This window comes from Melanostigma gelatinosum (genome assembly GCF_949748355.1).
Source record: "Melanostigma gelatinosum genome assembly, chromosome: 23".
NCBI lineage: Eukaryota > Metazoa > Chordata > Actinopteri > Perciformes > Zoarcidae > Melanostigma > Melanostigma gelatinosum.
This window is the reverse complement of record NC_136656.1, coordinates 10,368,010-10,440,098: the sequence shown is the minus strand read 5'-3', so window position 1 is coordinate 10,440,098 and position 72,089 is coordinate 10,368,010. Positions and strand designations below refer to the sequence as shown.

The 72,089-nt window shown below is 42.2% G+C and overlaps 1 protein-coding gene across 1 annotated transcript; it reads left to right on the top strand.

Moving 5' to 3' along the window:
• Nucleotides 1-20,625: 20,625 nt before the first annotated feature.
• slc8a4b (solute carrier family 8 member 4b) lies at nucleotides 20,626-56,144 on the top strand (the record flags this gene model as incomplete). The annotated part of the gene is made up of 16 exons (XM_079295115.1): nucleotides 20,626-20,791; nucleotides 21,804-21,943; nucleotides 22,377-22,529; nucleotides 22,627-22,854; nucleotides 22,928-23,332; nucleotides 26,142-26,252; nucleotides 26,352-26,504; nucleotides 27,726-27,822; nucleotides 28,046-28,237; nucleotides 28,715-28,907; nucleotides 49,976-50,082; nucleotides 50,908-51,032; nucleotides 51,349-51,384; nucleotides 51,832-51,931; nucleotides 52,665-52,937; nucleotides 55,660-56,144. The coding sequence occupies 16 exons, from the start codon at nucleotides 20,626-20,628 to the stop codon at nucleotides 56,034-56,036; spliced, it is 2,856 nt and encodes a 951-aa protein (XP_079151241.1). The 3' UTR covers nucleotides 56,037-56,144.
• Between the last annotated feature and the right edge of the window lie 15,945 nt (nucleotides 56,145-72,089).

The following is a 72,089-nucleotide window of genomic DNA, read 5'->3' as shown; positions in this document are numbered from 1 at the left end:
TAAATATAATAGATCTACTGAAGACTGGGGTCAGGTGGCAACACCAACGCTCAGCCGGATTATGAAGGATCTATATTAAAGATATAGGTTGCAAAAGAGCAGACATTTCATTCAAATATTACAACACCACCTAACCAGCATTTTGCCTTTGAACTGCCATTGATGTGACAGTCTAGCCTAAAGCTTGGAGACATGCATACCGTGTCAAAACCGAAGTAATTATTCCCCTGTAATGTGTGAAATTATAAATCTTCAAACAGCTGCTAGCTTTTTGGGATGCCAAACAACTGCAGTTTGACACAACTTAATACAAAACTTAATAACCATATTAGCTTGTCAAATAATTCAGCAACAATTCAAAAGTTGAAACAAGCTTTAAACCAAACGCTGCTTTAGAGTGCGATATCGCTTATTAATTGTTTATTCGAAGATTGTTAATGTTGAATGTGTCCGCATGTCCAAATTGCACCAACTGCGACCCCGCATATCCTTGGGACCCCAGCAATACGTCCGCCATGTGTGAAGTAGACCGGATGAATGGTTCTCAAGATATGCAAAGAACATAGCCACAAAAACACAGACAGACAGAGATTCCTTGCTTTATAGTTAGAAACTGCTCTGGGATGATCATTGATAGTCCTTTTCCACTGGCTGGGTCCATTCACTTATTTCCCCCCTCTCTCTCTGATCATGTCTTCATAAAGCCAGAACAGTTATTAACCCCCAGCCCCAGGGCCGTGTTCATTTAGCTCATTATCTAATATATGCCTAATCCAGAGGCAGAATAAAACATTCATACACATTTCACCATTCATCTGTCTCCTAATGCTCCAACAAACCTCTCTGGCCTTTCACAGCCTAAAGGGCCCACTAACACTTTTCTCATTTCCTCCTCTGTATTGTTTTCCTATTACTCTTTCCTCTTATCGTCTGCTCCTTTCCTTTGCTTCATCTCTCCTAACATCCTCCCTCTGCTCCCCTCCTCTGCCAGTACCAGCATGTCAATCTGTTGCTTGCTTGGACCTCAATCGCGGCTTCAAACATGCTTTCAGACGGATCAAAGTAGATATCAAGCTCTAATACACACACGTATGCGGGCATCACGTGCATGCATCTTCACACGCTCACAATGAGCATGTGGCCAATGATAGACTTCAAAGACTGCTCGTAAATGCTGTGTGTTAATTTCACATGCACACCCACATACTCAATTGGCACACACATGATACGAGTACACCGACCGCTGGATCTGCGGATCAATTGACCAGCCTTAATTTGACTCATTTGCGGAGGCAAGAAATCCCTAATTGAATGCGCACACACACACACACACACACACACACACACACACACACACACACACACACACACACACACACACACACACACACACACACACACACACACACACACGTATGTTTTAGGGATGGCAGAAATTGCGATGGACAGGCACTTTACCAATGTGACATCTCATTACTTTTTAATCTTAAGTCTTTATTCTGTTTAAACAATTTAAGTCTTTATTTTTTTTAATGTTTACACTATTTTTCTTTTAGCTCATTAAAGCTACATTAATCTACCGTTTTAGCCACTGGTGGCAAAAAACAAGCTTTAAACAAAACATCTGACATCACTTTCTTAAGTTGTGGCGAACAGTTATTCTACACATCCAGCAGACGCAGAGCAGCATTGTAGTCGTGTTTCTGGGTACCCGGTTAACGTAAAGACACTCTTCTTTGAGCTCTGTTTTGGTCTCAACTACCTAATATCTTGCTCTTTAGCGGCTAACGCTCCACTATGTTCACCAGCTAAATGCTAACTTTGTCCATCTGCCGTTTGGTAGCGTACAGTTGATTTCTTTTTTGCTGCAGCTTTAAACTCCGCCGATGATTGTGAAAACCAAAACAATGAGCTGAAAGAGGCTAAAGTGCTCCATGGAGCAGTGGGTGACAATTCTTTGTGAGTTTGTCACTGTGAGCAACACCTTTGAAATTATACATTTAGTGGTTTGACCCATTGCTTATATTTATATATTAAGAAGTGCAGCTTTAAGGTTTTAGATTGATAGACTATAGAGCCATTATTTACAGTTCAGTTTAGTGCGGTATGGGAATCAAATTGCGGGTAATACTTGCCTGCCATAATCTCTTAAGATATACATTTTGGCAGCTTTATGTTTTTCTTTTCATTAATGGAAATACAGTTGCAAACAGTGAGTGATTTGAAGCTTGTGTGGTGTGTTTAAGTACACTTTTTAGCTGTCTACTATGAAAAAGTGACTCTCTCAACTCGGAAAAGTAGATTAGCCCTTGAATCGAACACAAAGGGATATTTCAACGATCACGTGTATCGACTTCTAACAAATGAAGAAAAAGGCTATCGAGCATTCCCTAATGGATTCCCGATCTCAATCAAGTTCCTTTGAACAGACTTTTATTGCTTGTACCGGTACTATAACTGATGGAAAACAGTGGATGCCTGTGAAATAGAAAGTAAATCTATAATTTTTCATTATGACACAGAAATTCACCAGGGTCATCCTTATGACCGTGTTTCTCTCAGTTGCACACGAGAGCTGGCGAGTAACACTGCCGTCCTCTGGAGCATTAGATTGCTCCCTCGAGGGCACCATAATTCTAGTCACAATCTACCAAGCCCGTCATTAGATTTAAACTGGCAACCTTTCAGTGGCAAGCCCACACATTTCCCTCCGACCTCGCTGCTACCTCTGTCCCCTGGTGAACTCCTCTCTGCTCTCAGAGGTGTGCTGCCTGGAGCCGTTGTTCAGAAGCAGCAGTTTAAACCGCAGGCAGGCAGAAAGTTGCTTTCACTCAGCTTTATTCGGAAATCTTCTGAGTACATGGTGTGTGTGTGTGTGTGCATTGACCTCCTTCACCCTCACTGTCAAACGCCGTCCCAGTTGGATGCGAGAAAACAACGATCCAAGGATAGAAACGCAGCCGGGGGGGACTTAGACTAAACTCACAGAGGATTTCTCTTGTCTCTTTCTCGCCCTGTTTTTCTCTCTTTCACTCTCTATCTCACACACACACAATCACCCACTCCTCTCTTACCCGTAATGATAACGTTAAAGACTTTTTGTATCTCATTAATTACTATGGCAACAGCATTGGACCTACTTTCTACTCTCCCTTTCTCGCTCTTGCTTTGACTCGCATGCATGCAGACACACACTGGGAGATCATGTTCCCATTTTCCTCCACTATACAGCCATCTATATTCACACCTGCCTGCTGATATCGAGGCCAAATAGGACGAGGAGGTGCTGAATGGTTCCAGTTTATATTTGCTTTACCAACAACATTTTGACTGATAGAATTCTCTCTATATGGTGTAAGATATTGCCATCTAACAAATATGTTTTATTTGTGTGTGTGTGTGCACATTTCGACCAACAGTTTGACATTTTGGAAAATATACTTATTCCCTTTCTTGCTGAGATTTTGATCAGAGAGTCGATACCAGTGTCGTTAAGTATGTAGCTAGAGCCAAGAGTGGATTCGCCGAACTTAGCATGACGACGTGTAGCAGGAGACGCTTTATGCTAAGCTAAACTAGTTGCTCTCTGGCTCTTGCGAAAATAATTTAAATATGAGACACTAAAGTGGTATTATTCTTCTGATCTAAGGAGATCAGAGAGATCTTAGGAGAAATAGAAATGTCTGTCCTGTTCGTCGGTCAAAGGTCACGTAAACACCCAGGTTTAATGAAATAACCCTTGAACCGCTTTCTAATAGCAGTTGAATGTGTGTGGTGGTTTTATTACAAGCGGGCTCTTGCCTTGTGCCTATCGATCACGGCTCTGATCATTATCTCAATCCTTTCATTAGTTTACCGCCGGATCGATAATGAATATGTGAGCAGGTAATTGAAAAACATTCCCTCCGGGGTTAGAGGTGAGTCGGATCCAAATGAAGTCCTTCGAACGCGATTGGGTTCGAATAATTAAAATTGTAATTTCATCAGCTGCTAAGCCTCGTTTCCGTCTTTGGATCTTTAATTTGTTAATTGATGCGGTTTGTTCATTTGCTCTTTCTCTGGTTTGTTCCTTGGTTCTTTGGCCTTTTGGCTCTTTGATTATTTGGTATTTTCTTCAGTTGTTTGGTTCTTTCTTAATTTGACTCCTGGATGACAACGTTTCATTACAGTTTGCATATGTTTAATTCGCAATAACTTCTTTGGTTCTAAATCATTTTGCATGTCAACTATTTCCAGTGCTGACATAATCAATTTTGCTGATCTCGACTCACCCACTGTCTAATTTGTAGCCATGTCTCAAAGATGCTGAAGTGTGCAGATGCTGCTGTTTTATTGCATTGGTGGATGTACAGATCAATAGGGCCGGAGAGGGGGAGAGAGAGAGAAGTTGAAAATGACGGAGAGGTTGCAAGGCACTGTCATTAACGTAAGAGACAGAAATTGGAAATGTATGGCAGGTAGACGTGACTGAGGGATGGAAGGACGAATGCCGAAAATAAACTGATGAAACGGAGGCACAAAGATGGAGGAAAATAAAGGAAGAGAGTGATGAGGTGAGGACAACGGTGCAAGATGAGGCTGACTGACTGCAGGCGGATGCGACTGAGAGAGTAAGAGTGTAGAGAAGAAAATACAGATGACAGATAGAGGTGAAGAGGTGGAGGGAAAGGTAGAACAGGTGCAAAGAGAGGTGGAGATTAACAGATGAGAAGTCGATGCGCTGTGGAGTACAGGCAAGCTGCAGGAGGTGTGGAACGGATGGATGATTGCTATGGAGATGGAGTGTGGGACAAGATGAAACCTAATTAGATCATTATAATGACTTTGCAAGGTGATGAAAACCGTTAGGTTGGAGATGAAGTATTGAGCTGGGCGGCTCTTTTATGAGGAATGATTCTAACCAGGGTAAAATCCTAAAAATCATAAGCGTGGCCAGGTGAGGCTTGACCACAGAAACAAATGGAGAAAGATGGGGAGATAAAAACAAAAAGGACAACAGAGAGAAATGGCGATCAAAGCAACTTAAAATAAGTGATGCTGACTGAGAGAGAAGAATTGACCAAGATGTATGCCAAACACATGCTAAAATGCAACATTAAGACAGTGAACATGGTAAATTACAAGATTATTACAAGAATGTCAGCATGCTGGCCATTGCTTTTAGCTGTTTCTAAAAACAGCGACGCTGTCCCGGATTCTGACACCATTAAAGAGCAAAACATTTCTAGTGTCTTGTGCGTGTGTGTGGTTGGCAACCAGCACATCCAGTATTTTCATTTCTTGCCCTGAGTATGCTGTGACCTCTGCTCTTCAGCACCACGGGGAAGACAGAGACATTCTCTCTGATCTAATGTGACACTTCAGGAAGATCTACATTGAGGGCTGAAACACGGGCCTCTTGCTGCTCTTAGTCATCCTCCCCAGATGAAGGTTGAAGAGTACTAATCTCAGATGTCCATTTTGTTGCTCTATGAGGATTGATGTCGTACAAAAGTGAGCGAACCAATGTCCAGTTTTAAAGTTTTTTTACATTTACTGCTTCACTCGTGTCCAAATTTAGCATTCCAGGAGAGCAAACAACCGGACTTGATGTAAGCATGTCTCTTAGGTCCCCATAGCAACACACAGGGAGGCGGTCACAGCCAAAAATGACGGCTCATTTTGCTCAGAACTATTGACGTGTTGGTCGTCAGTGAGATGCAGCAGTTGGTTGGTGCATACTGTAATCCTCACACAAACAGTGGGTGGGATGCCAGCTGTCTGGTGGGACTGAGCAAGCAAAATTTTATTCTTTGTTTTCCAAGATGGCCTCTGCTGAGCTGTCTCGCCACCGTTCGCAGTTTATTTAAATTTATTGTGGGGCTGTGCTCACCCATTTCCTTCATACATCTGAGTGTGGGGGGAAAAAAGTCTACATCGATGGCACCAAGCACGTTTAGTATGCATACAGACATTTCAGTGAGTACCTCGTCACTTAGTCAGTTTGAAGTAGTGTGGAATTGGGACACAGATTTGGTTTGTGGAAAAATCCTCTGAACAGATTTTCCTGCACGCACAACACTAGTTAGAGTGGAAGGAACCATGAGGTTAGCATGAGGGATTACAGCAGGGATAGACGCTAATGTTTCCAAGCACTGGCCCCTACGGGCCCTATTATTTGGCGGCCAAAGTCCATTTTTGATGGCTCAGATGTGGACTTGTGTAAAAACAATACAGAAAATACAATTTTATGCAACTCAACACAGTCTTCCTTAACTGCCACTGGAATAAATGAAAAGATATTAACAGAATGAAAAGATATTTCTTCATTTCACCTTTTTTATTTAGACAGGTAATCTAATTGAAACACAGTCTCATTTTCAAGAGAGACCTGAAACTTGGGGGCCACAGGGGATCTGGATAATGTCAAACCCTTTACAGACGACGATGCTGGAGTTAAAGTGTGTAACCTACAGAAAACCTGAAAGAAGCAAAGGGTGACAGAGTCCCAGCCCCCTCTGGTTCATTTATTGACAAGTGATTTTTGGACGTGCAGTGCACAGACACGACGACAGGACCTTCAGTCACCACAGCCCCATATTTGGATGTTTGCGCTCCTCTCAAATGCCTGCATTTAATATGTCAGCGCTAGTGATTGAATGCAGGGCTTGGCCGAGAGCCCCAGAGACTCGTATATTTCACTCTTGGGCAAAGGCAAGAGGAGGCCGGGGAGATTTGTTCGGGTGCCGTGTGAGAGAAATCTGCATCTTAATTGATTTCAGGCAGGATATTTTTATATTTGTGGGAACGGAAATCAATTATTCTTGCGTAGGAATATGTGTGTGTATTTGTAGTTGGTGCGCATGGTGTTAGCATCAGATATTGGAATCACTGTAAATGTGTGCATTCACAATCTGTGCGGTTCGGGTCAGAAGTTGTGTTTAAGGGTTAATTCCCGGTCTTACCATTAGTCGTGTTAATGATCTGATGCGTGTGTAATTCCCTGTGGCGAAGCCAAATGGTGGTGTCAAGTACAGACCACTGAAATCAACTGCTCTGAAGTCACCTCGCCATGTGTGTGTGTGTGTGTGTGTAATGATAAGAGTGTGTGTGTGCTGGTGGGTAAAGGTGACTCAGGGACTCACCTAGACTCTCTATCTAGCTTTGTCTCCCTCCTTTACTCTTTCTTGGTCTCTCTGCAGCAGAGAGCGGCCTTGTTACACTCATGGCTGCACAAACTCGTTGAGCGTGCTCGGCATAATGAACGAACACACACACACACACACACACACACGGACAGCAGCAGTAATTAACAGCTAACTGCGAGAAGCCATTATCATTCCAGGAATGAGGTGGGATCAGACGCTCACACCTACATAATGGACAATTTGGCTCTGCATCGTCACGTGTCTGGCAGAAAAGTCTTGGCTCTTTTCAGCAATGGAGGCCACATCGACTACTTCTGCACTGGCATCAGTGTATTTCTCACCAGATGTACTGCAGCCTTTCCTAATGCTGGAGACAGCAATGGGTATTTTTCAGTGGAATAATTGTTGTAGTTTGTAGAACAAAATGCATTTCACTCCTCGTATTTCGCTTTTTCTTCTAAGTGCTTGTGGCGTTTCACAAGACATTATCGATGGTGTGGCTTGTCCCCAGGGTCCTGAAACGCTGTCTTTGTACAAAACAAATAAAATCAGCTGAATGTTAAAGGGGATAATCTACTCATTTTCAGGTTGATACTTGTATTTGGAGTTTCTACTAGCACATCTTTACACAAAACACATATTTCCTCATACAGTCTGTCTGAATACACCTGTATTCAGCCTCTGTCTGAAACACTCTGTTTGAGCGCCTGTCCCTTTAAGCCCCCAATCCTCGAAGAAGCCCAGTCTGCTCTGTTTGGCTTCTGAGAACAAATATGGTGCACCTTTGCGAAGGTAGTTCTCAAGCCATCGGTGTAGGTACTCAGATGGGGGGGGGGAGGTATATTCTTATGAGTGTGCATGTGACATAGGAAGGGAAGCCAAATCTGAATGGCTCATTGAATCGCATGTTTTCTGATGTAGGCGGCCCTCAAAAAACTGACTGGTTTGTCTTATTTCACAAGTTTGTTTTCAGAAGCAAAGTATTCCGAAAGTAACTTGAGGTGATCTGATTTGACTCTTTACCTGATTGGCTTTCTCTGCTCTGCTCTTGTGGTAACAGGATTGATTCCACTTTGTCACTGTGTAATGGGTGATCTTACATGGAGTGCCTTTTAAAATTAAACATCCCGAGTGCGTCTGCTGTCCAGAGATGAATGCATTAGTGGCCAGACAAATTGGGTGAAATTGCGCCTGGCCATGGCCAAACCTTCCTGCATGGCCGCTGCTGAAATTGATCCCTGCCACTTCACAGATTATACACAAAACACACGTCTTGCTTTTCTTTTCTTTCTTTCTTTTTTGGCCCGGATCTCTTTCTCCATCTTATTTTTGTTTTATAAGACATTTCAAACAATAACAGAGTACATTATAGAACAATTGGAGTATAATGTGGTGTACTGCGTGCTGTATTTTTCACTCCACAGATGATTGGAGGGTTTTAAGGATTTCGTGCAGGATGTAGCATCTTACCAGAGACTTGTATATCAGTCACACTTGTGTGTGTGTGACTGCCACTGGTGGTGTGTATCGGATTTGTATTCCTCCTCAAGGTTAAAATGGAAATCCACACTGTCCATATTAGTCAGGCTATATATCTCCCTTAGCTCTTGACTTCTCCTCCCTTTTCATAGCATTCTCTCATTCCCTCTGGGATTTGAGCTAAATCGCAGCTGTAGCTTCCAGCCCAGACATGTGGGAAATAACAGGTTCTGCTGCCAGTTTTTACCTCACAGACACAAAGGAGTATCAGGGGTGAGTTGTTGGTCCCAGAGTATATGGGGCTTATGTTTCAGAAATGTCTTTCAGAGAAGGGTTTTTAAAGGAGAAAGGATACGTGTGTGTGTGTGTGTGTGTGTGTGTGTGTGTGTGTGTGTGTGTGTGTGTGTGTGTGTGTGTGTGTGTGTGTGTGTGTGTGTGTGTGTTGGTGTCAGAGCAGCGACCTGCTGTTTATCAGTGATGCTGGTTCTGGCCTCATCTCAGGGGAGCAGTATCTTCTCTCTCACTTTCCCTTTGCACCCCTGAAGGGGAATGTTTTGCTACAGTACCACAAGTATCCACTGGGAGAAATTTGAAGCAAGGCTAAGCAGCGCCGGCGTATCCGGTTCTTATTATGCATGCACGCATGTGGCGTTTCATACTTTCATGCAGGAGACCGGAGTTTGTCAGCAATAGCGCTGGGCTATGGGGTGATTTTCGTGTGACTCCCACTATCCCAAAATGACTCATAGAAACCAAATTGTCCTTTTATTTATGATGTTTATAATGTGAGCAACAGTGTGAGGGATTCTATCGTGTCCTGGGTCAACATTTAGATGGGGAAATAAGCCTTTAGGTCCGATGGAAATGAAAATAGTCATCAGGTAGTCGGTTTGCTCAGCCACACAAGGACTCAACAAATGGAAGCCTGTAGGAGGCTCATTTAAGTCAAAGCAATGCGCACACAATTTGCCAACTTCCACTGAGCTCTCCAAACAGTCAATAAAGTCACAGTGCACAGTATACGACCCAAACTGTGGTGCTGCCAAAGAGGAGGTGGCGTGAGGTTGTTGACATCATTTAAAAGATGCACATTGAAGGATGAATCTGAAGCGAGTGAATTCATGTGAAATGGCGCCACGTCTACGATCTCTCACACTGCTGTCTGGTTTCATTCCTGTGTGTGTGAGTAGGTGTGTGACCTTGAGGTAACACAGTCTATTTAACTGGTGATTGCCAGGCCTCTTTGGTGTCGCTGCTGGTAATGCCGTGAATTGATTCGCTGCCAAGCCCCGAAAATGTCCCCCCTCCCAATCTAAATCTATCCCCCTCTTGCTGTTCTCTCCCCTCTTTCTTTCTTTTCTCCCCCCCTCTCGTCGTCTTTGTCCGTTTCTTTCCGGCCTTGCCGTCTGTCCTCCAACTGGATTAAACCGCCAACCTTGCTCATCTGTGGCTAAGCCTGTGCTGCAGTGAATGTGTGAATGTGTGTGAATGTGTGTCCCTGCGCTAATTGTACCTGTTTAACGTCTCGCCAACCTCATTACTCAACTGTCCTAGTCATTACAGCGCAGACAGTAAAGGGCTATCCACATCCATTTGCATTTAATCGTCATTGTTTGTGCCTGTGCATGTGAAGAGGATGAAAACTGATGTGTGTGTGTGTGTGTGTGTACAGCCCAGGCCAACCGGCAGCTATTCAGCCTGGCAGGAACGGTGACTATTCTCTTCCTCATAATGGCAGTAAAGGGTCATTCCGACCACTTCACACAGTGTACAACCTGTGTGTGTGTGTGTGTGTGTGTGTGTGTTTAATTGTTGAGCTCCCTCTCCTCTCCTCTCACTCTGACATCCCACACTTCATATGCCCACGCACTCACACACCCACACACCCTCTCAGCAGCGATGCTTTCACTGGTTTTATCAGCAGGTCCGGGCGGATTGCGAGCGCAGATGCTTCATTTGGATCTTTGCGCTCGGGAGGGTTTTTAGGGGAAAATAGGTAAAGAGAGAACGAGAAAGTGGGTACAACAAAAATAAAATAAAACACTTCAACAGTTTTTTCATTAGAATCCCTGATCCATACCTTTTCAGTGACTTGAACCACTGCTCTTTACACCCCAAGGGAAATTGAAAATGTGAATTGCATTTCTTAAAGCCCCTTTGGACTTTCATGCTGCCAAAAAGGATCAAAGTCCAGTGTGTGCATGTCTGTTTGCTTCAGCTGGTCATTTTAATCTCAATTTAAAGGTCTAATTTATCTAATTGGGTTAGCTAATGAATAATCCACATCAATAGTCCGCTAACATTACTCTCTGATTTCTCCCATCTGGCCGACACACATGCACTGAGTGCATCACCCACTCATTTCATTCTCATAATGATAACTTTCCCATTAATCACTGTGGTAACGCCACAGCAGCAGGCTCTTCAGTCTCTCTCATTCTGTTTTTTCTTCCTGGTCTAATGATCCCTTCTTTCCTTTGAATGTAACACTGACAGGTTTGCTCCTTTCATATTGCACTTAAGATAAGTGCTGTCCGACTCATTGTTCAGCATTAGTGCCGCATTATTGTATATCACTGCATCTCACTGTAGCTGAAAATCTACTTCATTAGCAAGTTAGTTTCATGTATCAAATATATATATATATATATATATATATATATATATATATATATATATATATATATATATATATATATATATATATATATATATATATATATATATATATATACAGTACAATCTATCAATTATCAGAATCGTTGCACACTCATTTCCTGTCGAACAATTCATTTGCGAACAGTTTCAGTTTTTTTTTTAACAAAAACTTGTCTCTTCAAATATTCGTAAACTATTTTTACAGATGCAGTTTTGTTTCACTGACACAAAGAAACGTACGTCAGAAGAAATTGAATTTCTTTAAGAAAAATTGTTTCGAGCAAATGTTGATATCTGTATTCTTTTCTTTCTATATTGTCTTTGTTGTTGTTTTGCGTCTCTTTGTCGTAATTTTGTACGATGTCGTGGTCATTTTGCTTCCTTGAGTCTCTTTGCGGTTGTTTTCCATAACGTCAGGTTATCTTTTTGTGTTTTTGTTTTACATCTCGTTATAGTAAGTTTGTACCTTTTTTGTGGTCGTTTTGCCTCTTTGAATCTTCTTATGGTCTTTTAGCATTTATATGATCTCTTCATAGTTGTTTTGCATCTCTTTGTGGTTGTTTTGTGTCTCTCTATGTGACATCTTGCAGGTTGGACAGAGAGAAGAAAAGAGAAGCCGAGGAAAATAGACACAGTCCATTTATAGAAACTGAAAAGGTGGCAACTCCGAGCATGGGAGTGTGGAAAATGTTTGATTGGCCCTATGCTGTTACCACGGTGACTAATGGGGTACCAAAGTTCTCGTCATTGTGTAGCATGACGAGCGTGGGTGACGCTGCGAGTGTGTGAAGAGATAAAGATAAGAGTGCGTGTTTAAAGGACAGAGTATTTGTGCAGACAGAGAGGGAAACGGCGTGTTGGTGAGTGAGTGTGACATGAAGAAATGAAGTGTGTGTGCGTATTGACAGGTACACTGTGTGTGTGTGTGTGTGTGCTTTAGTCGGGGATATAAGAGAGAGATCAGGAGGGATTAATCCAGCTTCCAATTATTATTATTGTATTTTCTTTCTCCCTCCATTCTCCTCCTCCCATAGATGAGCAAATTGCATCTGTCCTTTACTCTCCCTCTCTTTCCTCGAAGCTCTCGGTGACGAGGGGATTTTCTTTTGCCTTTTTATTAACATTGCTGTTATTTGTCACACAAGAGAGAGGGCAAGACAGACGGAGGGAGGGCGAGATGGAGAGAGGATTTGATAAAAGGCAGAAAGACGGACAGAGAAAAGAGGAATGGAAAAGGTTTTGACACAGAGATTTGACCAACAGGAGTGAGGTAGAGTGAGGGATTTTGTGTAAAAACAAACGAGGATTGTGGGAGAGGAGAGCAGCGGGAGGCGACGAGGAGGGAAACAGGAGAGCAAATGAAATGGGGGAGAAACGGGTGAGGACGAGCAGAAAGAAAGGGGAAGGGAAGCAAGACAAACGTGCATCATCCATGTAAAAACAAGCCCGGGGGATGAGCGGGATGTGATGATGACCTCTTCAACATCACAGACTCGCATTCGATTGCATTTGCCTCATGTTGGCCGGCCTTTGTCACAGGTGTAACGTAAGTCCTGTTCAGTTTGGTCACTGCCAGCCTTGTGTCCTAGTAAAGCCTGCTGATGGACGGGGTGTGTTGTTTGGGTGAACTCACTTTTCAACGGCCTCGATTTGACAGTTAAATAACTACAGTGCTTTCAATTGCGCTCTTCCTTAACATGCATCTCCAGAGACATTAAAAGGAACCCTGTGGAGTTTGTGACCGCTAGTAGTGCTGCGGAGCAATGCTTTGATGAGCGGTCCGGCAATGCGCCAACAAAGGCAGAAATACACACAATGCATTTCAGTCAAAACACACAGTTGCTTTGTATATTTTTTTATGCTAGTTGACTAGCGACAGACACATTTCCTCACACTCACACACACATGTATATATATATATATGCGTGCCCACCACTGCTAAAAGCAGGCTTATTTATGCACTCTTCCTAAGTGCTCCAACAAATGAATTTCCACCTCCAGAGTTCTCTGACTGTCATGCCCCTGGCCTCTTGTACTCACCTCTTTAAAAAAGTACCCTTGCATGCATTCGCATAACAAGCTCACGCACGCACGCACGCACACACACACACACACACACACACACACACATAGCCTCATCATATCGCGCTTCATCGTCTCTTGTTTTCATGTCACAGCCCATTAAAACCCTTTTAACCCCATTTGGCTGATATCCTCGCCCACACACGTTCACATGTTCATGCAGCATGCCGATGAAGGGACGGAAAGAGAGAAAAGTGAGAGCTTTGGCTGCAGGCGCATAGCCTCATATACAGAAGAGCACATAACGGTATTTTAAAGGGTTAGATTATAGTAGAAGACTTAAAAAAACAAACGTTAAAGCACAGACAAAATTAGTCATGAAGGGAATTGAAGAGAGTGGAAAAGTTGTATTGCTTAAGGCAGGAAAACATGAACCCAGACTGACTTGGTGTCCTGTGGTGATATTTGTATGCTGCAACCAGAGCCAGACTTTTCTGGACAGCAAGACTGTTCTCTCTACTCATGAACTTCACTTCACCTTCTCTTGTTCTTTATTCGAGGGCAGTTGAATTGTCTTCCATGCGGCCACATGACAAAAAGAGGAAGTGTTTTCAAAGAAGTGTTTTTTGAGGAAGAGAACAAAAAGAAAGGGTAAGAATAAAGTTGTCACCAACAAACTGTGGGGTTAGACATTATACTCTCTCCCACGGTCTTAACCTTTGTGAGCCTGGCTCGAGGCTTGATCCGTCTTTCTGTCCATTGTATGACAAAATATCTATACATGCAGTGCTGTGTGTGTGTGTGCCACCAACATATAAGTACTCTATGTACTATGCGGATTTTGTCAAAATGCATGATTGTATATCTGTGTGTGTTCGATGGTATCGATGGTTTTTTGTTTGGTCAGTCATGTCCATGAACCTTGTGGCAGTGTGTGAGGGAGGGAGTGTGTGTTTGTCCTTAGAGTGATGGACGAGCTCCGTGGCAGATCGATGACCTGTAGGGAGAAACATTGAGTGACCACACACACACACACACACACACACACACACACACACACACACACACACACACACACACACACACACACACACACACACACACACACACTGCTAAAGGCATTTTGTTTTGTCTCCAACTGCTTATAAATTTGATTTGGAATATTAAATGTTGTGTTTGCAGTTAAATGCTACTCCCAGAAATGATTAGCCAAGATGTTGTTTTACGTAAAGACATACATTACATGTGTAGCAATCTGTCATCAGGCTTTTCTCCCAGAATAAAAGTCGAGTAGGTGCATCAGCGGCTGCTCTTAGCTCTAGTGGGATGCGTTTGCAAGCACTGTGAATCTGTGCAACGTTTTGAAGCAGCTTCAACTCGGAAAGTCTCGACTCAACGGGGTGCGTTCACTGACACCTATGAATATTTAAACCTGTCTGAACTGTCTGACTCTTTCAGGGTAATCGGATTTCTATATGTGTAACATCTCATAGTAACGATGCGGCGAATGTGGTGGACAGCTGTCCGTCTGCCTGCAGATTGCATTCACAGTCCTCTTCAGACCAGTGCCCACGCGCACACACTTCAACAACTGAAAGCTTACTGGTGCATGCGAGGCGTTCATATACATACGTTTGAAAGGGGACAGACTGGGCCGCATCCCTGACGTCTTTCTTTTCATTCCACTGGGGCGCCTTAAATCTGCACTGTGCTGCGGAATATGGGCAGCCCTTCGCAGCACTCTCTAACATGCTTGGACAGCTGTATCCACGGCCCAGTGGGGCGCGTTTGCTATCGCCCCCTTAAATCTGCCTAATTACGCATCTCATCAGCTCTTCAGCCGCTCGATAGCTGTAATCCCGGCGCCACACTCACGCACTGCCTCTCCACCTCTTTCTTTATCTGCTCCCTGCCTTTCTTGGGTTTCATCTCAGCGCTTTCATTTATTTTTCTCACTACCGTTTCTCTCCCCCTTCCCCCCTCTCTCTGTTGCAGCCGCCTCTCCTCATCTCTCTAATCTTGTCCAACTCAAGTCACCAAGCTCTATGAGCTCTGTGTACCACAGGCACAATAACTGCTGGGTTTGCCTCGCTGCCTCATTGCCTCCCCCCTCCACTTCCACTTCCACCACCAAACCCCCCCTCCCCCTCCCACCCAAGAGCTTCCACGGCTACAGCCAGCGATCAGTCACGCGTGCACATTCACACGCACGCACGCATACATACATAACCATGCACACGCTCACACACAGCAAATTGTCACACACAGCTCAACACCAGTAAAGTTGCAGGGAACAGTCTGCACACACACACACACACACACACACACACACTGAAGATATGACCACGATCAGTCACGCTGGCTTCGTCTTGTTCCCCTTCACTATCTGTGGAGGAGAGATAATAACTTTGTTAGAGATGGAGGGAAATAGGGACGGAGAGATGGATAGTGGAGCGAGGAGTCACAGGAGAAGTTAGGGATGAAGAGACGGCGGGGTTGGAAGATAGAGGGACGTATGGGGACGGGGAAGATGGAGAGGGGAAGAGCGAATGTAATGTTCTGGATATGTTCTGATTTAAATTAAGAAAAAGAGATAGCTCGCACTGATCTCCTCCTGCAGGTCACTCCACCGCCGAAGGGCTCTGACTGCAAAGTCCTGGTCTTACTGACAAACATACCAGGTTCTCAAGCTGCACTCATTCAAAGCTCAAAAGTCGCCCAATGGAGCAACTGAGAAATCAGACAGATAGATCAGTACCTTCAGAAGAGTATAAGGCACACAGCAGTGCAGAGAGTATAAATCCAGGTTTTAACCACTATGTCGTGGTTACATAAAAGCATCTTCAGCTGGAGGGCAAAGAGATATTGCAAAAACAAAACACTACCTACGCCTTTGTAGCTCACACTTTACTCTGAGAGTCACAGGTGATTCGCACTGAAAACAGTGACAGGGTTTCAATTCAGTTATTCTCAATATGAGGTCTTCTGACTTGTTATGGCAGTGCTAGCAGTGCTAAAAGATGGCTGGATGGAGAAAAAGACAAAGAAGCGGGGTGGGCTAATGCAAGGAGTAATGCTAGCAGAGCCCATGAAGATGTGATGAATCAGATCTCATTAAACGCTGAGAAATTAGCCTTCATTGTGTGTGTGTGTGTGCGTGCATGTGTGTAAGTGTGTGTGAGAGAGAGAGTGGTGATTCATGGTGCCCAAGGAGGCAGAGCAGCAAAACACAGCTGATGTGATATGAATCAACAACCATGGTCAATGCTCTTACTGCTTTCAATAAACGGGTCGGGGCAAAGCTTGTGTGTGTGTGTGTGTGTGTGTGTGTGTGTGAGCAATGCGCTTTACAGTGGGTGTCGATATGTGCGTTGTCTGCCTTCATTTTATCCTCCAGGCCCTCTGGCACATGCTATACTTAACATTTTCCAAATTCACTTTTGATACGGACATTGTTGTTCCGGTTTATTCAGCCACTGTTTCTCCGGGCAGATCGTTTCTTTCGGTCAGTACTCTTTATTGTTGTGGTGTCCTTTCTGTTTATATTGCTTAACGATAAGAGATTTTCATTGTCTCTAATTCTTGCTGCCTTATGACCAGGGCTGTAAAGTTCTAATCCTCCTGGTTGATTTGGCACCAGTGGTGGTTACTGCGGTAAAACAGAAGAGCTTAAGAAAAAAACCCCATTAATCCTTGCAACATTCAAGTTTCTTGTTTTCTTGTGATTACTTGGATGCCTTTAATGTGAAACATCAAATAATGTTGGCTTTGCATGAGCAGTAACTTGCATGGCGTTATGAGAGTGACAGTAATACTGGATTGGATGCATTTTTTCCGTGTCACAGCAATTTGAATTCAGTGCTCAAAACTACGATTTAGAAAGATCATTTACAGAATGTTAACACATTGAATGATAATGCTGAAGAAACAATGGCCATAAACGACACACATTTTTCAAAATCTTTTATCTTCAAACATCATGGCATCCTGCTCGGAGAGTAACAGTCTCTTCTCTTCATCTCTTCATCTCGCTCATTATCGCCTGGTTTTATCAACGTCTGGCAGCCTTTCGCCTTACCAAGACGTTGTAAACATGCGTCATCAAATAATCTGCCTCGATACTCACGCATGTATTCACACTGTGAACACCTGTTGGCTTAATTGAAAGCAGAACATTTTCACAGGTCTATGTGAGTGTGCCAGTGGATTGTGCATTGTGTCATCATTTGGGTTTATTAAGACCAAGACAATAAAGATTGAATCTGCTGTACATATTTTTTTTTCAAGCTATCGATACATCACTGAAACCAAACATCGAAGAAGTGCAGCTTCCTGAGATTGTATCGATTAACAAGATCCATTTTTTTCTATCTTCTTCAAGTGTTAAAGTCCCACTTAACTTCATGACGATGAATCATTGTAGCACCTTCTGCATAGCTCCTATCGATCCTTTATCTTTTTACAGTAAAGCTGGCACTTTTTCAAGTAATATTCTGCAACTTTTCTGTTTTTTATTGATTTGCTCTTTCTGTCGTGCAGCCTTGCACATTTATATTACAGAGCAGCACTTAAGTCAGGTCAGAAAATGAAAGACCGCCCTGACTCGGCTTCAGAAAGGATAATCGACTCTTTTTTTTAACACAAATGCATCTATGGAAATTATAAATATCATGACACAAACATTTGCTCTTTAAATCTGAAATTAAGCCGAGGCTGCATGTTTAACCAGAGCCTTTTAATTCTGCATGTTGTCACTCTCCATTTGCATATTATCCTCTCATCTAATTACTTTCTGTCACTATCCAGTTTAGGTTCAATTCTACAAAAAAGAAGTGCACACCTCCCTTTCCATTAGCAACCCGTAATCCTTTACTATGTCAAATGTACATGTTGTGGACTACAAATGGAACCGATTTGTTTACGGATGAGGACGACATAAAAAGACATGATGAGGTTTGACGGAGAGGGAGAGGAGGTGTGAAAGAGAGCGAGCAGCAGCATGGTATATGGAGAGGTGCTTGAGACGTGAAGTGGTGAGTGTGTGGGTGTAGGCGGAGAGAGAGACGGAGGACGGCAGGACATTAACCTACGTAGATACACAGAAAGGAGTTGAGTGAGCCTGATGGAAGAGGGAGGTGGAGAGGGGGGTGGAGATGGACAAGATGTGAGGGGGAAGAAAATATGAGATTCAATGAAGCAGGTGAAAGGCAGAGAGAGGAGAGTAAGAAGGCTGAGTGATACTGATGAATTAATGCAGAAAAGGGAGAGCGAAGTCCTTTTGGGGGCGTTTTGAGCACCATCAATGTCTCAGAGCTGGGTTTGTACCGTGGAGTGAGGATGGACCTCAACTCAACTTATGGCTCTTGAGTTATATTGTTTGTAATGTAGGCGCCATTTTTATTTATTTATGAAGAAGAATGCATGGAATATTCTAAACAATAGTTCTGATTTTGATACTTTTCTTTTTTTCTTCGGGAGTCCGACAACGTTACAGGAGTGCAATGCTGAATCAACGGAGTACTCTCCCAACGCGACACCTGCAGAATTACACAATCACTCTGAAGATAAACTTACAGCAATCTGTGATGCAGGAGTGAAGGCCATTTATTTTGACTGAGCAGTAGCGGGGATAGACGGCGGAGGGGAGAAGCGAGTCGAGTATTGAAGTGACAGGTTGTTAGAGCAGCGAGGCCCTGGAAGACAAATGAAGACGGGGTCAGCAACTCCCCGCTAATGTCACCACAGATGACTAACTGTAGTCGTGTGTGGGCGTGCATGTGTTTGTGCGAAGACGGGGTCAGCAATCTTTAACCCAAGGCTGACTAACCATGCGTGTGGAGTGTGTGTGTGTGTGTGTGTGTGAGAGAGAATATACGAGTGCAAGGTCAGCAACTTTAGCACTACATGACTGACACCGTTTGTGTTTGTATCTGCACTTCCTCTCTGTTTGTTGTCCCTGATGTGACCAGCAGTTTCTCATTCTTTTTTGTTTTGGGGAGGTTATGCCCTGAACATGACCTCTCGGGCAGCACTTCCTCCATTGCTTTAGGATCGAAAGAATTCCCAAATTGAATTGATTTCTTGGACATTTACGCACTAATGACACATTACGACCTTATAAAGTTGTTACAACAAAGCTGTTGGCAAACGGTTGCCTATTTAAACATCCAGCAGACACGGAGCAACATGATATGGTGCTCTGTTAGGGACCATATGTCCTCTACCTTTCATAATGCATTCTGGGATACTTTGAGTCCACTTTATAGGGTATAATAAATGTCACGATACATTCGTATAGCACTACAACATGAAACTCACTATATAGTGGACTAGGGAGTAGGGAGTGAAGTCTTTTTGGTTTATGTGAATACTTATTGCCACTGGAGTTTATAGAGATTGGTGTCGTGGTGGGAGCGTCTCCCCTGGATTGTGAAAGCAGACCTTTACTGTTGCCTGGATTCTATCAGCCCACTGACATCTTTACGTTGGTTAACTGTAATCACAATTGAGTTTTAGAGTTTGCTGTTCACATTTAAGGGATGAGGGATTTCTATCACAGAGTCGAAATAAAAAACAAGCTCATAGTTCTGAAGTCCGCATTTCAAATATAGTACCGTGTGTCTCCTGTCTGCTCTGGTGCAGCTAAAAAGAGCTTCCTATTGACTGTTCTGCAGTCCAGATTAAAAACAAGAGGCGATTGATTTTTTTCTTCTTCATCATCTTGGCTCCTCTAGGAGCTCAGGCCGGCGACATCTACTTCAGATTTTTATAGACTTTATTATCTTTACTTTATTACAGATGCTGGCTACAAGTGTATAGTCGTTTACAGCATTTCTTCACACTTTTTTTTATTAGCTTTGTTTTTATGCGCGTAATGACCTTTCATCATTGCTTTTATTGCTTCTTTGTTTGGTTCTATCTGTTAGTAATCAGCTGAAAGCACTTTACGCCTCCTATTGAGTTCTATTAAAAAAGAAGAATGTTGTTATTGTTATTTTAATTCTCATTAAATATAGAGTTTTTCTGAAAGGCCACTTAAGCTGCAAACACTTTAGCTCACCCTGTGCTATTAACTTCAATTTAACCACTTTCTCTATGCATTAATTAAAGGCAATCGAGTTGATTTAAAAGCAGCAGAAGGTGTTTTTATTGCGAATTCAATGAAACCAACAGGAATACGTCATCAGCGACTTCACTCAGCAGTGTGATTGAAAGGTTGACTAACGACTCCCCTTCTGTCTCTTTTCTCTGTCTATCTCAAGGATTTGGACGTCACGACGAGCTGCCCTGACAGTAGAAGTCTGTAGAGTCCAGCGAAGGCCCGACTGCCTCAGCAGAAATGGCTCCAGCAGCCGTGTCTGTGCATCCATCCTCTCTCCACTCCCGCCTCTCCTCGCCCCTCCTCCTCTTCCTCCTCTCCGCCTTCCTCCTCCTGTCATGTCCTGGATCGGTGCATGCAGGCTCATCTGAGAACTGTTCAGCGAGTGGAGACCCCTGTCAGGAAGGTGGGTTGGCCTTATCTGTGAGAAAACTGCAGCCTAATGCATGTAAGGATGGATTCACATCATCACATGTCAAAGATGTCTGACCTAAACTCAGCAGCTTATTGAGAAGGGTTAAGGGAAGACTGTAGTGCCAGCCATGTAAGCTAATGATGTCACCAGCCTTTGTCACAGCTGAACATAATGATGGTTTAGATCAGTAAAGTTCACCAGTGATACCCAACGGATCATTTACAGTATTTCAATTATAAAGTGCCCCATTCAATGAATTCAATTCCCTCCTTCGTATGAAGCAATAGTAAAGCATGTAATTCATCATCAATTTTAGGCTTGTCTGCAGTAATGCATTTATAATTAGGTGTTCGTATCCTGCAGATTTCATGGCCAAGTCTCATTGTCTGTATGTATGTATGTATATAACAGATGTAATAGCTACAAATCGACCATGCTTACTTTATATCCAGCCACAGAGCACTAATTCACCGCTCAGTCTAAGCTCTACAAGAAAGTATTCCTGTGGTGAATTACTGTAACATTTAAAAATGTAAATTTTGTTCATATTTTGAGGTCACAGCACTGCTTTAATTCATAGTTTATTGTATACTTCTCAGTACCAGCATATTGGTTTAAGGAATCCTTCATTTCTAAAGTAGCCTATAAATAACCTCCCAGCATTTATTGCAGTATATCTTAGTCATTCTGTGCGACCTGTCCAGAGGCTCCGCAAATAATAGGAAAGAGATATATTTGCCAGGTGTTAATGCATATTTAACGTTGAACGATGTCAGCAGAATATTCATAACTCACCCACGCAAGGAACGCCTCACCATACAAAGGTGACAGTGTTTCTTTGCCTCCCGAGCAACTGGTGAGTTATCAGCTGATTCTGCCAATGCACTGCCTTGGATTTATTTCAATACTTTTTATTATGGAAAAGCGCAAATATCTCTGGTGATCCTTTTGCTGCAAAACTCCTGAAAAACTCAGTTTGACTGTCTTTTTTTCCTCATTTCAGGAGTGGTACTGCCCGTGTGGAACCCTCAGAACCCCTCTGTAGGCGACAAAGTGGCACGGGCCATTGTTTACTTCGTAGCGATGATCTATATGTTCCTGGGCATGAGCATTGTCGCGGACCGCTTCATGTCTTCTATAGAGGTAGGCAAGAGATGACCACACAACTTATTTTACAGTTGAGATGTTCCATTGTTTCTGCTCCTGACTTCATGTTGGATTAATGCAGTTATATATCATCTCAGTTATCGCCCGTCATCATTGGCTTGGAGAAATACAATGGATATAACTGATTCCGACTCATGTTTGACAGCTCTGTGGTTAAATACTGAAATTGCTTATTCCTTTCCTTGCTTTTCCTCATCACTTTTCTCTCTTTTCCTTTTGGTGCTTCCCCGACTCTTCTCTCCTTTTTCCTCTGCTTTTCCTATTTCCTTTCATTTCCCTTCGGTGGCTCTTCTACTCTTCTTTCCGTTCCTTTTTCTTGTCTTTCTTTTTGCCTTTGCTGTCCTTTCCATTTGGTGCACCCTCTACTTTGGTTGCCTATGCTTCTCCTCTCCTGTCCTCTCCTCTCCAGGTCATTACCTCCCAGGAGAAGGAAATCACTATAAAGAGGCCGAATGGTGAGACCACCACCGCCACGATCAGGATCTGGAATGAGACCGTTTCTAATCTCACTTTAATGGCCTTGGGTTCTAGCGCCCCAGAGATACTGCTGTCAGTTATTGAGGTGAGCACAATATGAGCCAGAAGGTTGGGTTACACATTATATTAGCCGATACAGAAAGTAATGGAACACAGTCATCTGATTTTCTCCCCACCTACAGGTGTGTGGTCACAATTTTGAGGCTGGCTCTCTGGGTCCCAGCACCATCGTGGGCAGTGCTGCCTTCAACATGTTCGTCATCATCTCCCTGTGTGTGTACGTGGTTCCTGATGGAGAGACGCGCAAAATCAAACACCTTCGGGTGTTCTTCGTCACAGCAGCCTGGAGTATCTTCGCCTACATCTGGCTTTACCTGATTCTGAGTGTCTTTTCCCCTGGAGAGGTGGAGGTGAGAATAGACGGAAATGAAAGTTGAGAACGTTGGGTAGGGAGCTGTTAACTCTGTCTCTTCTCTCCTCTAGGTATGGGAGGCTGTGCTGACCTTCCTCTTCTTCCCACTCTGCGTGGTCCAGGCCTGGGTGGCCGACCGTCGCCTCCTCTTCTACAAGTACGTCCGCAAGCGCTACCGCGCTGACAAACGGCGGGGCATCATCATTGAAACCGAGGGAGGACCGGATGGAGGAATGGGGATGGCTGGAGGCGGAGCGCTGGGCCCGGGGGGCTTCACCAAGATGGACATGCTGGAGCTGGACGGACAGATGGCGTTGAACAGTCACAGCGGGATGGATGGAGGGATGATGGAGGACGGAGGAGTGAAAGCTGAGGAGGACGTGGCCAGAAGGGACATGGCGAGGACGCTGAAGGATCTGAAGCAAAGGCACCCGGATAAAGACACGGAGCAGCTGATTGAGATGGCAAATTATCAGGTTAGCAGGAGTGTGCTTATATGTGCGCATCGATTTATTAACAATGATATATTTTAAAGGGATAGTTAGACATTTTGGGAAGTATATTTTTTTATCAAGAGTCGTTGAAATAATCGACACCACTCTCATGTTTGTGGGATAAGTATGAAGTTAGGACTGGGTGTCGATTAGCTTAGCTTAGCATAAAGACTGGAAGCAGGGGGAAACAGCTAGCCTGGCTTTGTCCAATGTTCAAAGCTGACTAATTAACATGTCTGCGTGCAAACAGAAACCGAGTGGTTTTAATAGAAAGTTTATGAAATGTGTGGTTGCATGCCATTTAATAACAAACTGCAGCCAAGCACAGTGACTTCCTGGTGTTGTCATTTTCCGCCAAATAATGACCAGCGTCACTCTCAAGCCACAAAATGTCTGTTTGTCAGTTTCTATGGATTATACACATGCGATATGTGTTCATAACTGAACTTTAGAGGTGCTAGCAGATATATTTTTGGGCATTTGGAGTGAGCCAAGCTCACTGTTTCCCCTGGCTTCCAGTTTTTAAGCAAAGCTAAGCTAATCACTTTCTGGCTCTAGCTTCACACTTCTGTCAATCTTCTTATGTATCAAAATGTCAAGCAACTCCAAGACATACATACATTACATTTTAGTCAAGAATTTGATAAATCCTGAAAGTTTGACTGTTGTGTCCACCTGTATGAATATGACTGGATGCTACTAGCTGCTAATGCACTTCTAACTCGATCGCTCTATCTCCTCTCCATCTCGACGTTGCTCCGTCTTCACTCAGTTTCTGAACTCAAGCTCTTTTTACACCGAGCAATAAATTGAAACATAAAGTCATGCGTCACATTTCGTATGCGACTCCTCTGAGGGTGACTTTGTGCTGGAGATGACGCTGTGACATATTGCGATGTGAACAAGGTGTTTAGGTGATAACAGGTAGGACAGCACACAGCTGTTATACAGAGACGATTTCAAAATGTTCCGGAGCAACTTCTGAGCGGTTTAGACACCACACAGCCTCTCTCACACGCATAAGCATTGAAGATACGATACTCAGTTTTCTAGGACGCTCCTCATTTCATGTTATGTGCTGATGAAAGCACTAGTGGGCAGAAAGGATTGGCTTGATTGACAGCACTGTAACATGCAGCCCCTCTGACAGCCAGGGGATTTGTTGCCCGGTAAGTTGTACGAACATTAGTGACGAAACAATTTGTAACACAAGGTCCACTTGTTAGCTTTCCTTCTGAGTTTACAGCCACATCTCATTGAGTTCAGGTGTTGAAGAAGACTGTGAGTAAAGAAGGTTAAAAAAAAAAAAGCTGCCGAGGGGACCTTGAGTTAAGATTTTTGGGGGAGTTTAGATTTATAATTTGTGAATTGATATTTAGAAGCCATTAAAACATATTGCTTTGTCCTAAATTTAACTTTTGGTTAAATTTGGCATTCGTTTAGTGGAGTTTGGATTGTCCGTGTGTCCCACAGGGATTAATCGGCTAATCGGTTAATCCGTTCTCATCCCTTGCAAAAAGAAAGGAGCTGCTTATAGATGGCTGTTCTACTCACAGTTGCTTAAAACATTAAAGATTATTCCTGTTTTTACCTCCGGTTTCATCCTTTAATGCTGAACTGTAGAAGCTGTCCAGGTTTCTGCTGCTCTCCCTTTCTCCTCTTCCTTCCCCTGCCTCCCTTCTCAGTCATTTCTTGGTTTTGGTCATTGTTTTCTGGTAGTGAGGGAAGGGAAGGTAAGATGTTTGGCAGGCACCCCAAGGTGCATTGGCCAACTTCCAGATGTTTGTTTGCATACAAGCCTCCCTCCCCCTGCAGCTACTCCCTCAGCCTTGTGCTGTAAATAGAAATGGCAGCTGCCTTGGAGATTTATCTCAACCCAATAGATTAACGTTTTTTTGTGGTCATTGTGATGAATTTAATTAAATTAAAAAGCAGTCCCCTGTTGTGGCTTTGGACTTTAATTAAGTGAGGCCAGCTTGCTCAGCAAAACCAGATTACATTTTTAACTAAACTAATCGCTACTGCTTCAATTCCTGCAAATAGATGCAGATTTTATTTTTATTTTAAGGATTCTGAAGTAAAACTGCTGCCTCGCTTCCCTTTAATCAAAAATAAACCGCAGTGTTCCCAGCAATGAACCCACATTTAATCGCATGGTCTCCAAATCTACAGTGGCTAATTTGTTCATTTCCTATTTGTTGGATCGTTAGGATCCTAAATTGCTATTCAGCCATACATTGTCATTGAAATCAGCTGCTCATTGATAAGCTCATTAAATCTTAAGTTTGCGGCTAAGAGAGCCTGCAACTGCAGTCCTGCTCATTTCAGAGTTTCACAGGTTAAAAGTTAAGGGAACTGGATGACGACAGTGTCAAATCTTTCCTTGTCAGCGTGATTTCACTCATGTACTCATTTATTTTGACTGATCTGGCAATATCTTTGTCAGAAAGCACAGACGGTTCCAACTTTTTAAATCATGGTTGAAGCTCCAGCATCACAAACCCCAGAGATATAGACCTGCATACTGCAAGTGCAGGATCTGGGTGTAGACCTCAAGCATCCAGCCTATTGAAGTGTTGTCAAGCAACTCAGTGACCTCTAGTCTTCCTGTAGAGACAGAGAAAGAAATGTCCCACGAGAGATTCACTGCTCAGCCTTTAAATAGCAGCTGTCAGTTTAAAAGTAGAAGCTTTTGTAGAAGAAACACCAATCTGGAAAAAAACAAAGAGTTCTAGATTACCACGATGAATACAATTGATGACTTTGCTGATTGATTGGTGTTGTTGATCAGGTCCTGATGCAGCAGCAGAAGAGCAGAGCGTTCTACCGTATCCAGGCAACCAGGATGATGATCGGAGCCGGCAACATCCTCAAGAAGCACGCTGCCGACCAGGCTCGCAAGGTGAGTCGCACGTCATCTCCGCTCGTCACCGTTATTCAAAATTAGAAAACTCCGATCTGACTTTTTTTGCTGTCTGTCTGTCTTTTTGTTTTTTTCCAGGTGGTGAGCAGCCATGAGATCCATGCACAGGAGGACGACCCTCACACCATCAGGATGGAGTTTGAACCCTTTTTGTACCAGTGCTTTGAAAACTGCGGCTCCCTGAAACTGACCGTTGCCAGACGCGGAGGAGACTCCGGAGTTACTGTCAAGGTGTGTGTGTGGCATTCATGCAAGATAGTGGAGTTCAGAAGAATAGCAATCAAAGTGTGTGTACAAAAGTGTGTTTTGTTTGTGTGTGTGTGGGAGAGGAGCCAAAAGCAAACAGCACAGTAAACACAAAAATCGTCTCTGAACTGATTTCACTCACATCTTCGTCACCTCTAGAGCGCTTCCTTGTTCTCTTCTCTGGTCGGATGCTGCTTCAGCTATAGAAGTGGATGATGAAGGAGAGCTCGGAAACAAAATACAAAGCATTTTATTCCCTAGATCTTTTGATTTCAACTCAAAACACATCCTCTGGCAAAGGCTCATTGAGTTTGGGCTTAACGCTGCGGCCTCATACTCTGATGAAGAGATTTGCTTTAAAGTCTCCCACAGGGGGTCTGTGTCAGTGACATGATACGGGATCTGCTCACTATTACTACAGGGGCTTGGCTCGACTGCGTCTCCCCTGATCTTCTCCCTGTATACAAATGAAACTACGATGCAACAGCAGTGCTGTCTGTAGAGGAAGTCCGCCGGCTGAGGATGTTCAGTGAAGTGGCCTTTTAAGCCCACACACATTATTGCCTCCACCAAACAGGGTTTCTCAATGAGGCTACTTGTGGTTTATGACGCACTTGTTGAAATGGTCAAAAGTTTCAAGAATCTATTCTTAATCCCAGACTGCAATTTAAGTCTCTATCATTGGCTGACAGGCTATTCATATATAAATAATATTTTAGGCAATTTATCACTTTTCTGGTTTTATAATCACATATATTTCAAACATCTGAAAAATATGAATCCTCAGTATACAGCAGTCCGAACGCCTCAGATAATCTGAATCTTTTCTATTTTCATGTAACAGGAGACACAAAGTGATTCTAACCAATGAGGGCAGATGTGTACGGCTTTGTATGGGATGGAGAGGGTTAATAAACAGGACAGATGGAGAGAATGGAGAGGATACAGGCAAAGTTTTGTTCTACTATCTTCAAAGTCTTTATTATCACGCTGTATCTGACCAGAGGGCCCAGTGGGCCCAAATGACTCTCCTCCATTCCTTTGCCCTCCTCCTCTATCTCTCTCTTCGTCTCTGTTCTCTGTGTCCTCCCTCTCCATTTGTGTTTATCTTTTCACGACTGTTTCATGTTTTGACGGCTCTTTTCGCTCTCCCTTCACCCTCGTCTCACCCCGCTTCCCATCTCTCTGTGTTCCCGTCTCCCCCAGGTGGATTATCGCACGGAGGACGGTACAGCAAACGCAGGTTCAGATTATGAGTTTGCGGAGGGAACGCTGCTGTTTAAACCAGGAGAGACCCTCAAAGGTAAAAGATAACAGTGATACAATACTTTCTGGCATATTTTCAAAAAACACATCCCTGACACTTAGGCTTAAATAACGGAGGTCATCTGCAGCACCTTTGGCAAACTGGCTTTGACAGAAATATGATTTAAAAGTTTCCTGTTGGAATGACTTTGCATAAAAAGGAGTAGCATGAACTAATCACAACCAAAATCAACATCCTAAAATGAGAATTCTTTTCCCAGAGATCACAGTTGGCGTGATTGACGACGACATCTTCGAGGAGGACGAGTATTTCTACGTCCACCTCAGTAACCCTCGAGTGGTCGGTTATCCTGAGATTGGCACCGCCCCGCTGGATGCCAGTGCCACCCCCAAAGCCGTGATGGGTGACAACCACACAGCAACAGTGACCATCTACGATGACGATCACGCAGGTGACAGCGATCCCGAAACACTCAAACAGGAGTTGTCTGTCTGGACGTAACCACTAACACACAATACTTTGTATTTTGTAACTCTCGTTCTTTGTCAGGAAGAGTTCGTGTTTATTTCTGTTCGTCTTTTACCTTCTGTGCAAGTTTAAAGATGAGAAACAAAGAAGTGTCTGCGCACCATGTGCTTAATGTTGAATCCATGTAGGTCGACTGCTTTGCGACATAGTCCCAGGATATCCTCAAAAGAGTTCCAGTCCCTCAGTGTCGGCACTTTTGCAGGTACTGGCGTTTGCTAACATCCAAAGAGAATTAAAGTGGGAGTGGGTGGTAATCTATATCCATTACATTATATATATATGGTACAGATTGGAGAACAAGCTAGTGAGTGAGAGCGTAGGTGTTTATCAACCCCATCTTTCATGTCTTTCTAGCGTTTCTGCCCTGTGAAATAACGTTCTTTCTTTCTTTCTTTCACAGGCATCTTTACCTTTGAGAACGCCAGTCAGAAGGTGAGCGAGAGCGTGGGTGTGATGGAGTTGAAAGTGCTCAGGACTTCGGGGGCCCGAGGCCTGGTAGCCGTCCCCTACCGAACCGTGGACGCCACCGCCAAAGCAGGGGAGGACTACGAAGTCTCCGCTGGAAAGCTGGAATTTCAGAACGACGAGACCATGTAAGTGCAGACGTTTTGTCAATATTCGTGATTTAACCCAGTCACAAGTTCTCATCACTTACTTGGGGCACTTGACCAATGGCCCAGTATAACAAACCCACTCAGAATATTCCTCTTATTCATCAAAAAATATGTTTTTGTTGCATTAAAAGGCGACATTATTTCTTGAATGCCAAAGACACGTCGCTCTTTCTCTGTTTCCGTTCTGTGTGATCGACTCCCGTTCAGAAATGGCTGTTTGGGTTAATTGAGTGTTAAAAATGGGTTCGTAGTATAAATAGCTCTACAAGGCAGATAACAGCGTAATTATGCCACTTTTCAAGGTAGGCTACTCTGCATTAAAATGCTTTCTCACATATACACGCACATATACACACACACACACACACACACACATTTTAATATGCTGACGTCAGCTGTGTTAAATTGACCAATCCATAAAGTAGTTGGGAATGCAGTTTCCTCAGCGCCTCCTGGGGCCTGTGAAGCAAGTACTCTGTGTGTGTGTGTGTGTGTGTGTGTGTGTGTGTGGGTGTGGTTTTGTTCTTGTATCTGTACGAGGACCATTTTGAAGAACGAGGACGTTCATGCATAGTGAGGACATTTCCGCTGGTTGCCACTTCCTCAAGGTGCTGTTTGACTGACAAGGTTAGACGTAGGGTTAGGCTTGAACAGCAGTTAGTGCTCAGGTGTCATGACATGGGGATTGTCGACGTAGTTATGTCAATGAGCATCCTCACTCACTCAAGTGTAATGATGCAAATGTGTGTGTGGTCCGTCTAGGGGGCTCAAATTTTGGCAAGGCCATTCAAAAGCTGTTCATCTATGAGTGAGAGAAAGACTGAGAAGATGGCGTGTGTGTGTGTCTACCTGTGTGTATGTGTGTGTGTGTGTGTGTGTGTCAGACCAGATTTACAAATGAACAAGAGGCTTGCCAGCCGACACCAGCCGGCCTCTGCGTGTGAGCGCCACTACAAGGGCAGGGTGTGTTTGCGTGTGTGTTTCTGTGAGAGGATGCACCGTCAATGACGCAATCACTGCTGATAAAGCTCTGTAGCAAGTGAGCTGTGGGGTGAGGGAGAACCAAAGAGGGCCAGGGGAGAGATGGAGGGATAAGAGAGATAGACTCTATGTCCTCTGTTGCTGTTGCTGGTGTGTTGCTGATGCCAATGGAGTTAAGATGCTGTTGGAGCATTTGCTACACGAGGATTAGAGAGATCAGTGGGTGAAGTATTTTCTGTTCGAGATTGTAACTCTGTGGGTCAAGATTCAACAATAAAGCAACAATAAGCATCTTCCTCCATGGGTGTGCATTAACAGTGCAAGCCTTCATAAAGAGTCTGAGAATAATACTGACAGTTTTAAAAGGTCAAAGTCTCGTGTTTTGATTTGGACGAATCCACTTCTAGCTTGTAGTATTAATCTGAGCTACGAAGTATATATTCTACAATAAACGTTTGTTACAAAATGGATTAAACTGATTTGAAATACTTCTTGAAAACAGGTAGAACTTGAAATAACCAATACACAAATTATTGAGCATCTGCTTTTTACATGTTTTTTTATAGTTACTCCAGTGGGGCATTACAGTTTTTTTTTCTTTATTTGGCATTATAGTTGTGTCTTGCTCTTTTTAAAGGCTTTTTGAGAAACTGTACAAACCAGAAGGAGAAAAAGAGAAAGGGCTCGTGCAAACAGGATGTGCGCTCTCATAATGTCCCTCCCCGTCTTTATTTGTTCATGTCTTTTCTCTCTGCTACCCCTCTCTCTCTCTGTGTGCTTCCTCTCCTCTTTTCAACATTGTTCCCTTGAGCCCCTTGTCAAAAATGTCCCACTCATGTAACCCTGCCTTTATCCGCTGCACTCGTTTGTGTCTTTCTTCCCTCCATCTGCCCTTTTCTCTCTCTTCTCTGTCTTTGCCTCATAACATGTCTTCTCTTGATTGACCTTGGATTTGCTCTGTATCATTATTTCTTTCCTTTTTTCTCTTTCTTGTTCCCGTCTCTTCCCCCAGCCCTCACATTCTGTCTGCTGTATTTTCAGATTTTCTTCCACGCTGGATGAGTTTTATCATCCCCCTCCTCTCCTCCTCCCTCGTTTCCTCCCTTTTTCACCTTCTCCTCTACCCACACCTCCCTGTCATCTCATGTCTCTCCTCCCTCCCCTTTCACCCACTCCTGTTCACCCTTGATTCCTCTTCATTTGCATCTTCCTCCCCTCCGCCTCTCTCCTTTTTTATTTACACTGTCACTTATTCCTTGTTTTACGGGACTCGACGCCCTTGTCTTGCTCCACTGTCTCTTTCTCAGCTCCTCTCTTCTCTCCTCCGCCCTTATTTTATCCTTCTCCTTGTCCTCTCCCTCCATCCATCGCTGTCTGTCCCTTTAGTCAGAGAAAAAGGACTTACTGCCAAGGCAATTTAGCTGGATCACAACCCAGACATAATTCACCCTCCATTCTCTCTTGTCCCTATTACACTATGTCTTCTTTCAAGCTGCGTAATAGTTTTGTTTACCCATTTCAATTTTCTGCCTGGGGTGGATGAAGAATGGGTGAGCCAGGTGCTGCTTAAAATTCTCAGGGAAAACCTAAAAGGCATTGGAGCTGAACTGACAAGAGGAGAGGAGAGGAAAAGAGTGTCAAGAAGGAAGAGAAGAATTTCATGAACTCTAATTTATACAAACGAATGTGATTCCACAAAGAAAATTCCCTTTTCTCCTTCATCAGAGGTCAGAGGTCAGGTTTCAACTGAATGCTTCTTCTTCAGCAAGGTGGATGATTGCTGAAATATGTATAAAGGGGCACCAAATTTAATGTCAGTTTACTTGTCATGAAGGGTACTAAGCCTGGGAAAACTAGAGTTGTTCTAATACCGATACTAGTATCTGAAATGCCTCCGATACACTCAGAATGTTGCGCCGTACATCCGATCCGTACATCCTGCCTGATCGGTACTGCAAATGGTCAAACTAGTGTAACACACCTGTGGTTTAAAACTCCTGTCTACCCTATTTTCCCCCGTGATAAGGCTACTTTGTGAACAACAAATCCATTTGTCAAGTCAGAAGACATGAACCCTGGGTTATGTCAGAGACTACGCATGTATAACAGAACGCCAGCTTTCATGCCATTTGAGAGATGTGAGCGTTTACCTGGGAAGATGTAACTAAAGACACTGCTCTGTTGAATTATTGGAAACGTAGGAACCATCATTTTTAGAGCTCGATCCATACTTGTGACTAAAAGTCTCGATATTTAATTTTTTGCCGCATTGACTTTGAAGATTATTTTTGAAAACCTCCTTTGGGTCCCCCAGCTTTATGGAAGTGCGACATTAAATTGCTGGAGGCCCCGAGTTTCAAAGGGTACATCTCCGGCTTCTTGCCAACCAAGAGGCCACCCTGCCACCCGAATGATTGGGGAAATAGCAAAGATGGATAAGGCATGAATAGTAGCGGAAAGGCACTCCAGAGGAAATGTGTTTTCATATGCAGTCACGGAGGGAAAAGGGAAAGAAACGTAGAGTGTGAGATGGAAGGAGGAGAAGATAAAGAGGGATGTCTTCGTGACTGAATAATGAACCGAGGACAGAAGTGATGGTGAAAGGCTCTGAAAGAATGACGTGAATATGTAAGTGTGTTAATGTCAGAATATCCTCTCACTTGAGTGGAATGTATTTGGTGTTACTCAGTTGGAAGTCACACAAACACATACAGCACAGTAAATATAAATGTATTCACTCTATGAACTCTGTTCAGCCAATGCTTCTTTTATCTCTCCTTCTCTTGTTCACCAATAATCTCTCCTGGTTGTTTCTTAGTCTCCATTTGTCTGCAGCTCTCTCTGCCTTCTTTCTCTCTGTCTTGTTGTTTTTGTTAAGAGGTCATGTGTGTGAGCCAAAGTTAACTGTGTGTGTGTTTGTGTGTGTGTGTGTGTGTGTGTGTGTGTGTGTGTTTGTGTATTTATTCTTAGCCTTCCTCTGAACTGCAACTGAGCACAGAGTCGCAGCCAAGACACAGACAACTGTGTGTGTGCATGACTGTGTGTGTGGTCCTCTCCTCTGGCTGCTCATTATAAATTTCAAACAGGTGTCGCCACCACACTGTGCCAACGCCTGTTCAATTACTGCTTCGCCCTGTGTGTGTGTGTGTGTGTGTGTGTGTGTGTGTGCATATACTCACTTTACACAGCAAACCACCTCCAACAATCTTGAGTCCTAAAACTTTGCAACATGTCACCTTGCAAATGAAGCTTTATTAAGCGTGGCTATGTTCCTAACAATTGCACTTCAGGAAACATCTTTGGTACTTTCTCACTACAATGCCAGCAATTGAACGTTCCCTGAGCCCCGCCCCCTTTAGGCAGCGTCGCCACACCTGTCAATCTGTCCGGTCTGCTTTGTCTGTTCTGTTTGGTTTTGGGTGGACACCAGGTGGAGAAGCTGCTGCCTTAGTGGCATCTAATGGAGGTGCTAATGAAGAATAAAAAAGAATGTTCCCCAAATTCAATGAAGAGCAGGAGGGAGCCGCAAACGTCAGCTTAAACTCTCATGCTGTGTTCACACTCCAAGTGACAAAGGCAACCAAACATCCAAGCATGGCCAGCTGCATTGGTGGGGTAATCGCCATTTAAGTGTTTCTCAAGCACTCAATGACGTAGTTCCGTCTGCTCTTTTCTTTTGATGGAACGATATGATTGGTCGACGCTTCACCATGTCATTGGAGCGCAGAAAAAAACGGAGCCCATCTTAATTTAAATGTGTAGCGCATCACACCCGTCGCGCAGACACGTGTCGGTGTCAGTTTGTATCTTCATGTCACCGGCTTCCATTGAAGACGACAGTAGCCCGTCGCTGTGGCATTGGTGGTGTTGCTCTTGTTAGAGACCCATGTGCACCGCGACAACATGGAGAAACCCAAAGCTTGACAGACCTGCCGAGCCTAGCAACGTACGCTAAGCTACGATTGGACAATTGCAATTCTGGGGTGGGGTTTCTAGCGAATGGGCAATTTGGAGAAATCTCATCACGCATCGCAGGCGACAACACAATTCAGCCGCCAGCCTTCTGCTCATCATTTAAAGGAGACATAAGCTGTTATTGTTGTTTCCAATGGGATCACAGAACCCCCTGAAGTGCACCAGCCGAATTACCACTTCACAATATTGAGTTTTACAGTAATCCCAGCATCCTGCCATGTTGCGTTATGTGTTAATGAAGCCCAAACGCAACTTCTTATTGTTTTTGACAAAGCTGTCAGAAGAGCTGTGATCATTTTTTTCGCTGCTGGTGAAGGAGAAGTCTGCTTGTAAGTTTTAAACAACACGTTCTCCCTTTGGCGAGATGCTTCTTGGAATTAAGAGCAACACAAGGGCAAGTGAGAGTGTGAGCTTGTGTCTGTGTGAGTGTGTGTAGGTGGGTGTTTGCTTGTGTCGCAGCGCTTGTAACGTGTTTGATATTTGCAACCTGTTTCTCCGTCTGTCGCCAAAGCAGGGTGACTAACCTAAAGCTGTTCCCAAAATAAAACATCCTTTGAACTCCAAATCCCCAAGAGCTGTGCGCTGGAAATGTGCGTCTAGTGTGTGTGTTAAAGAGGGTGTGTGTGCATTGAAGCGTGTGTCCTTTCTGCCCAAATGTATACAGATGCACTTGTGTAGAGTGTTTGCGCTCTACCCCCGCACACACACACACTTTATCATCTTTAGCATTCTTCAGTCAGCGTGTCTGCACATTGTGCCCTTGCTGCTTATCATCTCAGCACTAAATAAACTCGTTATCACCATATTGAGATTAAACTGGTTCCAGACGGCAGTTTGGATTTTCTCTTTCAATGTCATCGTGTTACAAAGTCTCAGCACGTTTTGTTTGCCAGACCTAACTGAGCAGACACCAGAATAAAACGCTTTCAGTGCTGCGCGTCGCGGTACAATTAACCCAATCGTATGACGCCAGCAGCATGTGGTATGAGGTGGTTAGCGTGCTGCTTTGCATGACTCCTACATCACACGTTAAAGCTGTCAAACGCAGCGTGCAGTCTGGTTGGTTAGTATACTGCTTCTTGCTTATTTATAGGAGGTTGAGAGATGTGTCTTTTAAAATGAGCGAGAACATTTTCGACTTTTGCGAGTATGTTTGTCATCCTTCTGAAACGCAGACCTGGAATACATTATCCATTTTGTTTTGCTGAAATCGAGGGTCCCATGCTATTTTTTGTTTTAATTAAATGACATGACATAAGGTATCATTATTATTACTGAGCCATCTCGTTTGACGCTTAAGTTGTACACTTTCAATTTCAGAATTTCTTCAACTATCTTATACATCGATTCGTCCGTTTCATCACTCACTGAACATTCGATCATTAAACCTACTTTTCACTACAACTGTATGCAGTCCACACTAAAGCCAGTACAGAGAGTAGAGTACAGACAGGACTATTTATGTGTTTAATACCAGGCACGTATACTGTATTTGCATTGCATTCTCTTATCTCTTCTCTTCTGTACAGCCAAACATCCCTCCAGGTTCAAAGAGAAGCCTGCTAATGGGCAGATAAACAGGTTCGACTCCCCCCTCGGCCTCTGTTTCTCTGACTCCCTCCATTTCCCTCTTTCCCTCCGTGTTGTTGAAGAACGTCAGAATTCCTCCGTCTTTTTAAGGAAGACAGCGTTTTCTTTTTTTCTCCTGTCTCTGTTTGTTGCCTTAGCAACTTATGATCCCTTCCATTGTGAGCACAACAAAAAGGAGCCAACAGAAAGTGACAGAAAAGCAGAGAAAGAAAGATTATGGGAGTAGAATAGCGAGCTTCGTTGTTTTTTGATTAGTCTTTCTGCTCTCGTGTGTCTGCACCGGGAGTTTCAATACGGAGAACCATGTGATCTCTCCCTTCCATTTTCTTTGTCACTGATTTTGTCTCTGACATTTGTTGTCAGGTTCTAAAGCAACTACCACTGTGTAGTGTGCGTTCATGTGTGAGATACACATCCGTTTGTTCTTTAATTAAAGGAAACATTCTTTGGCCAGATGGATAATGAAGGCTGGAGCGTTGAATCAGATTTGGGCATAGCCATTGTCTGCCTGACGGAGAGAAAGACTGAAGAGATCAAAAAACGGGTTGAATGACAGAGTCAGAGAGCAACAATAAAGACGGAGAAGAGAGAAAAATAAAAATAGAGGCGAGATAGAGAGCACTCATGCTTTTATCCTCCCTTTCCCTGCTCTTCTCTTTCCCGTTTCTCCTCCTCCTCCGTGCTTCTTGACTCTCTTATTCCCCCCTCTGCCCTCCCTCCTCTATCCCCTCTCTTTCTCTTTATCCTCTCTAATGTCAGAGCAGTCAAACTTAAGTAGCTTAAAAGTCAACATCTTTAATAACTTCAAAAGCGTTCTCCGTGTGTGTGCATCCGTTTCTCGCCGTGTGTGTATTGTGTTGAAACCGATGTGGCAACAGCCGTCTGTTGTTTGCCCGTTGATGTCTTTCGCTGTGCTACAGTTATTAGACTGACAGTGCTTCACACACACATCCACAGCGCACCTCTAGCATCCTCTAAACAGAATTTTAACCCATTTTTAAACCCGCCTCTGGGTCCTCTCTCTCTGTGTTTTGGTCTGTACAGCGCTGCCGTTCAACAGCAGGATAAGTCTGTCGATTTGTGGGTCTAAGACAAAGCCAACAACCTGACAGTTAAAGTTGCAGTTCAGGACTTTACAGAAGTGGTTGAGACAGGTGAAAGGTAGGATGTTGCGGTGCTGAAATACAAAACAGCTTTCAGCTGAGGCAGCTCTGACATTGAAATGCCAAACCTGCAGCCTGTGTCCATGTCTGGCTGTCTGCTCTGTTGGGTCCTTTTTCCCCTCCATGCCTCCGTCTCTTTGTTATACAATTCTGCCATTTACCATCCCTGTCACTCCCTGTTTCTGTTCCTCTCTCAGTCCATCTGTGTCTCCCGTTTGGTGGTACTTAGCCCTTCATCTTCCCCTGGGGTTGTTTTATTAAGCGTTTTGCAGTCCCAACAATTTTCTCTGCCAAGCATACAAACGCCCTATGGTCAGCGTCCAGCGCCCACACACACACACACACACACACACGCGTGTGGCAAGAGTCAGTGTGTACTGACTCTTGCCAGCACGTCCCTGTGATCAAACCCCTGTGGCCTGCACACACCCTGTAATCACGGCTCAGAGACCTACCGTGAGCAACAGGCTGCCCCTGCCCTTCCATGCCCGTGATTCGAGCTTCCAAAGGGGGGACTGAGATACCCAACTATACACCCTTCTACTCCCTGCTCCACATCTGCCCCGGGCCTGCCCACTCCAAGGCCCCCCCCCCCCCCCCCCCCCCCCCCGGCACGCCATGACCACATTAAAGGCCTCGGGGCTGGGTTCACTGGCCAACAAAGCTGGGTTGGATGTTCCAGGGTGGTTCAGCTGGGATGTCACTTTCCATTTACTTATCTTTCTCAGCAGACTGGATTAACCACTGGATTAACCACTGCCTGGATGTTATGGGATGGCCTCGGTGCATGGCATCCCTCTTATATATAATTAATCAAATTAATTCTACAAAGCGTGGAGAGAGATTATTCCTATAAAGAAATGAGGCCCTGTTTGTAAAGACTGGGAGCCTATGTTTCACACCACTGCTCTTGTTTTTAAAACCGCTGCATCCTCATGTTTCTTTTTCAAAAATGAAGAGGATAAATATGTGGGAAGTGTTTTCTTCATTACTGCTTCACTCCTTCCACCATCTGCCATTGAAAGAGTGTGAAAGGTTAAGTTCTGTTTGTGCTGGGAGAATAGCGCCCCCTTTCTTCTCTGTGCCTCACAGCAACCGGCACAACATGTGATGTGAGATGCTAATCGTGAGAGGCTAATCATCTTATAAACAACTAAATCCTAAACTCTTACATTGAGTTGATGAACAGCTTATAAGATTCAAATTCTGCCGACCTTCTCTGTTAGTTCTTGACTTTCAATCAGTTGTATTCACAACGTGGAGAATTCTTGGAGCGTGAAATCTGTTTGTCTTTCTTTAGACTTTTTTTTGCTTTTATCTGCTGATTTACTGTATGCATGGCACAGCAATTCCCACCATATACCGTCAGATTGGTTCGAGGGCTTTGTTCAATGGCATTAGAGCAGTGGCCTCTGCTTTCGCATGGTTGGACACTGCTTTAATGGCAGTATGTAGTACTGATGAAGGGAAATGAGAATGCATCCTCAGACTGTGTGGGGTTGGCAGGGTTCACCAAACAAGAGACACACTTATATAGTTATACTCGCATTTTATATAACAAATAAGAGAAATATTCTGATTGCTAAAACTGGCAGTAGGTGTAGCAATCAGGTGCAATCAAAGGATAAGTGCTCGGATAACAGTTTTAGAACGTCTTTATTTCCTGCTTGTAGGAGATGATAACAACAGTAGTCAATCAATAGTGTGTAATTTACAGTGTGCTTATTCCGTATATATACTTTGGCTCTAAAATAACTGAAATAATCACACGGTGTTGCATTCAGGTTCTAAAGTAGATTGCGTTACAGGTCAAACTTCACCTTATACCATCGGATTGACCTTCTGTCGTATTAGGTCAGTTATTTAGTCTCTCAGTCTCGCGGAAGACACAGATCTGTAACTCCAGCAGTCCAGTCGAGTCCCACCAGGGTCAAACTGCGACCTGTTTTGGGCCTCAGCCCATAGATTGAGAAACTCGACTCCGCCATAATGAATGCACGCTGCTGTAGAAGAGTGATGAGCCAGTTCCTGACTGCACTAGCTCAGGGTAATCTGGTATGATACACACACACACGCACACGCACACACACTCGGCGATGTCAGTGTGATTAAATCACGAATAGCTTGCGGAGGAGACGATGTGACTCACACAAGCTCCCTCTCACTACTCTTTCCAACACAGTTCTTCTTCTCTCCATCTGACTTCATTTAACTCATTGTCGCTCTCATCTTGGTGTCCCCCCCCTTTTGCCTCATTCTTTCCCTCTATCATCTCTCTTTCTCCCTTCGGCTCTCTTCATCTCCATCATTATATTCTGCCCTGATCTGCCTCTCTTGCCTCAACACCTCTCACTTATCCTTCCTCTCCTTTATTAATCTCTCTTTGCCCTCCACCTCAGCTCCATCTATCTTTCCGCCCTGTCGTCTCCTCACTTTTATTCTCCCCATCGCAGATATCTTCTCTGTCTTCCTCTTCATTTTACAGGATGACATATCATCCCTCGCCATCTTATCGTCCACCCATCCGTTCCTTCTCACCTCTTTTGCTGCATCGCTTCTTCTTGGTACTTCATCGTTTGCCCTCTATCTTAATCACTGTTCACTTTATCATTGTCCTCTTCCTTTCCTTTAAATTATCTTTTTTTCTGTATTGTGTGTGTGAATGTGTGTAACGTTAATAGCAGGTGAAGTTTGAACAATATGTATTTACAGGAGAAAAATAAGGCTTAAGAAAGTCTGGTCTAAGCTTTTAAAAGGTCAGCACAGGCCAGACTTTAAACTAACACACACACACACACACATTTTGTACACACACACACGTCTCTGCTCTTATTAGGCAGTTATCAGTGTACTCCATGGCTCTCGATTATGTATTTCTTCAGCATGCCATAAACCCATTGCCAATATTTTGATTCAGTAAATACAAACGGAGGAGAGAATGGGAGTTGAAGGGTGAACTCTAGAGACATAATCATACCAACAAACAAACGCGAGATGCATTTAACAATGTCCTGTGTTCTGCTTTTGAGAGCGCAGAATAAAGAGACAGACCCAAGACAGCTGAGGAGGAGGAGGAGGAGGAAGAAAAGCCTTTTGACGGTTTTACTGTCTTTCTTTTAATTGTGTCATCTCCTCTTCTGCAATGGTTTAACAGCACCTGATTTAAGAATTAGCGCCACCAACATGTGATACATTTGCACAATATTTGAGCTGAATTTGGATGGAAACTACTGGCCACATCCAACCGATTGTAGCCTTCGACAAGACCCGAGCACTGTTATTGTGTCACTTTGCTAATTCTTAAAGAGCTGCTGTTATCAAGAAATAGCTGCTGTTACTTCTCCTAAAATCACAAGTTTCCTTGTTTTCATTTCTGTCAAACAGGAAACATCGCCTAATTATAGTTAATAAAAGTCCAGAATGCAGTTGGGAAATCACATGATCAAATATATTAACCTTTTATAATTCAGCTCTAGTACAGTACCACTTGATGCACAGTCATATTTTTTTGTGGCTCATTCACATTACTCTAATTTCCCCTGATGGTCAATGATAAAACCCTCTCACGACCTCCAGGAGAGAAACACAGTTGTGTTTGTGTGTGTGTGTGTGTGTGGTGATTGATATAGAAAAAGACAGACGGACAGACAAAGGGGACGAAGGAGGAGAATGAAGGTGTCAGAGAAAAGATGAATAAGGGATGGGCAGTAGATGAGAACACGAGAGAGAGAGAGAAAGGTGAAGAAAGACAAATGGAGCGAGGAGTCGGGTGAGACAGACAGAAACAGAGTGTGTGGAGGGGAGGGTGTAAGAGAGACAGATGAATTGCTTGGAGAAAAAAACAAAAGGGAGGGGAAAGGGCAGGTGGAGGTGGGAAGAGAGAGAATGAGAGCAAATGATGGCTGGAGGGAGGACATCAGAACAACTAGGACAGGAGGAAGAGAGGAAGGAACGATGGATGAGGAGAACGGCCAACTGTTGGCACCCTGGCTGGAGAAGGAGGGAAACAGGGAGAACGAGTGAAGGACATGAGGGGAGGGAGACAGAGGAGTGGTCACTTTTACTGTGCCAGGGGCAGGGAGAGAATTAGAATTAGGTGGTGGTGTCTGTGTGAGTGAAAGCCTTTGGCAAGCAGCCACATGCGAACCTGGCAGCGTTTGGCATGGCGGTGTATATATCCCACTGCCTAAAGGAACCTTGAGCCGCTAATGCCAGTCAATCAAGCCAAGGTGTCATTACACACTGACAACAGATTGCTTTACTTGTGAGGTGCACCGCTGACTGCATTCATTGTCTGTACTACTGACCTTTAACCCTTTATCACACCGTGGTCATTACAAACTCATGCTGCACTGACACTGCACATTTTAAATGATTGTGCAGATCAAGGCTGGATTGCCCAATGGCCCCAACAGTCCAGGGGCCCTGAATGCTCCAGGCTTGTTGAAGAATATGCTCCACTAAGATGGGTTTCTAAGATACTTATGAAAGGGATGCATCAGATTAAGAAGCTGATGCCTATCCATAATTCAATGCACAGCACATCTAAACTGTTTTATCTGTGCATGCAGCCATGAAAATGGGTTTTAGGTTTGCATATTTCACTCAAACATGAAATAGTTTCAATGAGGATTTGATAAAGAGTATATATTTTACTGTGGGAAAGTGTGGAGTAAGGTGAACCCTAACCCTAACCCTAACCCTAACCCTAACCCTAACCTTTTAACAACTTAAACTAAACCTAACGTCCGTTCTAACAACATGGAGGCAAGTGAAACATTCCTCAAACAGCTTGGTTCTCCATGGCAGCCACCTATTTGACCAGAACATAAATATATGATGGAAGTGTTCAAACATGAGAACAGACGAGATGAGAGAGAAAGAGAGAGGAGGGGGAGGGGGGGGGCATGAAAGAACAAGGGATGACAACAAAAGAGGAGGAAGGACGATTGCCCATCGCTCATTCATCTCTGTGTGTGTGTTTGTCTTCAACACTGCTTGTTTTTCATCATTTCCCCACCCTTGATGAAGATGGAGAATGGATAAGGGGTAGTTAAGATGAAGTGATGTCTGTCTGTCTGTTTCTCATCCTTACTCGTTCTCCCTCTCTTTCTACTCTCTTCTGCCCTCTTTTTCTCTGACAGTCTTCCTTTCATTTCACTCGCTGCATCTTTGTCTTTGTCTTCAGTCTCTCCATCTGTTCGTCCATCGAGACCAATTCATCCTTCATCCTTGCACTCATTGGCTTGTCTCTTTATTTTATATTCCCCGATTCTTTACTTTCAATTTCTCTTTTTTCCATCTCTCACTAACCGTTCTCTTTCATCTCATCTTTCCTCCATTCCCATCTACCCATCTCTCTGTGCATCGCTCCGCTGTAAAAACAACAACGATGTATAATTAAAAGGGTTTGCGGATGGGGGAAGGCAGAACTGGCAGCCGCACCGTTTAAACAACTTCTTGTGAAACACAACATCAGCATCGGGAAAGCAGGGTGGCCGTTATGTACTTTGGTCATTCCTTGGCAACCACCTAACGACAGCATAGAGTCTGAGGTTAATGTTACACACTGTATGCTACTGTGTACAAGTTTTACATTTAGACGTCAATAAAAGTCCAAGAAATTGGTCGAAAGGGGATTCATTTTACCTCAAAAAGTCAAATGTGTTTGTTAAAATGTACCATGTAGATGAATAATTATTCTCCTAACAAGCTCGTTGTCCTCGTTAGGATTCACTGTTTCCTTGAGCACGTCGTAACATTTTCCAGGAGTGAATTACATGCGGCGCTTCCTTGGAAAGCTGCAAAATGGTTGACAACACCAGCCGTTACATAAAGTATGATATAAAGTCATGGTGTTTGGTCAAACCCATGATGAACGAGCCACATCAAAACACCTGTCAACTGACTCACAGATTGATGCGCTCTCATGAGGTCGGGCTATTCCCTTCGGAGGCAAACCGAAACCCTTCCATACCATTGGATCTGGATCCTGCTCTACTCTTTACTTATTAAATGGACAGCAATTGCACAGGGAGGGCAAAGTGCCATGTACAATTAGCGAGGGGAGTCTGGGTTGATGCCATGGCTGTCAGTCTGTCTCATATTATTAAAGTTATAAGCCTCGAATCTTCAGCTAAGCCTTCAATCCAAAACCCTCCAAACTGTCAGCGTGAACCACATTCAAAGTATTCAGTGTCCAAAAGAGGGAAAGTTGTTGATGATGTGTGCATTGCTGTGAATGTGTTTAGGTGATAGTTGATTCACACGTAGATGCACGAATGCAGAAGCTGTTCAGTAAATACCGATTTGCATGTTTCCTTTAGTTCTTATTGCCCACACACTCCCTGCTTCTTTCCTCTCTCGTGTTTCCTTTTTTTTTATTTTGCTCCCTCTTGAAAACTGTTAAGTGCGTTCTTGTCCTCGTGAGATCCTCTCCGACTGCACAGGGCTGAGAATGAGAGAGCGCATCACCTAAAGCAGCAGAGACAAGAAGCACTTTCTACTCTCCTCTTCAAAACAAATACACATACCAGAAGAACATGTATTTCTCAAAATATGGCACTTGAAATAAAACAAATATCTGCAGTTGTCTTTTGCCACTCTGCCCCGGGACCAGTAGCAGCTAGTGCCGCATCACTACGGTGGTTCCAGCAGGGGGTGCTGGAGGTCATTTGCATTTTAATTAAAACGCCCATGAGTTGTTGTGAGCTCATCTGTGGAATCCGCACTGACGTGTGCTGAGAGAAATGTATCAATTGATGAATGTATAATTGTTTTTTGTATAAAGTTTCTCCCAATACAACTAAATTATATTTGATGGGAGTTTGGGGACTTTCACCTCGGGCAACAAAAGAATAGATTGCGGCCGAAGAACTAATCAATGACCAATCGCAATGTGGACTCATTTTCAATGACTGGTCCGTGCAGCAGTGTTTGCTATACCGTCTCCTGCCAGCGCATTCAGTTCAGAACCCTCATCTCGTATCATTTCTGCTTGCATTGAAGTGTATCCCCTCTGTCCAACATGTCCATCTCAAACGGGCAGAGTATAGTCGTGCTTACATGCTTCGATCAGTGGGCGACGAGATCAAACCTCCACAGCTTCCCTGTTTCTCACCAAACTCACAGTCTTTCTTTCCTCTTTTGTCTTTAGTCTTCTATTCCGTACCTGTCTTACCTTTCCACACCTCCCGTCTTTTTCTCTCCCCCTTTCATTTTTCCCCCTCCTTCTTCTGTCATGGTGCATGCCATTTTTCTCTCCTTCTCTTCTCCCTTTTCCTTCTTTTTGTGTATCTCATCCCCTCATCCTCTGCCCTACATTTCTATTTGTCTCTTATTCATTCTCTCTTCCATACACTTGCCTATTTTTTCCTCACCCTCTTCCATTCTCTCCTCCAATCCTTTTGTTCCCTCTTCTGTGTCAAGTGGATCGCGGTACAGTAGATTACAGTCCATCAAATCATGCAGATTTGAGTGTGTGTGGTTATACTGTATGCATGATGTGGTTTGTGTCAAAGCTTAATCCTACACAACGTAATGCAGATGGGAAGGCATTAGCGTGCATGCATGTGCGTGCTGACTGATCAGAGGACAGACTCGGGCATGTACAATATATAAATATGGTGTATAAGTGACTTTGATTGCTTCATCCTGTCTGTCTCTTCTAACCCTTCTTCCTCTGCTTCCTGGATGCAGAGGCTGTTTACAGACGGGGCTGATTGAAGCTGGGTTGTCATATTTCCCCATCAGGGTGCTATGGCTGTCCCACAATACAGTTGATGCCCCTTACCCAGCAATTGGATTATAGTAGCATAATGTGTCATCCGTAATCGGGTCGTGTTGTGCATTCGAAGGTGAACGTGCATTCGGGGGCTTTGCGAGATCACAAAACAGAAATCTAAAAAACGGAGCCAGAAGGATATTTAAAAGAGAATATTGATTGTATGCAGTCTTTTAAAACACGAGATAAACAATGACAGTGAAGCTAATATGTGATGCACTGTAAGAATATGTTTTACTATTTGCAATCCTTGAAAAGAGTGGCCCTGATACGTCCCTGTGCCATGCAGGTAAAAAGTCCTAAAACTCCATTGAAAAATCAGGAAATATAATTTTGTATTTCCATTACCGACATTATGTTCTTTATTAAACAATATCTACATTGTAATCTGAACTGTAAGTGTCTTCTTGTAAATTCTGGATGAAAAATGAATCAACGTAATGTAAGCAATATAGCAAGTTTTGGTTATTTCTCTAAAAAATGGTAGCTCTTAATTTTGATTCTGTGTATATTTATTAAAAGTTTGTAATGTGAGTGCATCTGTAGCAGCCACGCAACAGCTGTGCCAACAACTAGGAATGATTGGCTCGTAAAATACCCTGAATGCAGCAAGTAAATAAGTCGAGATAAATCCCCTTCTTGTGATGCCCTTTGGTGGAGAACCAAACAGTGTCATCCATGTGTTTGACTGTCTGACGTCACTTGTCCCCGGAATTTATTGAATTTCCCATGTGAGCCGCAGGCGGAACCTCTATCTTTTCATTCTCTTGTCTCACACCCTTCCTCATCTGGTGCGTTCTATCTTATTGTCCTTCCTCTCTTACCTTCTCTCTCAGCCTCTACTCCCGCCTCATATCTTCCTCTGTCCCTCTCCTCAAACCTCAAACCTCAAATCATCTCACGCACCGATCCATCTCTGTCATCCCACACACACACCAGAGATGCAACTTCATTACTCACCACAGCTGGAGACCACTTAGAGTGTTTATGTGGGAGAAACAGTGTGTGTGTGTTTCTCATTAAGCATTCCATAATATGCTTGAGAGGGGTAATATCTTTCCCTGAGAGCTTTCTTTCTCTCTCTCTCTCTCTCTTCTACTCTCCCAGTTGGCCTCCCTCAAATTGTTTTGTTGGTTATACCGCCATTCAGAAGAGAAGAATGAACCACATCTCAAGCCCTTTTATGATCCACATAAAACTCCAAACGCTAAAAAAAACGTCCATAAGGCTCCTGAAGTGCAGGTACTTCTGCAGAAGGAGAACATCAAACAAACTGTCATATTTAGACGTGTCAGATGTGGATATAACTTCACACAGAAAGACGCATTGGATGCTGATACTCGCTCAGTGAATGTATCCGTAGAAGCACACAAGATTTGATCTCTGAAGCTGGATGTCATGGTTGCCAATTAACATAATTGATGTGAATTGAAGTGTTAGTGTCGTGTAGTGATTTAGACTTGCATTCTTTCTAGAAGGCCGTCACAGGGCGACTTCTCTGGTTGCAAGAAGAAGTCCAATTGTATAGAAGTCTCTAAGAAAATGACCCTACTTCTCACTTGATGTATTACCTCAGTAAACGTAATTCAATGAGGTTCATTTGGTAAGTTGATGTTCCACTTAGAGTTAAATAGACGATAAAGTGGGGTCTACTTAGAGCATCTAACCTTCTAATTGACACGGCGTCCGCTTGTCTGAGAGTGGTCTATGTTAATCGTCTTACAAATTTAACACAGTGTGTTTTCCCCTTCATGAAACTCAGTTGTACATTTTTGGTTGCCTAAAAAAAGTCCTGTTCGGTTTTCCGTTGTTACTTACGTTCACCCTCTTGTGACACCTTTGGTTCCAAAAAAAACAAGATGGCCACGGCCAAAATGCCCGAACTCGAGGCTTCAGGACCGTAGTCCACGAACAAATGAGTGACATCACGCTGACCAATTCCACTTCTTATATACACTCGATGGTTAGTGCAGCTTTTTACCAAACAAGTGAAAGTAGAAGAAAGATGCTTGAGCTGGCCGCCTGCAGCTCACAGTGCATTAACTCCAGACACTGTCCGTGTAATCAAGTAAGGTAAGTGCAATGTGATTAGAATCTCACAGGTATTTGGACTGCAATCAAATCACTGTCATCCAGTTTTTTTGTTGACTGTTACAATCCTTGTGGTCATCTGAAGAATGTGCATGTCTTCATCCTCTCCATCTTTCTCACAGAGCCAAGCAGAGGGGCTTTGCTTCAGGAAAACAACGACATTGTGGCTTGCATTGTTCTGTAACATTTTTATGATCTTAATTTGACTGTGTAGCGGGAATTCTCTCACACGGTAAAGCTTGAGTGCGTTTATAAATCAACCTCACTCAAGGAAATGAGTTGTTTGCTGCTGTGGTTCACACAGGCCCACAGCACCTGCAAATATGGTAGGCCTTCAATGCCTGAAAACACCTACAAACACACACGCACACACACACGCACGCACGCGCGCACGCACGCGCGCACGCGCGCACGCACGCGCGCGCGCGCGCGCATACAGATACAGCTTCCAGTGGTTGTAAATCAAAAGTAGAGGTGGAGCCAGAAGGAAAATGGAAAGTGATGGAGACAGAGATACAAACAGAGTTCCATTAAGTAATGCGATGAGGTCTCAACTAATCAAATCAAACTGTCGCTCAATCATTCACTTCCGTAACAACTTTAGGGCCACATGCAAACAAACACACACACACTCTCCCTGCGGCAATATGAAACATATCCATTAAATTGATTTATAGCCGTCTTGATTCTGTTCAGGGCTTTTCAATCAATAATACTCTTTGATGACCTTTTTCACTCTCTATTTCTGGCAGTGCAAGTTCTGTGCTGGTTGAACTTGGTATGTGTGTATCTGTGTTTGGAGAGAGAGAGAGAGAGAGAGAGAGAGAGAGAGAGAGAGAGAGAGAGAGAGAGAGAGAGAGAGAGAGAGAGAGAGAGAGAGAGAGAGAGAGAGAGAGAGAGAGAGAGAGAGAGAGAGAGAGAGAGAGAGAGAGAGAGAGAGAGAGAGAGAGAGGTGTGTGTTATGGTGTAGGCAGCACTAGAAAGCAACTGGCAGGTATGTAAAACTCAGCGGGTACAACATGCAAATACATGATGTGTGTGTGTACAGCCTCCTGTCTGTGTGGCTTGAAGGCTATATGGGAGATGCTGTTATATAATTTACTGGTCACATGAGCCTTTAGATCACATTTCTCTGGGAAAATGTGCAAGTGTATCCGGTCCCAGTGGAATTCCCCACCTATTCTGCAAAGAGGAGAACTAGTTACGTAAAGTGAGCCTCTTGTGTAACGGTTAAGAGAGGGAGACACCTTATCGGCGATAAGATAACACCTTATCGAGAGGTTGTAAGATAAGCATCTGTAACATCTGTAACAATTTCCATCAGTTGTTCAAACATTTCACTCAAAACTTTAATGTCTCATGATGGTGCGAGAGGAAAAGTGTGGGGATCACCCGGGTCCTTAGGATTCAGCCTCTGGGAACCACGACTACCTGAACCAGATGGAATGGTAATCCATCAAAGAGTTGTTGAGATACTTCAGTCTGGAACAACTGGATGATGGAATTACATTGCCATCTTTATGTGATAATGGGAAGATGAGGGTAAGAGGGGACTAAAAGAGAAGGGCTGAAGATGGAGATGGAGAGAGAAGGCACAGATGGAAGAGCTGCAACAGCCAACACCAACTATGAATAATGAAAGCACTGCAGCGAGTGTGTGTGTGTGTGTGTGCGTTGTCTGCATGTGTTAATTGGCTAAATTAATGAATACATATGTGTATGAATCCCCAAGTGTTTAACAGGAACATGTTTTCACAGGTATCATGTTTGTGTACTGTATTGTTTGTGCATGTGTGTGGGTTTTTGTGGTACTAGTGACGCGTGGGCACAAGGGGGGGGGGGGGGGGGGGGGGGGCTGGCTGTTTGTTCATACAAACCACAGACTGCGTAATGTGTGTGATGTGCGGCATGAAAAACACGAGTGTACATATCCAGTGTGTGCATGCTCCTGACCGTTGGAGGTATTATTGTGTGTGTGTGTACTCCTCTTTCAGTCCCTATTCTCTTACCTCTGTCTTTCCTCTTCCAACTCACTGTCAGCTGGCAGCACGTTAAGCCCCGCCCCCTGTAGTTACTGTTGCTCCACCTGTCAATCTTTCCTTTTCTGCTAACATGCTACTACAGACAGATGACTGGAAATTATTTTAAAGAAAAGAAAACGGCAATACAACAGATATCTCATTTCTTCCGTCCCACTCGTCCTCCACTCAATGGATATACATGTACTCTTGTTTCACATCTGATGAAACACCTTTCATGTCTTTTCGACCGTTGCTGAGAGTTGGCCGCTCAACCTGATGTGATGCTGGAAATAGCAAATCCAGCCAGTTTCATCCTCTGTTGCTGTGACAGTTCACCGTTGAAAACAATGTGCTTCCACTTCTCCACACCACCGCCGCCATCGCTCTCTCACCTTCCCCTCCTCCCTCCTGGTTTTCTTTGTCGAGCCGAAGCCTATTTGTGGTGTCGGAGCCAACATGGCTGACAGTGAAGCATATGATGGCACAACCAGGTGGAAATGAACACTCGCTCTTCCTCTTAGTCTGTCAGATACAGATGGATTGTTGAGATGGAGATTATATACTCTGGGTGAAACAGACCAGAAGGAGGCCAAACAGATGTGATTTCCATGTAGAAGGACCAAAATGTCTCTTTTATTCACACTGAAGACATCATCAGCCAATACCAGCACCAGTTAGACAGCAGTGAAATACTTCCTCAACTGTCAGCCTTCTTTATTCCGTCAAGTGTATCCTTAAAGTATCGAGCTGACAGACGTCCATCTTTCCAAATACTCTTTTCCTAAAACGATAGATTGACAAATATGCAGTATGTTAAATATCTTTGACCTTTCTTGTCCAATAAAGTGTTTTTTAAAACCTTCCAATCAAAGTTCACGTTAAAGGATTCTCTGCCTGTAAATACACTGACAGATGTAATAACGATGCCATTTCATCTTTTACACCCCCATAGCTTTATTTCCAATTGACTTGATAAGGTCAGGTTGTGGTACGCACCACCTTAAAACTCTTTTCGCTGCATTAGGGCTCTCCCCTGGCTGCTCCTAAAATCTAAAAAATGTCTCAAGTGGGGCGGAGCATTGCACCACCATCCACTGGAGAAAAAGGTAACGAGGGGAAGAAAGCAGCCACGTAGTGTCCCACTGAGCAATGTCAACTTGGGCTTCAAGCTTCCTCTTTTCAGAGGCTGTTCATTTTCTTGTGATGTCTCTTGTTTGTTACTTAAGGTTAGCGAATAGGTTTTGATAGTCAGGACATGATGTAGCAGCAGCAGCCCTGTCTGTCTAATTACATTCTGACGGGGGAGACTTCCCCAGTTTTAATGGACTGGTCTGAATACATTAGCGATGGAAACTCTTATTATAAGGGAGAGCTTCAAACTATAAAGGTTAATGATCTGGGATACACTCGCCGAGTCTCATCCTTCTCTTCGCTTTTTAACAGGAAGATCATCGAGGTGAAGATAATTGATGATGAGGAGTATGAGAAGAACAAGACCTTCACCGTCGAGCTGGGAGAGCCTGTTCTGTTGGAGATAGGGCAGAAACACGGTGGGTGTCTTTGTGTGTGTGTGTGTGTGTGTGTGTGTGTGTGTGTGTGTGTGTGTGTCTAGAAGCCAGGAGGGGGAACACAGTGACAGACAGAATGGAGTCTTTATTTCAGTCTCCTGCACACACGTCTCTTATAAACAGTGTCAGACTTGCGTTGATTGTCTGAAACCACCGATCTGAAGTCAGATTAACTTGGGAACCGTTTCACATTGAACCATGGACGTGGCTTGGAAAGGATTTTAAGAACACTGGGTCAATTTCTGCAGCTTGTTCTGCTTTGACATTTCTGTTGAATTTCCACACGATTTAAACATTTACAAGATGACAGAAAAGACAAAAAAAGACCTTGTGCCTGAACGCTCCCTGTGTAGACAGTGCTAACGAGCTGTTCACGCTACGCCTCCTCTGTAGAAAAGGTGGCAAAAGCTAGTGGTGTAAAGGTCTACACTCTCAATGTCAGGCATACAGAGCCAACAGCCTGTGGCATGTTTCATTACAGAGGAAATATAATTGTGTTAATACGACCGTCCCTAAGCTCGTTGACTGACATTCACACACAGAAACACACCGAGCCGCACACATCCTGTACGCTGCTACAGCAGGTCCACACTGATAACGGCTGACTCAATTTATATCTGTCACTGAGTGTGAAGAGGGAGGGAGGAGACATATGGATGAAGAGTGGAACTTATGGTAATCGGAAGACAGAAAGTGAAACATGACTACTTTTAATTGGATTTGTTTGGGTTGGTACTGCATAGCCTCTGCACAGTTACACCAACCCTACTGGCAACACTGACCCGTTCATGTCTGTGGTCACTCTAGGTGACTCCAATGAGAACAAGCCATTGGTCGGAGCAGAGGAGGAGGAAGTGGCCAAGATGGGCTGTCCCAGTTTGGGCGAAAACACCCAAGTAGAAGTGATCATAGAAGAGTCCTACGAGTTTAAGGTAAGCGTGTGCATATGTGCGTGTAAGTGTTCCCTTTCATTCTGTATTTTAGCTCGTCACGTTTAAATAACAATAACCACCAGTTTGGCAGCCATCAAGTCAACTGCATTCATTATCAACCTAGAAAGTGAACTGGCTTCAATTACAAATTGGATCTAAAGCGGTTTGAAGGGAAGTGCCCCGGTCCAAAGGATGAACGAGTCATTCTGTCAGCATGTAATGGACTCTCTGATGAGCTGCTCGTCATTTTGATGGCAGACATGCAAAACTGTGTGTGTGTGTGTGTGTGTGTGTGTGTGTGTGTGTGCCTGTGCAGAGAGCAGTACATACGCTTCTTGGGTGGGCTGAAAAGGTTATCTATCTTTGTCCCTTTTTCGTTTGCTTGTGCATGCAATGCTAGTTCTTCCATCTACTACTTTGCAATCGTGCATTTTTGTAATGGTGTCTGGGTCCAGTATCACATTCCATTCTATAAATCCTTAATTGTGACCAAACACTGGAATTGATTTGAAATCTCTTGTTGAGACTACCAACACACAGTAAATCTTGTGTTTTTCTAATGTAGTGTCTCATTTATTAGATAACAATAAACTATGCAGGGTTCTCTCCTCACAAAGTCTTGTCAGCTGAGTTATGCTAATTATGCTAAATGAAAGGTTTTCCTCTTCTGCCTGAGTGCGAGTGAATTAACAACTTGAGGGTTGTGTCTTTCCTCTCCTGCCTGGTCTGTATGCACTTGCTTATTTGCTTTGTGAATGTGTGTGTGTGTGTGTGTGTGTGTGTGTGTGTGTGTGTGTAGAGTACAGTAGATAAGTTGATCAAGAAGACAAACCTGGCCTTGGTGGTGGGAAGCAGCAGCTGGAGGGAGCAGTTTGTCAGTGCTGTAACTGTCAGTGCAGGTAACACACACACACACACACAGACACACACACAAACCAGTCTTTTTATTTTGAAAGGCTGTTGGTTGATAAAAAAAAGTACATTTCTTTTGGTCCTGCAACAGCATTTTATTTTGAACCATTTGCTGCATTCATATCGATCTATTGATGGTGTAATTGTCGTGCAGGTTTCATTGCTGATCCTAAATATCCAATGCTGGCTTTTTTTTCAAATTTTTAGTTTGTTAACACGAGACCGAGCACAGTATTCTTTAGTCGTGCTTTAAGGAAACACAGTGGGTCTTGGCAAGGGATAAAATATCCACACTGCACTAGCGTATCACAGCACAATGACTGGAAGCAGGTGGAAACAGCTGGCCTGGCCTGGCACAACGTTTTAAAGATATTTGTATGAACAATTTGTGGATAGGTTATTACTAGCTGTTCTGGTGAACAGCGGCGGCCAGTGACAGTCTCCCCTATTCCTCCTCGGAACAGTGTGGGGTTTTCCAAAGCTATCCGACAAACAGTCCTGAAGAAGTATACGATCACAGTATAACTTTTCCTTTAATGTGAGATCTTTGTATGCTACTGCATCAGGATACATTCTTGCTGAAGCTCCATCTGTCTCCAGCCTTTGACGTTAAACCTCGTATAGTTTATGTCCATTCACTCCTCTCTTTCAATTGTCTCTCTGCTCTTCCTCTCTGTCCGTCTCTCTCGTCAACGTTTGAATCGCCCTCTGCGACCAAAGGAGACGACGACGACGAGGAGAGCGGCGAAGAGCGGCTGCCGTCCTGCTTCGACTACATCATGCACTTCCTCACCGTCTTCTGGAAGGTTCTGTTCGCCTTCGTCCCGCCCACGGAGTACTGGAACGGCTGGGCCTGCTTCATCGTCTCCATATCGCTCATCGGCGTCCTGACGGCGGTCACCGGCGATCTGGCGTCTCACTTCGGCTGCACGATAGGACTGAAGGACTCGGTGACAGCTGTGGTGTTTGTGGCGCTGGGAACATCAGTGCCAGGTGAGTGTGTCGAGTGATGGAGGCAAACCAGTTCACCTTTTGTGCGTGCTACACATTTCCTTACTGACATTACATAACAGTCAAGCATATGAAATGCGATGCATATTTTTCCCAAATTTCCAGACGAACAAACAAACCCATAATAGAGGAAGACTTATCCTCTCTCCTCCATCTGAGTTCAATAGCAGCCGGCATCAGTAAGCCGGCTGGAAATAAAAAGTGAATTGTAAAACGCCGGCTCCATCACCGAGCCTTCAGCCCGAGCTGGTCTCCGCCTGGAGGGGGACGCTTGGTCTCAAGGCTTTAATTCAATTCCCTGCCTCGTTCCTCTCGTCAGCCCTTTTATTCTTTCTCCATCAAATGATTTATAGAAAAAGCTCCTTTTGCTGCTACTCCACGCTCCTGCAACGCTTGAGGCGAGGTCTGAATCAATTCCTTCAGCAGCCATATTATGTCGTGTGTCGGACTTCTGAGGCTGTAAAAACAGATTTGATATCCATTATCGCTGTGTTTGTCCGATCACAAGTCACATGTTCATCTGTTGTCTTTTCTTGCTTTCCCTGTTCTGAATCTCTTTCACTTTGTTGTGTCTGTTTCCTCCTCCCGCTCTCGCATTCTCACATCCCATCTCACTTATCTGTTACGCTTGCTCTTGTGCCCCATCCCGGTCAATTTATTATTCTGACTTGGTGTTACCTAACTCATCCCTCCCTCGCTCCCCTCCTCTTATTGGATGTTGTGTTTCCGCTGCTGTATCATCCATCATTCTGACCTGTGTGCTGCGGTAACCAGGTGTGTTTGGCTGAAAATGTGTTTGCTCTGTCGAGATGATGCAAGTTTTAATGTGGCAGGTCCCTTTGGTCATTATAACTTCCAGTGGGAGTGTGTGTTTCCTTGTGAGTGTGTGTGTGTGTGTACAGTACATGCGTGTCATTGTTATCTCCTTTAAGCTTGTTAGACATTTCCCACTCCCTGACTTCCCTCCTTTGAGTCATAAATGCTTTTCTGCATTATTACAAAGGAGACCCCCAAAGGATTGTCCAGCCAATTTACACCAGATTTGCATATTTAGCCAATTAGAGGACAAATGCTGATCGGAGGATTGAATGCCGTGAACACGGTGAAGAGGTTTGCGTTGGTGGTGAACGAATCCTGCAGTGATCACAGATTGTCTTCATACTGGCACAGTACTACTTTGTACTCGGGCATGATCCAATTCACATCACAGTTACTGACAGAGGTCTGGAATCAGGTAACACGGTTTCTGAAAGTACCACGTATTGTTTTGTAAATAGGGTCTTTAGGAAGGTAATTCACGACGGCTGGCAAATATATAACATTATAAACTTGGTGAATATGCAAAATATGATACAACGGTTTGCTAAATGGGGGTATAATCTTCTTCTGTGGTGCCAGCAGTAGTAAGTGTGTATTTGTGTGTGGGGCTATAATGTGCAGTTCCATGACTCAGATTCAAACCCACAGTGTGTCAATACACACAAACTTGTTTTTTTTACGGTCTACTAACAGCGGTATTACGATTCATCCCCCCCAAGAAAGTTTGACTTTTCTTCTTTTTTTTATGTTGGGATATGAATTTCAACTAATCTCGCTCTCAGTCAAATGAGAATTGAGACTCGTCTATTTGTAGAAATAAGCCGAGACAGGCGTACAATAACTGGCAGCTGTTTCCCTGCATGGTGTTCCCTGCCAACCCAGTTGTAGAGTCTCTGTGCTTTTTACCCAATATCTGTTCAGCGCCACAGAGCTCCACTAATATGCAACTAAAGCAACTAAAAGCATTAATTAGGCCGAGATCTGTGCTGTCTCGGGCTAACGCAAATATACAACTGCGGATTACAGAACGGAACAAATAATAAAGTAACCCAAGTCAAATTTCTATGTTTTATTTCCAGAATACAGATGAAAAATAACATCTGACTGAAAATGATTTCCAACATGGGTTTGAAGTGTGGCTGACTGTGGGTCATGCAACGTTTGCGCTTGCTACCGTTGTTCGGAAAAGCGAAAGCCAATCATCCTGGAGCAAAATAAAGTAAACACACAAACACTGGATTGTCTATTTTTTCTCTCTGCATTGGAGTACTTACCGCTGGTAAACCAACGAGCAAAATACCTTCGCATAACAGTTAGCAACAACAAATTCAAATGTCCCGTTAAGATTGGTACAACTTCATACTGACAAGCAGCTTTTCTAGATTATCTGTATGTATTATTTACCCCTGCCTGTTTCTCTGTCTCTTTATCCATGAAATGTGTAATTATCTCTGTAAATACTGACTTCCATTTACACTAACTGGTTCACAGTGGAGTGAACCAGAGGAACAGTGCTCCTATGATACCCGATACCTTGATCTTTGTACACCCGTTGGCTTGTCTTTTGTGTTTGTCTTTGCCTTGTATGCCACGTCCCGGTTGTGAGATCAAGCTACTCTACGTGCATTGTTTCACACTCGATGTTACCTTGAGGTCGCTTCCACAGTGGCTTGTGAGAAAGACGTCAACTAAGAATCATGAAGTCATTTTCAGGAGTCTTATTTCCATATTGCATTGTCTTCATGTGGCATAGTTTCCTAAAACAGTTGCTAGAAAGTTTCAAAACACAAGATCAATAAAAAAACGTAAGATTAAGAATCTTACAAATGACGCCATAAACAATGATGAAACCCTAAATTGTACACGTTTTGTCGTTGTCTTTCAGACACATTCGCCAGCAAGGTTGCCGCCATCCAGGACCAGTACGCCGACGCCTCCATTGGCAATGTCACTGGCTCCAACGCCGTTAACGTCTTCCTTGGCATCGGCGTGGCGTGGACCATGGCCGCGGTCGTCTGGCGCTCCAAGGGCAAGGTGTTCAAGGTGGACCCGGGAAACCTGGCCTTCTCCGTCACCCTCTACACCATCATGGCAGTGTTGTGTGTGATGATACTGCTGTACCGGCGGCGGGCATCGGTGGCCGGCGGCGAGCTGGGCGGACCGCGGACATGCAAGAGGATAACGTCGCTGCTTTTCGTCTCCATGTGGCTGATTTACATTTTGCTGGCTTCACTGGACGCCTACTGCCATTTACCATTTTAAATGGAGAGGAGAGGGAGAGAGACCCACTGCCAATATGAAGAGAGAGAGAGAAAGAGAGAGAGAGATGGAGGCGTTAACCTGGAACCGGACGAGGAGAGATGAGTAGTAGAGGTGGATCGAGATTGTCAAAAACTATTTTGAGTGTTTCAGATTCGATTTTTTCTTCCCATTTCTTTATTTCCTGAAAAGCCGAATTTCCTCACGAAACACAAACAATCTCAAACTGTATCCAAACATGTTTTGGATTCGCAGCTCTTGAAAGGAGACCCACCATCTATCCAGTGATGAAACGCTGCTAGAATACATAAACCCTCTAAATTGAGATTATTTAACAGAGTTTTAAATCATCCATGATCATCGGTGGACAACGCCGTTTAATAGCATATACAAGGCTGGTATTGTTCCAGTGTACTGCCAAACCAGCAGGAGAGGAGAAGAGATAGACAACAAGGAGAGCCGTCAGCCGGCCTCGGAAGGAAACAACGAAGATGAAGAAGAAGGATGAAGGTGGAAGATAAAAGTGAAAAGGTGAGAGAGCAGACTGGAGGCAACACAACTAGAGAAAGGTCTGAATAAAGTCCATGAAGAGACCAGGGAAATAATACAATATAAAATAGTCCACCCGACAACACACACACACACACTCGCATACTGTACTCTCTCTGTCCTACGAACACTCTACAGACTGTAAACACTCCTCCGTCCCTCTCTCTTGTCTTACTCTTATCCCCCCTGTAGGAATTGTCTTAAAGTTGTGATAATGAAACGCTGTAGTCACCAACTAACCCTCATTTTAATTGAGCCAAGTCCCTCTCCTTTTATGCCAATCAACAGCTTCATTTATCCCGCAAAGAACCCCCCCCCCCCCTTTTTTTCTTTAAACTTCAATGGCGTCACGTGTTGATGTTGTTACCGTGCAATTGTAAAACTTAAAAAGACATAACTATACTGTAGTATGGAGAGCTGGAGCTAAAGAACGTTAAAGAAGGTGGTTTCGAAGATGGACTGTAACCTGGAGGATCAAGATGTTGGAAAGCAAAGTCTGGAGATCAACGAAAAGACAAAATTGGGACCAATCAGAATGAAGGACGACAAAGAAGATGATGGCGACCGCAGTGCTGATGACAAATGAAAACTATGACCATATCCAGTGTTTCTAATTGTTCATGATAATATAAGAAACTTTTATTGATGTGTGTGTGAGAAAACACTGATATTTAATTCATGTGAAGCCCCCCTCTTTGTAAAGAAAACCCATCACAAGGGAAAAGGCTGTAAGATGGTGAACATGAAACCAGAGATTCACAGACGTACAGCAGCGCCGAAATATCGCACGACTGCTCTGCAGCAGCTGCAATGTCGGGACGTTTCCTTTGTACTCGAAAACAAAATTCAGAAGTCGCTCTGTTATCCAAAGATCTATCAGAAGAACAGTCACAGATCACCGTCCGTTTTCAGTCTGCGGTTTTACCTCGCAGGCACTGCACGAGTCCCACAAGCTGCTAGTTGTAGTAAAAAACAAAACAAAGAATAACCGGCAAATCTAAATTCATGACGGTGTTCACACTACGGATACATGTGCTGAAGCATTGGTACATTTGAGCCTGTGTCAAAAGCTGTGCTCTTTTTTTTTGTTTGTTTTTGTGAAAACGTTTGTTGATTGGATGTGTGAATGTGAGATCAAAAATGATGCCACGTATCTTATGAAATCAACCATTGTGTTGTTTGTGTTGAATCCACGTTCACACTATGTCTATGTGAATCCCCCCCCCCTTCCCTGGACTGGAGCTGGACAGAAGGGATGGCATATGGTTAGTCAGTGCAGATAATTATTAAATGTAATCCCTTTGCATAGAACAGCAGAGAAGAAGAAAAATGATCTGCAACCGTTTTCTCCTCACCTGCCCACAAAGCTCGATGTAAACTTCAAGGAGAATCCTGAGAGAAAACAACAATTTAGCAATTTGTTCTGCCGCTATTCACCGAGAGAAAAATGGGACTGAAAACAACAATTTACCTGCCCACCATCCGCCTCATTAAATATGGACAAATTACCCACTGCTCTCAGCTCAATGTAAATGCAGGCTTTACAAAACCAGCTCAGTCGTGACCGGGCGAAACACAACACAAGCTGGTCCGCAGCCCTGTTAAAGTCGCTGCTGGCACAAATGGAAGATAAGTGGGGAATTGGAGCAGAGAGGGCAACGATCTGCTGGGTGAAAATGCCTGTAAGCGTCAACCCTCCAGTCAAATGGGACATTTTAAATGCAACTCCAGTTCCTTGCACTCTCGGTCAGCTATAAAGTAAAAGAGAAAGTGAATTATTCTTTAACTGTAGAAAATGACTTCCTCGAATAACATGTTTTCCGGCTTGGAGCTACTGTATCAGCTGCTATAATGCTCTTTCTCTACTTGGCTTTTTAACATCTAGAAATTAGACACAAGTTTCCAGATCACAGAGGAGCTGCCCTGGATCTTCTAGAGACACTTCGGCATGTTAAGTGTCTGCAGCTAAACAACATTGTCGTCCTTATAGCGAGAGTCAATAGTTGAATGTTATCTTTCCTCACAAATCTAAAGTTCCCTGAAAAAATATTACGTGGTGTTTGAATACATCAACCAGCTGAAACTGTCTGACTAACCATCCCGATCCTTTCATTGTCTCGGCTGCTGTAGTCGTCTCTGCAAGCGACAAAGGTCATCCACCGGTTGCCAGTTTTGACATGACTGGCTTGTTGGCATGGCTCCTGGCCTCTGGTGAGCCAGGACGTCTGCCGTGCCAAAATATATGTTTCAGTTTCCAGTTGAGGAATGAGTGGGCAGGTTAATGGAGCCGCTGACGCCGCAGGAACACAAGAATACTGGGACTGATTTAGAAATGCAGGCTTTTTAAAGGCTGATAAGCCTTGCTGGAGGACGAATCAGTGTGTGTGTGTGTGTGTGTGTGTGTCTCTCTCTCTGTGTGTGTGTGTGTGTGTGCGCACATGCTTTTTAAGTGAGTGAAGAAATGCAACCATATTTTTAGTCTCTTGCCTGTTGCTTAGCGACTATCTGCAAGCCGTTGTCTTCTTGACTGTCGCTGGTGTGTGTGAGACATTGTGTGTGTGTGTGTGTGTGTGTGTGTGTCATTCTCTCTTGATGTTTCTCATTCTATCTGCTTGCCCTTCTACTGAATGTGACAATTCTCATTTGTTTCTCTCTCTCTGTGGGCAAATGTCAACATATAGTATGCATGTGTTCATCCCTTTTCTCCTGTGTGTTCCTTGTGCCTCCCCTTGTTTGCATGTGTATCCACTGTGCTTACATCTACATGCGTCTTTGTGCCTTTGTGTGAGTGTGTTTGTTTCTTTCGTTGGTGTTGTAATCTCCTTATAAGGGAGTGCCCTGTGTGCCCCTGGCTGAGTCCCATGTGCTAGATTAATGAGTTGGAATGCCAGCCTGACCCACAGTAACAAACGCCTGGAAATTGGATTCCCTCCGATGTGTGTGTGTGTGTGTGTGTGTGTGTGTGTGTGTGTGTGTGTGTGTGTGTGTGTGTGTGTGTGTGTGTGTGTGTGTGTGTGTGTGTGTGTGTGTGTGTGTGTGTGTGTGTGTGTGTGTGTGTGTGTGTGTTTGATGGTAAGAGAGAGGCAGGGAGATTGTACCTGGTACTGTCCCTTGCCAGGTGTGTGCGTGTGCGTGTATGTTTGTGCTGTGTGTGTACAGCATGTGAGTAACTCTCTAACGTATTATATATATATACACACATACTGTACATGCAGAAACACAGGAGAGCAATATGGGAAGTAATCAAGCAGTACACAGACACACTACTTGCTTCGTAATCTCTACAGACTATTAGAATCGTGTATTTGTCAGTAATGTTACACACACTTGGTCGGTTAATGATTGAAGTGGTGGCCTGAGATGAAAAGTGAAGTGTGTTTATTTCACTCTGTAAGTGTAAGTGCAGGGTTGATTTGCTGTGCATATGTGTATTAACAGACATCACTATACGTATCTATCCGAGTGTGAAATATGAAGATTATTTGTAAAAGAATATCTGTATTCTGATGAAACTGGAGGCCTAACATGGTTAGTGTGACGGCAGATTCACTTTATAATTATCCCAAAGGTATTTCAGTGACCACAAGTCATTTATTTATGTAGATTTAGCAGCCACATAAGTCATCACATTTAAATACATCATACATGTGTATGCTCTTCATTGTTGAACGTCACCCTTCCCAATTCGCTTAAACCCCAAAATTTAGACAAAAGAGTCCAAGGCCAAGACCTCAGTGTCCTCACCGCCGACGACACTGAGCGTTCAGCTGCAGTGCCGCATTGTGATGAGGTTACTTCTTCAGTGCTGTTGTATGCTTTGTTAAACGCTGAGTTGAGATTAAGATATAATGTAAAGGATTTCGTTGTTGAATGCAAAAAAAATACTGAACAAGCTTGTAAAGAACCAGTATTTCCATGAACACGTTATTTGTGCTTTGCCGCATTTCACATTTTGAAACATTCCTCGTGAGTGTGTGTGTGAGAGACTATTTATCTGTTTTTTTATTTTATACCTGTCTTTTGTCCCTCTCCCTTTATTATTAGCCGCTCTATTCATTGTATTAATATACCATGCAGCCCTATTTATGAGGTCACAAAGTGCTTTTGATATAGTTATGTGGTATTTAAATGTCTCCTTTTATTTTACAAATGCTTTATTACTGTTCGATTTGTCTCCATTGTTTTGTGTTTTAGTCATTTAGCTTTGTAAAAAAAAGCCCTCTGAGAGTAGAACTCAATTAGCATAGTAGCAATTTACAATGGGTGTGCTCTTATCCCTTTTTTTTTAATGTGTGTGAGTGCGAGTGTGTGTGTGCATTTCTTCATATCATTCTGCCCATGAGTGTGTCGATGCATGAATAAAACTCATTCTGAATACAGTGTTGATGTTGGAAATGTCGTAGTAAAGAGTAAAGTATTTTTAAACAATGACAATGACATGACATGAAAAACGATATCGATGTTTGTTTACAAAGATCAAACTTTTCTTTTCTGTCTTTTTTTCAAAGATGAAATAAAACTTTGACTGACAAATGCTCAGAAGAGCGTCTGTCTCTTTTCTACGGATCGAGGACAATTACAGCGGAGGACATTCTCCAAATGAAGATGCTAACGTCACCTATTGCTTAGCGATCAGCACTTATTAAGATCTAACTGATTCACTGGTTGGTAAATTAGCCATGGCCCTGCTTTATAGTTGCATTTGCAGGCTTCATTTTTTATTTTTGAGGTACTGAATAGGCCCTCATTGTTTGCAAAAAAAGCATTCTGAATTTCAGCTTAAAGGCTTAAACGAGGCTTCTGTTGCCGACATTAGCCAAATCTAGTGGTGTGTCTTTGTATGTCGTCTACTGTCTCTTTAGCATGAGATTCCCTATTTGTTGTAGGCTACCCTCCAGCTCAGCAAGGAAACACTGTCCGGACGAAAAAGAATGTCAATTCAGAACATATATTGTCCCACCTCAAAGCTGAAGCCTCATATTGACTTTGGCTGAACTGTAGAATGCACTTTTGCCTCGAACGAGGATAGTAGATTTGGTCCAACTCTTAAACTTCATCAAAATTTAATCTCTCTTTGACCAAGCTAAAAATCTATGCAGAAGACCCGGTGACCATTATATATATATATACTGTACATATACATATATATTATATCTGAAAACAAGAGTCTACAGCCATACTAGCGGCACTGTACTTAAACACAGTGATCAGCAACAACACTCAGGTAGGCCGTGGCGTTTAAACGATGCTCAATTGGTACTAAGGGGCCCAAAGTGTGCTAAGACAATATCCCCCACACCATTAAACCAGCAGCCTGAACCGTTGATACAAGGCAGGATGGATCCATGCTTTCATGTTCACGCCAAATTCTGACCCCGCCATCTGAATGTCGCAGTTAAAATCGAGACTCGTCAGACCAGGCAACGTTTTACCAAAATCTTCTATTGTCACATGTTGGTGGGCCTGTGCTAATTGTAGCCTCAGTTTCCTGTTTTTAGCTGACAGGAGTGGCACCCGGTGGGGTCTTCTGCTGCTGTAGCCCGTCTGCTTCAAGAACCACTCTGCCCATTCTCCTCTGACCTCTGACTTCAACGAGGCATTTTCTTCCACACAACTGCCGCTCACTGGATATTTTCTCTTTTTCTGACCACTCTCTGGAAACCCTAGAGATGGTTGTACGTGAAAATCACAGATGAGCAGCAGTTTTTGAAACAGTCAGACCAACAACAACCATGCCACGTTCAAACTCACTTACATCCCCTTAAGTCGTCTTCACCACGTCTAGAGGCCTACCTGCATTGAGTTGCTGCCATGTGATTGGCTGATTAGCTATTTGTGTTAACAAGCAATTGAACAGGTGTGCCTAATAAAGTGGCCGGTGAGTGTATGTCTCTTATAGCAAAAATAGGCTATCATAGGCGCTGGCCCTCAACAGAAGCCTAAAGTATTTACAGCAGTGCCCTTCCCGAAAGAGCAAAGTATTACTTTTCGAAAGCAAAATACTTCTTTGCTCATTTCAAGGATGTTGAAATAATAACTGAATTAAGTAGATGTATTTATGCTCATTTCTGCCTGTACAACTCTCCTCGTTTGTGCATTACAGCCTCATCAGCATTCACCGATGCTTTTTCGCTGTTATCAAACCTGGGAACATGAAAAAGTACACAATCATATTTATAGCACTGGCCAGAGGAGAGTGGTTGTTGGAGAACACACACACACACACACCTGCTGTGTTGACCCCTTGGCCAATAAACAGCTCCACTCTGGTTCCCTGATTTGTTCTGAGGCACTTTGGAAATAGCGCACGAAGAAGGGAGGGTGAGTGTTTTCACTTGCTCTGCATTATGTTCCAGGTGTGCGTCTGTCCATTTCACTCACTTTCTAAGACGGACCGAATTAATTAAAAAGAAATCCAAACTTTGACTTAAAGGTTTGAAACTGTTTATGTTTTGCATGTTTTCACTCTGTTGCCATTTTATTCCCCTTCTCTCGTTCTTCTCCGTCAGTTTCCGAACAACAAAGTGGCAGCTGTTATTCCCAAAGCTACCCCGCGGTAACCACGGCAGCAAGATAAGTCTCCATCCTCCGCTGGAGGAGAACAAGACGAAGAGACAGAGTAAACACAACAGTCCTGAGGGAGAGATAGAGAAGCGGAGGAGGAACATCAAGATGGGAGACGCAGACAGAGAGCGACAGGAAAAAAGGATTCAATTCAATTCAATTTATTTTTGTATAGCCCAAAATCACAAATTACAAATTTGCCTCAGAGGGCTTTACAATCTGTACACATTCTCTTGTCCAGAGACCCTCACATCGGAACAGGACAAACTCCCCCAAAAACGCCTTTAACGGGGTAAAAAAAGTTAGAAACTATCGGAAAAAATAGAAAAACAGTCATAGTAGCCTAGAGGGTGTCGAAACAGTCATAGTATAGCATGTCGGAAAAATGGAAAAACAGTCATAGTATAGCATGTCGAAAAAACTGAAAAACAGTCATAGTATAGCATGTCGAAAAAACTGAAAAACAGTCATAGTATAGCATGTCGGAAAAATAGAAAAACAGTCATAGTATAGCATGTCGAAAAAATAGAAAAACAGTCATAGTATAGCATGTCGAAAAAATAGAAAAACAGTCATAGTATAGCATGTCGGAAAAATAGAAAAACAGTCATAGTATAGCATGTCGGAAACATCGAAAAACAGTCATAGTATAGCATGTCAAAAAAATTGAAAACAGTCATAGTAGCCTAGAGGGTGTCAAAACAGTCATAGTATAGCATGTCGGAAAAATGGAAAAACAGTCATAGTATAGCATGTCGAAAAAACTGAAAAACAGTCATAGTATAGCATGTCGAAAAAACTGAAAAACAGTCATAGTATAGCATGTCGGAAAAATAGAAAAACAGTCATAGTATAGCATGTCGAAAAAATAGAAAAACAGTCATAGTATAGCATGTCGGAAACATCGAAAAACAGTCATAGTATAGCATGTCGGAAAAATAGAAAAACAGTCATAGTATAGCATGTCGAAAAAATAGAAAAACAGTCATAGTATAGCATGTCGAAAAAATTGAAAAACAGTCATAGTATAGCATGTCGGAAAAATAGAAAAACAGTCATAGTATAGCATGTCGAAAAAATTGAAAAACAGTCATAGTATAGCATGTCGGAAAAATAGAAAAACAGTCATAGTATAGCATGTCGGAAACATCGAAAAACAGTCATAGTATAGCATGTCAAAAAAATTGAAAACAGTCATAGTAGCCTAGAGGGTGTCAAAACAGTCATAGTATAGCATGTCGGAAAAAATGGAAAAACAGTCATAGTATAGCATGTCGAAAAAACAGAAAAACAGTCATAGTATAGCATGTCGGAAACATCGAAAAACAGTCATAGTATAGCATGTCGTAAAAATGGAAAAACAGTCATAGTATAGCATGTCGGAAACATCGAAAAACAGTCATAGTATAGCATGTCGTAAAAATAGAAAAACAGCCATAGTATAGCATGTCGGAAAAAATGGAAAAACAGTCATAATATAGCATGTCAAAAAAATTGAAAACAGTCATAGTAGCCTAGAGGGTGTCAAAACAGTCATAGTATAGCATGTCGGAAAAAATGGAAAAACAGTCATAGTATAGCATGTCGAAAAAACAGAAAAACAGTCATAGTATAGCATGTCGGAAACATCGAAAAACAGTCATAGTATAGCATGTCGTAAAAATAGAAAAACAGCCATAGTATAGCATGTCGGAAAAAATGGAAAAACAGTCATAGGATAGCATGTCGAAAAAATAGAAAAACAGTCATAGTATAGCATGTCGAAAAAACAGAAAAACAGTCATAGTATAGCATGTCGAAAAAACAGAAAAACAGTCATAGTATAGCATGTCGGAAAAATAGAAAAACAGTCATGGTATAGCATGTCGAAAAAATAGAAAAACAGTCATAGTATAGCATGTCGAAAAAACAGAAAAACAGTCATAGTATAGCATGTCGAAAAAATAGAAAAACAGTCATAGTATAGCATGTCGAAAAAACAGAAAAACAGTCATAGTATAGCATGTCGAAAAAACTGAAAAACAGTCATAGTATAGCATGTCGGAAAAATGGACTAAAAGTCATAGTATAGCATGTCGAAAACAGTCATAGTATAGCATGTCGGAAAAATAGAAAAACAGTCATAGTATAGCATGTCGAAAAAATAGAAAAACAGTCACAGTATAGCATGTCGAAAAAATTGAAAAACAGTCATAGTATAGCATGTCGTAAAAATGGAAAACAGTCATAGTATAGCATGTCGGAAAAATGGAAAAACAGTCATAGTATAGCATGTCGAAAACATCGAAAAACAGTCATAGTATAGCATGTCAAAAAAATTGAAAACAGTCATAGTAGCCTAGAGGGTGTCAAAACAGTCATAGTATAGCATGTCGAAAACAGTCATAGGATAAAATGTCGGAAAAATGGAAAAACAGTCATAGTATAGCATGTCGGAAAAATGGAAAAACAGTCATAGTATAGCATGTCGGAAAAATGGAAAAACAGTCATAGTATAGCATGTCGGAAAAAATGGAAAAACAGTCATAGTATAGCATGTCGGAAAAATAGAAAAACAGTCATAGTATAGCATGTCGAAAAAATAGAAAAACAGTCATAGTATAGCATGTCGAAAAAACAGAAAAACAGTCATAGTATAGCATGTCGAAAAAACAGAAAAACAGTCATAGTATAGCATGTCGGAAAAATAGAAAAACAGTCATAGTATAGCATGTCGAAAAAATAGAAAAACAGTCATAGTATAGCATGTCGAAAAAACAGAAAAACAGTCATAGTATAGCATGTCGGAAAAATGGACTAAAAGTCATAGTATAGCATGTCGAAAACAGTCATAGTATAGCATGTCGGAAAAATGGAAAAACAGTCATAGTATAGCATGTCGGAAAAATGGAAAAACAGTCATAGTATAGCATGTCGTAAAAATAGAAAAACAGTCATAGTATAGCATGTCGGAAAAAATGGAAAAACAGTCATAGTATAGCATGTCAAAAAAACAGAAAAACAGTCATAGTATAGCATGTCGGAAAAATAGAAAAACAGTCATAGTATAGCATGTCGGAAAAAATAGAAAAACAGTCATAGTATAGCATGTCGAAAAAACAGAAAAACAGTCATAGTATAGCATGTCGAAAAAACAGAAAAACAGTCATAGTATAGCATGTCGAAAAAACAGAAAAACAGTCATAGTATAGCATGTCGGAAAAATAGAAAAACAGTCATAGTATAGCATGTCGAAAAAATAGAAAAACAGTCATAGTATAGCATGTCGAAAAAATTGAAAAACAGTCATAGTATAGCATGTCGGAAAAATAGAAAAACAGTCATAGTATAGCATGTCGAAAAAATAGAAAAACAGTCATAGTATAGCATGTCGAAAAAATTGAAAAACAGTCATAGTATAGCATGTCGGAAAAATAGAAAAACAGTCATAGTATAGCATGTCGGAAACATCGAAAAACAGTCATAGTATAGCATGTCAAAAAAATTGAAAACAGTCATAGTAGCCTAGAGGGTGTCAAAACAGTCATAGTATAGCATGTCGGAAAAAATGGAAAAACAGTCATAGTATAGCATGTCGGAAACATCGAAAAACAGTCATAGTATAGCATGTCGGAAACATCGAAAAACAGTCATAGTATAGCATGTCGTAAAAATGGAAAAACAGTCATAGTATAGCATGTCGGAAACATCGAAAAACAGTCATAGTATAGCATGTCGTAAAAATAGAAAAACAGCCATAGTATAGCATGTCGGAAAAAATGGAAAAACAGTCATAGGATAGCATGTCGAAAAAATAGAAAAACAGTCATAGTATAGCATGTCGAAAAAACAGAAAAACAGTCATAGTATAGCATGTCGAAAAAACAGAAAAACAGTCATAGTATAGCATGTCGGAAAAATAGAAAAACAGTCATAGTATAGCATGTCGGAAAAACAGAAAAACAGTCATAGTATAGCATGTCGAAAAAATAGAAAAACAGTCATAGTATAGCATGTCGAAAAAACAGAAAAACAGTCATAGTATAGCATGTCGAAAAAACTGAAAAACAGTCATAGTATAGCATGTCGGAAAAATGGACTAAAAGTCATAGTATAGCATGTCGAAAACAGTCATAGTATAGCATGTCGGAAAAATAGAAAAACAGTCATAGTATAGCATGTCGAAAAAATAGAAAAACAGTCATAGTATAGCATGTCGAAAAAATAGAAAAACAGTCACAGTATAGCATGTCGGAAAAACAGAAAAACAGTCATAGTATAGCATGTCGAAAAAATAGAAAAACAGTCATAGTATAGCATGTCGAAAAAACAGAAAAACAGTCATAGTATAGCATGTCGAAAAAACTGAAAAACAGTCATAGTATAGCATGTCGGAAAAATGGACTAAAAGTCATAGTATAGCATGTCGAAAACAGTCATAGTATAGCATGTCGGAAAAATAGAAAAACAGTCATAGTATAGCATGTCGAAAAAATAGAAAAACAGTCATAGTATAGCATGTCGAAAAAATAGAAAAACAGTCACAGTATAGCATGTCGAAAAAATAGAAAAACAGTCATAGTATAGCATGTCGTAAAAATGGAAAACAGTCATAGTATAGCATGTCGGAAAAATGGAAAAACAGTCATAGTATAGCATGTCGAAAACATCGAAAAACAGTCATAGTATAGCATGTCAAAAAAATTGAAAACAGTCATAGTAGCCTAGAGGGTGTCAAAACAGTCATAGTATAGCATGTCGAAAACAGTCATAGGATAAAATGTCGGAAAAATGGAAAAACAGTCATAGTATAGCATGTCGGAAAAATGGAAAAACAGTCATAGTATAGCATGTCGGAAAAATGGAAAAACAGTCATAGTATAGCATGTCGTAAAAATAGAAAAACAGCCATAGTATAGCATGTCGGAAAAAATGGAAAAACAGTCATAGTATAGCATGTCGAAAAAATAGAAAAACAGTCATAGTATAGCATGTCGAAAAAACAGAAAAACAGTCATAGTATAGCATGTCGGAAAAATAGAAAAACAGTCATAGTATAGCATGTCGAAAAAATAGAAAAACAGTCATAGTATAGCATGTCGAAAAAACAGAAAAACAGTCATAGTATAGCATGTCGAAAAAACAGAAAAACAGTCATAGTATAGCATGTCGGAAAAATAGAAAAACAGTCATAGTATAGCATGTCGAAAAAATAGAAAAACAGTCATAGTATAGCATGTCGAAAAAACAGAAAAACAGTCATAGTATAGCATGTCGGAAAAATGGACTAAAAGTCATAGTATAGCATGTCGAAAACAGTCATAGTATAGCATGTCGGAAAAATGGAAAAACAGTCATAGTATAGCATGTCGGAAAAATGGAAAAACAGTCATAGTATAGCATGTCGTAAAAATAGAAAAACAGTCATAGTATAGCATGTCGGAAAAAATGGAAAAACAGTCATAGTATAGCATGTCAAAAAAACAGAAAAACAGTCATAGTATAGCATGTCGGAAAAATAGAAAAACAGTCATAGTATAGCATGTCGGAAAAAATAGAAAAACAGTCATAGTATAGCATGTCGAAAAAACAGAAAAACAGTCATAGTATAGCATGTCGAAAAAACAGAAAAACAGTCATAGTATAGCATGTCGGAAAAATAGAAAAACAGTCATAGTATAGCATGTCGAAAAAATAGAAAAACAGTCATAGTATAGCATGTCGAAAAAACAGAAAAACAGTCATAGTATAGCATGTTGGAAAAATGGACTAAAAGTCATAGTATAGCATGTCGAAAACAGTCATAGTATAGCATGTCGGAAAAAATGGAAAAACAGTCATAGTATAGCATGTCAAAAAAACAGAAAAACAGTCATAGTATAGCATGTCGGAAAAATAGAAAAACAGTCATAGTATAGCATGTTGGAAAAATGGACTAAAAGTCATAGTATAGCATGTCGAAAACAGTCATAGTATAGCATGTCGGAAAAATGGAAAAACAGTCATAGTATAGCATGTCGGAAAAATGGAAAAACAGTCATAGTATAGCATATTGTAAAAATAGAAAAACAGCCATAGTATAGCATGTCGGAAAAAATGGAAAAACAGTCATAGTATAGCATGTCGAAAAAACAGAAAAACAGTCATAGTATAGCATGTCAGAAAAATGGAAAAACAGTCATAGTATAGCATGTCGAAAAAACAGAAAAACAGTCATAGTATAGCATGTCGGAAAAATGGACTAAAAGTCATAGTATAGCATGTCGAAAACAGTCATAGTATAGCATGTCGGAAAAATTGAAAAACAGTCATAGTATAGCATGTCGAAAAAATAGAAAAACAGTCATAGTATAGCATGTCGGAAAAATGGAAAAACAGTCATAGTATAGCATGTCGTAAAAATAGAAAAACAGTCATAGTATAGCATGTCGGAAAAAATGGAAAAACAGTCATAGTATAGCATGTCAAAAAAACAGAAAAACAGTCATAGTATAGCATGTCGGAAAAATAGAAAAACAGTCATAGTATAGCATGTTGGAAAAATGGACTAAAAGTCATAGTATAGCATGTCGAAAACAGTCATAGTATAGCATGTCGGAAAAATGGAAAAACAGTCATAGTATAGCATGTCGGAAAAATGGAAAAACAGTCATAGTATAGCATATTGTAAAAATAGAAAAACAGCCATAGTATAGCATGTCGGAAAAAATGGAAAAACAGTCATAGTATAGCATGTCGAAAAAACAGAAAAACAGTCATAGTATAGCATGTCAGAAAAATGGAAAAACAGTCATAGTATAGCATGTCGAAAAAACAGAAAAACAGTCATAGTATAGCATGTCGGAAAAATGGACTAAAAGTCATAGTATAGCATGTCGAAAACAGTCATAGTATAGCATGTTGGAAAAATTGAAAAACAGTCATAGTATAGCATGTCGAAAAAATAGAAAAACAGTCATAGTATAGCATGTCGAAAAAAGTCATAGTACAGCATGTTGGAAAAATTGAAAAAAAGTCATAGTATAGCATGTCGGAAAAATAGAAAAACAGTCATAGTATAGCATGTCGGAAAAATAGAAAAACAGTCATACTATAGCATGTCGAAAAAACAGAAAAACAGCCATAGTATAGCATGTCGGAAAAAATGGAAAAACAGTCATAGTATAGCATGTCGAAAAAATAGAAAAACAGTCATAGTATAGCATGTCGAAAAAACAGAAAAACAGTCATAGTATAGCATGTCGGAAAAATAGAAAAACAGTCATAGTATAGCATGTCGAAAAAATAGAAAAACAGTCATAGTATAGCATGTCGAAAAAACAGAAAAACAGTCATAGTATAGCATGTCGAAAAAACAGAAAAACAGTCATAGTATAGCATGTCGGAAAAATAGAAAAACAGTCATAGTATAGCATGTCGAAAAAATAGAAAAACAGTCATAGTATAGCATGTCGAAAAAACAGAAAAACAGTCATAGTATAGCATGTCGGAAAAATGGACTAAAAGTCATAGTATAGCATGTCGAAAACAGTCATAGTATAGCATGTCGGAAAAATGGAAAAACAGTCATAGTATAGCATGTCGGAAAAATGGAAAAACAGTCATAGTATAGCATGTCGTAAAAATAGAAAAACAGTCATAGTATAGCATGTCGGAAAAAATGGAAAAACAGTCATAGTATAGCATGTCAAAAAAACAGAAAAACAGTCATAGTATAGCATGTCGGAAAAATAGAAAAACAGTCATAGTATAGCATGTCGGAAAAAATAGAAAAACAGTCATAGTATAGCATGTCGAAAAAACAGAAAAACAGTCATAGTATAGCATGTCGAAAAAACAGAAAAACAGTCATAGTATAGCATGTCGGAAAAATAGAAAAACAGTCATAGTATAGCATGTCGAAAAAATAGAAAAACAGTCATAGTATAGCATGTCGAAAAAACAGAAAAACAGTCATAGTATAGCATGTTGGAAAAATGGACTAAAAGTCATAGTATAGCATGTCGAAAACAGTCATAGTATAGCATGTCGGAAAAAATGGAAAAACAGTCATAGTATAGCATGTCAAAAAAACAGAAAAACAGTCATAGTATAGCATGTCGGAAAAATAGAAAAACAGTCATAGTATAGCATGTTGGAAAAATGGACTAAAAGTCATAGTATAGCATGTCGAAAACAGTCATAGTATAGCATGTCGGAAAAATGGAAAAACAGTCATAGTATAGCATGTCGGAAAAATGGAAAAACAGTCATAGTATAGCATATTGTAAAAATAGAAAAACAGCCATAGTATAGCATGTCGGAAAAAATGGAAAAACAGTCATAGTATAGCATGTCGAAAAAACAGAAAAACAGTCATAGTATAGCATGTCAGAAAAATGGAAAAACAGTCATAGTATAGCATGTCGAAAAAACAGAAAAACAGTCATAGTATAGCATGTCGGAAAAATGGACTAAAAGTCATAGTATAGCATGTCGAAAACAGTCATAGTATAGCATGTCGGAAAAATTGAAAAACAGTCATAGTATAGCATGTCGAAAAAATAGAAAAACAGTCATAGTATAGCATGTCGGAAAAATGGAAAAACAGTCATAGTATAGCATGTCGTAAAAATAGAAAAACAGTCATAGTATAGCATGTCGGAAAAAATGGAAAAACAGTCATAGTATAGCATGTCAAAAAAACAGAAAAACAGTCATAGTATAGCATGTCGGAAAAATAGAAAAACAGTCATAGTATAGCATGTTGGAAAAATGGACTAAAAGTCATAGTATAGCATGTCGAAAACAGTCATAGTATAGCATGTCGGAAAAATGGAAAAACAGTCATAGTATAGCATGTCGGAAAAATGGAAAAACAGTCATAGTATAGCATATTGTAAAAATAGAAAAACAGCCATAGTATAGCATGTCGGAAAAAATGGAAAAACAGTCATAGTATAGCATGTCGAAAAAACAGAAAAA